A 64,042-nucleotide genomic window follows, 5' to 3' on the forward strand; every position below is an offset into this window, starting at 1 on the left:
AATACGTGGAAGAAAGAGAATCAGCGGGGAAGCCTTCACACCGTTCAAAGTGCCCGCGGATACTTTCCGACTGACGGCGCAACACCTCTGTCATCCCTCCATCCCCGTTCCTTGCCCCCCCCCCCCCCCCCCATGACTGTTGGCTGATACAGATGGTGCTTTTGAGCCCTGTGAATGGGGTCAGGTCGGGTCGGAGTGAGGGGGGGAGAGGACGCATAGGAGGACCAGACAATAATGTAACGATTCGGCCCCCTCCTCCGACCAGCAGGGCCACGGAGGAGAGTGAAAGTAAACAATGGTCCGCGTTTCAGGGGGGGGGGGGGTTCAATCTCCCAGGGTCTTGACACAGGCCGCCGTCGGGAGCGGGTCCCAAAAATGTGTGCCTTGGGGGGGGGGTGGGGCCAGGAGATAGCAAGTTGGCAAGTGTACAGCAGCCTTCTGCTGCGCTCAGAAATTGTCGGGCAGCGCGCTTTAGCATACAAAAGACTTTTTTCAGACTCAAACGTCCAATCCAATGGTGTCGTTGTCCAGCCAACGCCCTTCATGTCCAAATATGGTCAATTTCCTCCAATTTTCCCATCACAAAGCATCTGCCCCCGCTTTGCCTGCTGTGGTTGCGCAATCCATTTCAAGGGGTGGAAATAGTTCGGGAACAGATGCAGTCACTTTCCCGGGCGCCTGAACGAGTGTTGCGTGATGTCGATGTTGAACGGTAACTGGTGAGAAGTTTGCTCGGACACATTGCAGATCTTTGGTTCAAAATGGATGGCGGAAGGTCGCGGTCGGCCACGAAGAGAGTTTGAGTTGAAAACCCTCTCGGAAAAAAGTAGAAAGTGAAAATGTTCTTTGGAAGTGGATTTCCGCTGTTCGCAACCTTCCCCGCAAACACACAATTAGTAAAAAAAAGAGATTTTGACGCGCTTAAGCAGGGCAAGGCCCAAAGTGGTCAAGAGTTGTTGCTAATCATCTGGAATTGCCTTCAATCTTTGATTTTTAATTTGACAAATCTACCTTCAAATCCGCTCTCAGAGCAAGTAGAAAACGCATTGAAACATTTATGCCGTGCAACAAATCCCTTATTACAAATTCATGAGCGCTGAAGCGTGCGTGCCTCCCCCACCCCCCAGCCCCCTTTTTACAAACCTCGCTATCTCTTTTTTTTTTTTTGTGTGCGGATCACTCCGGAACGATTGCATTGCCGGCCGCGGCCAACCGCGTCGGCGTTCGCCATCCGCGCGCGCGGACGGCGGCACGACAGCCGACACGTGGCTAAGCGGGGCCGAAAGACGCTCCATTGATCTCATTGACTGTCGAGCCGGGGATCAATGCCGGTGATCGGCAGGGCTCCAAGGTCCAGACTTCCATGCTTATGGGCGAAGCTCTCCTTTTCTCTGTCCTGATGTCGCTTCGACGACATTCCGATGGAGCCGCGAGATCTCACCCGACAATTTTGACACCGAGGCACGGACGCACTTTTGCAGCGCGCCGTTTTATAACGCTTCTCGTCGCGCTCCACATTCCCATTCTTTCTCATCCCATCGGTGAATTGTACACGAAACAAACTTTCGAAAAGATATTTGGCAACAGCTTTGATGGCAAACTGCGACTGCAGACTCCGAAACGCTAACGATATCCGATTTTTTTTCAATGACTTTTTGGTGAAAGCGATAGGACGCCTCCGACGCAGTGTGCACCGACACAAAAATATAGCCAGTCATATCAATAACACGCACACAGACAAACAAATCCGCGTTCGGTGACCCAAACGGCAGTTGCAAGCGCGGAGCCGAAGCCAAGATGAGAAGATGCGAGCGGGCGCGCAGTTTCGACACAATAGCATCTCAGCCGCGTTGCCCTCCGCCGTCCATCTGCGGCTCTTGATTGACAGCAAACGGAGATGAGAGGGGAGGCGGCAGGGGCGGAGTCCCCCGGGTTTTGGGCTCCTCCCCCACCACCTCCAACCCCGGCCCGGCCGGGCTCAGACGCTCACACGGGCCCACCGAGAAGACGCCGCAAGCTTGTCGGGGGTGCGGCGTGGCTAGCAAGCGACTTTCCTTGGCAGCCCTTCACACATCGGCGCTTAAAGTCAAGCAGCGTTGTGACATCAGTGACAGAAGCATAAATACAAGCGCGTCTCTACTCAGCGAGGCGACGCCGCGTGTGTATCCATTTGCATGAGACGCTATAAAACATCCCCATTATTGCCTCACTAAATCTGTCCCTCGCCTCCAACCGACGGCGTCGGCTGCCGGCGAGAAGACGTGTTTTGCCGCGACTTTGATGGCGAACGTCGCGAGGAGCTCGGGCTTCTCGTGTCGCAAAATGATCAGCGCCTTCGCTCGCTCGGATGCTCGAAGCGGGCAACGCTGCGAGCGCCGAACGCTCGCCAAGGTCGGCCGACTCGCCTCTTTCATTCGCCGCGTTATTTCAAATGTTTGGGGGGGAACGTAGATGCCGACCACTTGGGACTCTTTGTCTTGGCCTCGGGATCTCCCGGAAGAAGTCCGGGCTTGCCTGCGATGGACGGCTGGATATTTGGGGACAGGATTGCGACGAGTTGCCGCCCTTCGGGACCTTTTGCCAATCACGCCGAGAGGGGCGGGTGAAGCCGATGGACCCAAGCCAATGAAAAGGCGCACAAAGCGTCGGCGGCATTCCCCTTTTTCTACTGTCCAACGTGGAAGATGGATTTGGATACCGTGCAAAGGAATTTGTGGCAGGAAGAGGCCCAAGCTGCCTTCGTCTTTGTGCCTCGCCGGGGAGAACGGCTGCCGATTTCTCGCCGAGCGCCCGGCGCTCCCAAACGCCTGCGCACGAATGCTTCGGCCTTCTTAACGAGCCCGAGCTTTTGGCCGGAACGGCTGCATTTTCTGTTCAATTTGGAGCGGGGTCCTTAACTCATTCACTCCCAAAGACGTTTTTAAACGTCTTTTCAGACTTGGTCCAGAATTGGCTGGTACTGAATGAGTTAAGGGACTTTTTGTTTTTGTGCTCCCTTAGCGGATTTCCTCGGTAGGAGTGCGTCAAAGGACAGCGCTGGAAATTGCAGACTTGCAGTTTTTATTTCAGCAATGGGTCCTTGAGACGTTTCCGCCATCTTGTGACGATTGAAATGTGACGTCCACCGGAGAAGCTGCTGTTCATTTCTTTTCCAATTTGCCAGTCAAAGTGAGTTTGGGCAGCGGGGCTTCATGTTTGTTTGATTTGTGACAAATGATCACTTGTTGGGCATGTCCAGGCCCCCCCTAAAGGGTGAATAATTCAGAGCGACACAAGCGTGATTTCTCCCTGCTTTGTCATTGGCCAGCCTTTTTAGCGCTTGCCCATTCTCCAAAACTGAAAGAATAAGAAAGGCCAGTTGGCCCTGGTCAAAACGTCCACTTGACGCGAGTCCCGAAACTTGGCGGCATCATCGCCGCCGCCAAGTTTCCTTTTGTCACTCGCACAAAGCACTTTGCAAGAAAAGGAGTCCTTCGAAACAACGGGGCCCATTTTCTCCGACAGCTCCCGAAATTGAACGCACGACAGCCATCCAAAGACGGAACGGGGAACAACTTGCTCGGCGAGGTCACATCTTGACCAATCATCATCTTTTGCTGGTGCCGAAGGTTTCACCCTTGACGATCACGAGCACCCGACCGAAACGTCAAAAGTATCCAATAATCCCGCTTTGGGGACTCTGCGGCACCCTGAAAAGTTGTCCGGCCGAGCTGCGACGGGTTCTCTCCCAATTTTTGCCGCTCTCACCCAAACGTCGCCGCCCCTGACTTGAATCGCTGCGATTTTGGTCATTCGCGGAGGCAGTGAAAAGGGGCCCGGCCCTCTGCAAATGCCGCCATTGATTTCCTCGCCGAGAGATTTATCGGTCGCCCGCGGCCTCTGTCACCTTCCCGACAGCAAGCGTTGCCGGAGCCTTCCCGTATCGCTCGGATTCAAGGAGAAACCCGATGAACGCTGTGATCCGGCCCACTCGCGCCTCTATTTCATTCTGTCAATTGCGAGAATATACTCAGCGCGGGGTTTCGACACCAACGGCGATGCTCGTTTCCGGCGAGTGTTTTTTGGTGAATGCATTTTGTTGGCTCCTCCCTGCTCTTTGGGTCCACTGTCATGGCGCACACCCGCGACAGCGCCGCCTCCATATTTGCTCTTCAATCCCATTTCACTTTAGTGGGAAAGTGCAGAGGATAGTGTGCGGTTCTTTTGACCGCGCACTCTCGGGTCAATCTCTTGACGAAATCGCTGTCGTGTTCAAAGACTTTTTTTTTTTTTCTAGCCTTTCGCTTGCGTTGTTCTCCAACGTTGAACATGAACGTGTCACGTCAGTGGCGTGCGGTGAGGTTCATGGTTGGTGAGGCACTGACTTCTTTAGTGTCACATCTACAAATATATAAAGCACAAAGGGTCGCTTATTCAATTGGCTAAACATTCTATTTGCGACATGCAGATATACGGCAAGCGGCACGAGCCAGTTGCATGTATCAACCCAGTTTGTGATGATTGCGCAATGCAATGCGCATTCAGAGGTGAGGCTCCGCCTCACCTGCCTCCCCTGACCGCACATCCCTGTGTCCCGTTTTGCATGACGGTGGAGTTGTGGGACCCCAAAAAGCAGCGAGGCAGGGAGGAGCAGGGCGGGCGTGACCAAAATGGATTGAACAAAAATACTCACAAGTCAAAGTGCTCCAAAGACGCCTGGAAATCACCAGGAAGCAAAATATCCAAGAAAACACGACAGGAGCACACGTCTCCTCACATAGCGACGCTCGCACGGAGCCAACAAAGATCGCCAGAACTAAACACAAGCAAAGTGACGAGACGACGAGAAGCACCCGGACAAGACACGAAGGCTTGCGGGAGCCGATCGGTTCAACGCGAGGGACGCCGATGACGAGAACGGGTGGCGAGCGAAGGGCACCGGGGAAAAACAAAACCAAGCGGAACCAGAACGCAGGCGTGCCCGTTTTGTACAAGTACCCACGGAGCAGCCGGGCTTCATCCGTCGTTGGACGCTCGACTCGAACTGGGTGCTTTGGTGGTGTCTTGCGGGCAGCCAACATCCTGACAAAAAAAAAAGAAAGAAACGTGAATGTTTAATGAGAAATAGTCAATTGTTCCCGGAGCAAGCAGACAGCGTCGGAGCCTCGTGCGTCCGAGGCTAAAGCTCCCGCGAATTGGGGCCCGGTTGATCCTTGGTCGAGTCCTTTCTGGCGCTTTTGTACGCGTATGATTGGCAGCCCGGCAGACAAGGATGTGCCTTCGGCAACCTCGCCTTTGTGCGCTTTTGCCCGGCAACGAGGCGACGGAGACCATCCGAAAACACGGCGGCCGGGCCGGCCATCCTTCCTCCGACGCTCGGATGGCCCGACTCGGGACGCCCCGCTGATCTTTTCGGGACGAGGTGGACGCGCGGGAGGGGGAGCCACGGTGAGAGAAAGTCGCCAGGGGTGACGACGGTCGGCGAGCAGATGCCGCGCGCCCCGGCCCTAATTGATCTCTGGGTAGAGCGGAGGAGGGCCCGGCCTCGGGGGCCGCCGCGGGGGGGGGGTCGTTGGAATGCAAATATGACGCGCTCCGAATGGACGCGCTTACCAAAGCTCGCCTCCTCATTTGGTCTTCTCCCGAGTCCATCTTTTTTCTTCTCGCGTCCGAGCTCTCACTCATGCCGGACGCGTCGCGCAATACGGATTTAGCCGCCAAACAAAAAAACTCATCTGCAATCCTCAAATGGTGAAAGACAGCAATTGAACACCAGAGCACCGCAACACCGCAGCCTCCCCGAGTATCGCGATAACAAGCGCCGACGATAAACAAAGACCTGGCGAGGCTACGCGGCCCCCCCCCCCTCCCACTCAAGCGAGGCTGGACCCCGGTGCCCTGGCGAAAGGCGCACGCTGCTCGTGGCGTCCCACCCCCTTGTACGCGTTGCTCATTATTTGTCTTTTTCATGTCTTCCAAAAACAAGAGGCAAGAGTATCCATGGCAAGGGTTGGATGGACCGGAGAGGGGGGGTGGGGGGGTCGTTGTTTCATTCCCCCCTAATTGACGTGAGCAGTTCTTTTGACCCTAATTAGTGCTTTGTAATCTGCCATTTGCATATCACAAAGGCAACATCATTTGCATATTTGCAAACGAGATGGGCGTCCGCATCTGCATGCGTTCCCTTGTTTCCTCGCCTTTCTTCTTCCTCGCCCCCCCAGGCCCCCCCCCAGCCCCCACTCGCGCCGCGAGTACAATGCCATAAAGCGGCGACGGCGACGAGAGGCACTGCCGGCGCACGCAAAACGAAGCCACGCGCCAAACACAAAAAGTTGCAATGAAGAGAAAGACGATTGATCAAAGTTGGTGCGTGACGGCAATGCGGCGGCAGTTTGGGGGGGGGGTCCCGAAAAGTGGCCATTTTGGAGGCGCAAGGATTCCAGCCAAGTTTCGTCCGATTTGGAACAAAATTAGAGCAGAAACTCAAAACAACCCCCCCGCCCCCCTCCAACTCCTCTACAGCACGAAGACAGCCTCGCGCCACGACGCTGCCATTCGTCTTTTTTTATTTATTTATTTTTTTCACGCCGATGTCTCCGTGAGAACCCAAAAATTTGTTTGCTTGTTTGTCTTTGTCCTTCGCCTTTAATTTCCACAATGAATTGCTGGCGTTTGTCCCGCAAGGTCAACGCATCGATCACAGCGTCGCCGCGGCGGGGCGGCATTCAAGACGCGCTTTGAAATTTGTCATCTTGGAGGTTCTCGGCGCGGGTGACGGCCTTTGAGCGAGGCGCCTCGTCCTTCAAGTCCTCTTCCGCAAGTCGATTCCGCCGACCTCGGTCCGCCCGAACGGAGGGCGATGCGAACGCCGCCGCGGTCGCGACGACGCCTTCTTTGCGCCCCCCCCCCCCCCCCGACCCCGGCGCCGCGGCGCTCTATTACTATGCTAATGGAGAGCTAATTGAATGGCGAGCTGTAATGGAGAAGACAACACGGCCTACATTATGATAAGGAGCCTACGCGGCGACCCGGCGTCCCGGGTCGCCGCTCCCCAATCAGGCGGGCTTACGGGAGGATCGACGTCCTTCTCGCACCCCCCGAACTTTATTCCTCTTCTTTTGCTCGTTCTGCCACGTCACCAGATCAAGTGTTGGCGTGTCGACGTAACGCGCGAGAGCGGGTTTACCTTTGCTCACTTGCTCATCAGGAAATAATATTCAGCGACGTGCTTGGATGTCAAATGGTCCCACATTTTCCTGGCCACTTGTAGTGCTTCGGTTTCTCGCGTGTTTTTGCTTGCCAATGGTACGCACGTTTTATCGGTTGATGGCTTCTTATTTGAATTTGTACCATACGACAGGACAAGATGTCAAATCAATTTCCATCGTCAGGTTGCTAACTTTTAGCATTCAAAGCGTATTCTATCAACTTTCTTTTGAAGCAGCAACGCGTCGAAGGTAAACGTCGTCAAAGCGTTAGCGGTCCGCTTTGTGTACTCGCCCTACTTTTTTGCCGACACTTAGGAGAGGACTAAGCCGAGGCTCGGCAGGGATCGACCCCAACGCGCTCGGCTTCAAACTCTTTTTTTTTTTTTTTTATTCAGTCTGACGGATTTGTGCTTTCTAACGTCTTTGCGATTTACTCATCGTTTTCTTCTTTGTTGTCATCGGAATGATTTTTGCTCGGTGTCCGGCACTTTGTAGACAGCGGCGGTTCGAGAAGTACGGCTGAGCTGAAGGCAGTTGAGTTCAGAGAATGTAAACGGTGAAATGGACATGCAAATAGACAAAAAAAAAAAAAAAGTGGGGGGGGGCGCGGGGGGTATAGGCACTAAATTGGCCCTTAGAGCGGCATGCGTATCCAGCTTTAGGGTGAAGGTGTTTGAAGAAACGCACGGCAGAAGTCAGCGTGCGGCGGGCTCGGGAAGGCGCTTTTCACACGGCAACCTCCAATGAAAAATGGAACGGCGATGAATGGTTGTTGTTTTCCATGGCGGCGGGCTGTCGGGGGGGGGCATTCATTTGCTCCCATTCCACAGGTTCACCTAATGTATTCAAGCGTGAAAGGTACTCCGTCAAACGGAAGGGCGGGGGGCGGGGGGTGCGGCTCCCCCCCCGCTGGCGCGGTCCTCTTTGCATACGCGGCCTCCTCCGATTGCCCCGTTTTGGGACGAGGCGTCTCGAAACGTGCTGCTTTTTCCATCCGCCCGGCCTTTAAATATTCACGAGGAAAATAAACAGTCGAGGAGGTCGCGGCGCGCCATCGGCAATCTGGTGAGGAATGGAAGAAAATGCGGGAGGGAATTTTATTTGGAAATCGCAGTTTCCAGTCCAGATTGTTTTGTCGCGGAGGGAGAAAGCCGCTCGCAACTCACTCCATTCGATTGTGTTTGGCGCGGGCTCGGGTGAGAGCGGGAGGTGCTTCTCCTCCACGTCGAGAGGAGTCGAGCTCGGGGCGGCTCCCGGGCGACGCGGCGTCTCACCTGACCTCAAAGGGAGAGCCCGACACCCTGCGCAGGAAACTCATTTAGGTCCGCTCGGGTCCGGGATTTCCCGAGTCGTGTTTTTTGGGGGGAAAGAGCTGCTCGGCGAGGGTGATTTAAAAAAAAAAAATCGTCATTTACTTGGAATCCCAACCATACGGCGGAGCGTTCTTTTGCTCTGCATTCGACGTCCAACCCGTCGATGCTTTTCCTCTTCTTTCGTCACGCGAGGCACGTCGCCAGTACCGCGGCGATTTTCTCAGGTTGTCCTTTTGGAACGTTTGAAGCGCACAGCAACACGTCGGGGCGGCTCCACGTCACCACGTCAATTGACTTGAGGTGGCGTTCCACGGTGACTTTGCTGCCATTCCCAAAATTTGTGAGTCATCCGAGTTTTGAGTTCTGCAAAATAAATGATTGGGAAATGAAATGACAGGAATGCTCAGCTTTTCAATTTCTCAATCGGTTTCTGTGGGCGACGGTTTTTCGATTGCTATCTTGATCTGTTTGAGAAGTTTATAGAGCAGCACCGCGGGACGCATTCGACGTCTCTTCAAAATAAAGTTAGAAAAGCTAAAGGAGTCATATTGTGTTGGAGAATTCTTTTGATATCAAATACCTGGAGCAAAAAAAAAAAAAAAAAAAAAAGTGGGATATTGTGATGGTGATTTCAAATGTCCAAGATCGTAATCAATTTTTTCCCCAAGATGGGGCCAGCGAGGGACGTCTTTCTTTCTCGGACACGACTTTGCTAATGTCCTTCTGTCAAGCAAAACTAGAACAAATGTGACTTTTTTTGCAATATTATTTTATTGAGTACATTTATAGATTTTTTCGCAAAGCGCAATCTTCCCTTTCACGGTGGTCACAACACTTTTTTTTCCAAAGCTCCACCACTAATTCCCGTTTGGCTCGAACGTGTGGCGTTTCCCTCCGCTGTCGTCACCCCGCCCCACCTCGGTGCCCTTTGCCAGTGAGCCGCTCACCTTTTTATCCCTCCCCACCTTCCGCTCTTTGTTGATGTGAAACACGGCGGCCATGCATAAAACATGTCATAGGACTCGGGGCTAGTCAACTTTTTCTTTCTTTTTTTTGTCTCCCCCTTTGGAGTCTTCAGACCCGCAGGACAACTTTTAGAAGTTGCCTCTCTTTAAGCTTTTTCGAGCTTCCTCTGCCGTTTCTTTGGTGGTCATCCAAAGGAAGTGGCGCGCACGCCCGCTTCGCATTTGCCCCCCCCCCCGGGTCAAGGTGGGCAGCACCAAAAGAAGACGTTTTGCATCTTTTTCCGCCTCCTCCTTCTCGTCTTCATCTCATGTTTTCCGCCCCTGCTGGGGGCCCGCTGGCGCCCCCCCGCCTCCAGCGCATATTGGATCTCAGTTGGCATTTTGCGCTTTTTCAAGGAAGAGGCAAATCAAGAAGGCCGAGGACCAATGGGAGGCGAGCGAGGGCGGGGAAAGGAGTAGCGGGGGAGCGGAGGCAACGGACGCGCAAACACGGGAGTGGCTCGGAGCCTTGAGGGGGGCGGGCGGGGGAACGGTGAGGGGGGGGGGGGGGTGAAACTCATTTCAATATGGCCTCCCGCTGCGCGCCCCTGATGCAATGACCAGGAGACCCCTCGCTTGCAGAGCCACCGGTCTGTGATAAACAGCCCATTTTGCATCGTCGCCGTCCGCCGCCCAGTTGAAAATCCAATTCCAAGCGACCCCCCGTCCTCACCATCCCAAATTGCTTCGAGGTCTTTTCCCATGCGCGCACATTTTGCCGCATAAAGACTTCTTTAAATGAAAGCAAGTCACACGTATTACTGCGACCTCAAGAAAAAAAAAATCAAGAGTGGCCACGTTTTCCACAAAGAAATGTTCGGATGCTTCATTTTACGACCAGGAAATCGTCCACGGGAAGCCGGACAGGTCGGCGACGCGTCGGCCCTTCTTTTGTTTGCTATTAATACTCGTGTCAATCAAAACTGGGCGCGATAATCAGAACGTTGAGACATCTTTGATATGGAGTGGACCATTGCGTTTATCGCATACCGCGCCCGCCGCCGGAAGAACTTATCAGATGATGTGTATGAGAATGAGAAACATCAATCACGCGGCCAACTTGAAGCTTCCCGTTAACCTTGACCATTTGTTTGAAGTGTTGTCATCAATCATAACACAGCGAGAGAGGCTGTCCTTTGGTGCCTTGATTACTAATTGGCTGTGTCTGAAAGCCAAATTTGGTGGGGGGTGGGGGGGGGGGGTCATCATAGAAATACGGGAAATACGTCATGGGGACTTGAGTGTCCAGGTTGGAGTATCAAGGTGGGATGCCCGTGCCACGGTGGTTCGGTGCAAATGAAAGGGGGGGGGGGGGGGTCTCCAATAAGGGCCGCTAAAATATTTATCCTCTCTCTTCCCTTCCTACAACTGGATTGTGACACACACACACACACACACACACACACACACACACTAGCTCCCACCGGCTCCCTCACCGAGCCTGCAGAGGGCCCTGAAATATTAATGCTCAAAGTAAATTAAAGCTGCAACAAAAAGAAATGCAAGGGGGTGGGGGTCGGGGGGGGGGGGCTTCTTATTCTGTACCCCTGTATATCTGAATGTCTGTTCTTTATGACTGGGTGGAAGGGAGGGGGGGAGCCGGGTTTGCAAGAGAGGGAAGGGGTGGAGGGGTCGGTGAAAGAAGGGAGGAGATGGGGTGAGGATGAAAACACAATCACGTGCAAGCCCATTTTAAAAGTTTTATGTTCCAGACAATTGAGAGGGTGTCAAAAATTAGGGCTGGAGCTGTCGAAACTTTTTCCAAATGGGTCATGGCTCGGTTGGAGACGGTCCAAGGTAGCCCGGAAAGGCCTCCGACCAAAATTTTGGTCAACCTATTTTGCAGTCTGCTTTCCCCCCCCCACAGTTCCTGCCCAACTAATGACGTCGAAGGACTTTAGACAATCGCTTCTTGCACGCATACGCTTCTCCTTGTTTGGGACGACTAGAGTTTTGGTCTGCTTTGTCCCTTTCACGCGCGACTCACGATATCCTACATCCGTGTGTTGGCTTTTCGAGACTTTTTCCCCGTGGCTGCTCGTGAGGGAGCAGTCCACCCAAATTCATGAGAACTTTTCATTCAAAAGGAGGTCATATCCGGTCACCGTGCTCATCGGCTTGCTCGCTCGCAGCTTGGCGGCGAAAGAAATGTTGCGTTGTTATTTTTCCCTTCGACAGAACCACACGGTGAGAGCAGGGCGCTGACCTTTGGACCTCCACACAATGACCCGTGACCCCTTTGAAACTGACTGACAGCTCAAACACGGCGAGCGGATGGAGGGAATGCACGCACACGAACCCGTACGCGCGCGCACGCACACGCGCACGCCGTTCAGTTAATTCGGTTTTTCACGGCCCTCTGAATAGGGATCGTCGGTCAGCATGGAAGGATCACTCTTTCTGTACTTTTTGGACACATTTATTGGAGCACTTTGCAGCAGAAGTAGCAGGTAATAACCTAAAGCACACAGAAATGCAGTAAAAAAAAAAAAAAAAAAAAAAAAAGAATATATCCATCTTTCTGCATCGCGATGTAAATATGTACAGTATATAATTGACATTAATTCATACTTTTATTTTAACAATCCATTTAATAAATACTTGAATCAACCATGATTTCACCATGTATTATTATCGTCATCATTCTTCATTATTTTAAACGTAAGAAACCAGACATCACAAAAATATCAAGTCGACTCGAACAAAAGAACTACAAGTCCCAAAAGGTCCAACCCGGAAGTGGAGCGCCGGCACGATGAAGCCCTGCTGCAACGCGATTCTTGACTTCGTTCAAACATCAAATCGCAGCCGTACAAACGTGACAACGGTGCAAAAATGAGCTAAATAAAGACACCGCTGTTCTAGCGACACTTTAGCCGGCGCCGTTTAAATTGCCGATTGCGAACGGTAAGCGACTGTGATTGCAAAGCGATGCGGCAAACATAAAGCACAGCGGACACGATGCAAAGCAGACGAACAAAGCAACCGATCAGGATCGAATCGAAAAGGCAACTTTACATAGCTGGGAAAGAAAAGCACAGGCGTAGCTTACCATTGGGCCACGCCGACGACGAAGCGAGTGTATTCACTAACGAAACATGATGCGATGATGCTCACCTGTCAGTGGCAGCCCCGCCCCTCTTAAAGCGCCAGGTCAATCCAACACACGCACACGCACGCGCGCTGCACGCCTTTCCGGAGTTATCTGCAAATACACTTTGGGCTCATTCATCACGTGTTGCTTCTTTGCTACACGCCAATCGTGCTCGTGGGTCGATTTATGCAAAATGATCTGTAAAAAAAAAAAAAAAATCAAATATTGGATCATCACTCAAATGAAATTGTAAGCATTTTCGAACTTCATTGTGGTTCGGATGTTCATTCTTTCAGATGAGCTCCATCATTCGCATTTCAAAAAAAATCCCAAGAAAATAAAACGATATGCATGTTTAGCCATCGGTAAGAAAAATAATCCTGTTTTTGAATGAAGACAAAAGGATTTTGTCTGGTCACAATGCTGGTCTCCAGAAAGATGTGGATGGCTGCGTTTAGCCGTGAACTCGCGTGGACTCGACAGTCGCGAGTGACACCAAGCAATGGGCCTTTCTCTTACATTTGCTCATTTCAGCCTCGCTGCGACTTTTCAGCGTCGGTAACGGAGCGATCAAAATCGTCAGGAGGATAACGATGACCCATTTGAACATCGTCCGCCCCATCGGATCCTTGAAATCCATCAGCGGTTTGACCTGCGGCACAACGGCAGTCGACGAGGCGCTCGACAATTGCGCGTGCTCTGGCTTCTCCGCTAAAATGGCCACCTGATCAAAGACGGAACATTGATATGATCCATAAATCCCTCTCCGGCGCATTCTCGATGTGCGCGCGGCACTATAGACTTTATCTCCACCATCAATTTGCGCTTTGTGCATATGGCTGCTCGCTGCTTATGCATGGGATGCCGAGCTGCACTTTATCAAAGGGCCCGTCCTGACTCGTGGCCATGCATTATTAAACGCGCGCACACAGTAAAACGCAGGCCTGGTTTCGCAGGGCTTTGGCTGCCGGACAGCTACGCGCACACACGCACACACACACTCACACACACACACACACACAGCGCAGGTGACAGAGGGCATCCAGCACCGGAAAGGCCGTCAATTCAGTGGGACTGGCTACTTCCGTCCTGGACTTTGATGCAGAGGCCAGAAGCGAAATCGGAAAGTTGCAGGTCCATTTTTAATACTGAGGTCCGCTGAGTTTTGGAACTATCGCCCAACATATCTATGCACTCTTTGTGAGAGTTATTCATTGCCTTCATTTTTTTGGGGGTGGGGGGGGGGGGGGGTGGTCATACTTGATGGATCTTTTTCTGGTGAGGTCAAATACAAAAACAATGTTATGATGATTTCAAGATGGCGCCGCGAGAGCGGCTGCCTTTTTGTTCTTCGACTTTCTTCCTTTCATAAGTTTGCTGCTGTAAATTAGGAAGGTCTCCCTTGTGAAAGAAAGAAAGGTTTTCTTATGCGGATTTGGAACCGGGAGTCGCGGCTTGGAATCGAAGTGGATTTACATGGGACAGGAGATGTGAGCCAATCTCTTTTTCGTCAATGGACGCTACAGCTTCGCGTTTGCTTTCAAAACTTCGCTTGTAGCAGACGTGTGCACATTTTCAGCACGACGTCTCTGATCCACTGGTGAAAGGACACTTTGATCCTCTCCTCTTTCATCTAGAACCGCTTCAGACAACAAAGTGTATGCAGAAAAGTGGTGAAGATCGCACGACTGTCTGTGTCCTATGTGTTGTGTTATTTTTGTTATTTTGACTTCAAAATGGCGCCGCGTGAGTGCTCTGCCTTTCCGGCAGCTCCTATATTTTGTTGTTCTACTTCTTCCTTTCATAACTTTGCTGCTGTGAATCGGGAATTTCTCCATTGCGAGACTAATAAAGGTTTTCTTATCTTATCTTATCTTATTCCCTTTTAACAAACCAGAACTCAAAGTCCTTCTTGCGAAATGGAAAAATGAGTCCAAACGTATCCATACGGTAAAGTATATATATGGCAAGGGCCTGGCATATGTGCCGTGCAGCTCAAAAGGAGAATTTCCTGCTAAAATGTGCCGCTGCACAGTCCAAAAGTACATTTGACTATCAGCATGCACGGCAACTTCTCAGGCACCGTTATTTGTCATTGACCCCCACAGAGGACAGTCGCTCCACTCCTGTCACGCAACGCTTATTTGGGACACGCTCGCAAAGTCGGGGGCGGAGCGCATTAATATTTAGAAGCCGGCCAAGCGCCTGAAGGGGAAGTGTTGCTTGTGCCCATGATCTCATATTGTCGGCCTTCAACTCCGACCCGTGCGGAGGAGCGGAATAAGAGCTTCATTGAGGAGAGGGCGGCGGGCGCCTGCTCCGTTCTTCACCTCGCGCGTCTTGTCGCAGCTTCTGCAAATCAGGAGGCGATGGGCAAAATTCATGCCGCCGCGTGTCTGAAGTGAACCAAAACCACGCAGTGGGGCTCGTGCCGACACGCCGAATCCAAACTCTTCCGAAGGATGCGTCGCAGATTTCCGACCGAAACGACTGGATTGCTACGAATGTGTTCACCCTTTGTATCAAAGCGCGGCGGCTGCATCGTGATGAACCGCCGTCGACGGCGCGCACCCCCGGCAAGGTTCGCTCGGGGTCGCGAGACTCGGCATTCACTCGATGTTTGTCGTCGGATTCGGGGAATGCGGATGTGATCCCCTTGCATCAAACGGGAAAAAGAACATTGACGAGGCGTCTTTGCAAAAGCTTCTTCTTGAATACGCCGCCGCAAGTTCGGCGGCGGCGTATTCAAGATTTGCCATCCTCGGTTTCCAGCAGAAAAACCTTTCTCCATCGGAAGCCGCTTGACATAACCCCGCCCTCCGTGATCTTGAAAAGCTAACGCGATCTTTCACAAAAGCTCCGCATTAAAATCCTTTGTTTTGCTAACACAGGCGCCAGGTTTTGTCTTCCGATTGCAAGCCGACTCCAAATTGGGAGCGTGCCAACGACACCAAGGCGGCGCCGCCATTGTCGCCAAGGCGTCTTGATGCAGTGGAGGCCGATTCAGGCCGGCGCGTTGCATTTGCCTCGTTGCACCCGCGCCCGAGCGGCAACGTGCTTGCTTTCCCCAACAACATGAAAAATCAATATGTGCCCCCACCCCCGCCCCCCCCCCCCCACCACAGACGCCGTCAATCGAAGCTGACACGGCGATCTCTCCGTGTGAGTCATGTTATTTCCACCGGCTTGGCTTAAGAGGCAAAGGCGGTCCGAGCGGGCGTGACACCTCGGACGGCACCTCGCAGTCAACGGCCAATAAAGTCAAGCGACGGCCATTGAACAAGTACTCGTTTGGCCTCTTCGCGAAAAGACTGAGCTCGCCGTTTACCGGGAAACCGTCACATTTCTGCTCGGTAGGTAGGCCCTCGGTTTTGTATCCAAAATGTCCTCATCCGTCTCCGGGGGCGACTGGAGCTGTCCCTTGTCAAAAACTGTTCAAACTCAAGTTTGCACCGACGGATGCTTTGAATCTGTATGAACTGTGCGTGAATGCACATAAGCGTAGTGAGAATGCACGGGGGGGCTCACAGATACGATTCCAACGGCGATCTGCTGCCGCTCGCGCAGACAGGACAAGCACGGGTCCGCCACCCGCCAACTACTTTGCGGGGTGAAGCTAGCGGCTGCTGCATGTGGTCCTCACAGTTGCCCCGGCCGGATAAGGCGAAGGCATGCGCGCGAGTCGGCACCCTCCAAGCCTCGGCCTCGAAAACGGCAGCAATTCAATCCGACAAAATTGTTGTAGTAGTGGAAGTAGTCCGGAATTAAAAATTCATTTGAGACCGTCTTGAATATTTTCAAAGACCTTTAAGAAATGACGGGTGCGATGAAATGGCACCTTTGACTCACCCGTCTGAAGGCCGGCTGGTACCTTTTCCTATTTTTTTTTTTTTTGCTGAGAGAGATGAATGCCTCGCTGCAACATTTTTTCAGCCCCCGCCAACCTCCCGCAATTTTAATCGGAAGCCCGAGAGCTTTGGTTGTTGGGAGATTGGTCATTAGAGAGGGAGGTGGAAGACATTGATTTTTCATTGCGACATGCAAATTTGTTTGCCAAAGCTATTTGACCCGCTCGCGTCGCTCTCAGCGCTTCTCGTTTGAAAGCGACCGCGTCGTTCGCTCCGTGTGCAGCAGCGGCTTTGCGTCACACGCGGCAGAATCGAAATCAAAAGTGTCCGTGGTGGAACGCGCTGACCGGCCGTCCGGTTTGTCAAAATGCGCTTGAGCTCGCTTGGCACCTCATGTCCGGGACGCTTGGCGAGTGATCCGCACAATCGCGTTCAGCTGTTCCCTTTGGCCCTCCCTGACTGAAAGGGTCCCTCGAGCGACGGTCTTCCGACCGCACTCCCTCAGAAGAGGCTCGAACAGCCGCGGGACATTCAGAATTCCCGGAATAAAAAAATACACGGTGCATCAACGGAAGTGAAGTTAGCCCCAAATATTAAAAAAAACATGTTCACACCTATTTGGAGCATTTGGGAAATGAGTTTGTCCACAACGATGCTTTTGTGCCGTACGTCGTCTTGTGGCGATCTGACTAAATGATTCCTCGTTCCTCTGTTGTCAATTGGTTTGCCCTTCAATGTTGTTTTGTGGAGTTCTCTTCTGCGTGAAACGTGGGGAACGTACATCTGGCTCGACTCGCAACTGAAAAAGTACACCGGGCGCTTTAGGGGACGCTGGCAAAAGTGACGAGAGGCCGCGACCGCATCCCGAACGATTAAGACATCCGTCCCGATGACATCCCGCGGAAGGACGGCGACAAGATCCCGAGCGGATGGACACGTTTGACACCGATTCATTCCTCGGCGCCGGCGTCACCGACGGCACTTTGTCACCTCCGTGACAGCGCGGAGGGAGGGCTGCGAACGGCGACGCTTGGATTAGCTATCATAATATGATGACAGTAATTGAGCTCGTCATAATTGCTCAATTGCCGATCCCCCCCCCCCCACACCCCCCCGAGGGCTTGAGAGGCAACGGTTAGTGCTGCGCAAGGCTTCATTACGGGGGTGTGATATCGTGATAATTCACTTACAATACAGCATGACTGGCAGAGATGGCTCAGCGCACGCTGCCGACTCGTACATCACACGCTTTTAACTTGATGGAGTCATTCATGAAGCGGAGAATATAATCCCCACGAATGGACGAGAATTGATTTTCAAAATCGCGGATGTTCCAGACTCTCTCCGAGACCAAACAATTCTGATACAATCCAACGTCTCACAGCGTTGCTGGGATTCCTTGAAAGTAGGGATGGGCGGGTCGCAATAGCGTGGAGGCTGCCGCACTGGTACTTAAGGCAAAAAAAAAAATTTTAATCTGTCATCATGTCAATCTGCTGGCCACTCGGCATCAATCGTGTTCAATTCAACATTTTAGATGTGAAAAACACTCGCGGTATCAGTACTTGGTATCAGTGCGCATCCTCGTACTGATATGGGCACGAAAAAAGAAGTAGCCTTTAACATCCGTGTCCAAACACCTTAAAAGGCGCTCGGTGTAGAAATGGCCGCAAAATGAAGATGCGGCCGGGGGCGAGTTGAGGCCGGCGCGTTTGGGGCCGTTTTGCACACGCTGCCTCGCCCCCGACACATCTGAGAATTTGCTAGCAGAAAGCAGACTCGTCATTGTCCAGATTGGCACTGAGGTGAATGGAGGAAATGGATGAAATGGTTTCATTTTGCACCTTCCCGCAAACCCCAAATCAACATTTTAGGAAAAAAAATCAAATGAACCATCGACGCTGTTGGAAATGACCAAAAAAGCGGCAACTCGAATCTGCACGTCGTCTAGAGATGCCCCTAAAATGCTCTGCGCCTGCACGGCAAAGTTGGGGAAAAATCACGTCAAGGGGTAATTGCCGCTTCCTAGGAAAGAAAGAAAATTGTGTTGGACCTTTTGTAGCTTATGTTGATATTTTAAGTTGCAGCCAAAAGAAGTGGGAGGCATTTCAGGATTTTCGCACCGTTACCGGTTGCAAAGTGTGAGATATTGCTTTCCCCACAGACTGATGCTTGAGGAAGCCTGCACAATGTGTGTGAGAGAGAGAGGAGGGCGGGGGGGGGGGGGGGGCAGATTGCCTTCATGGAGGAATTGATCAGATATTCACTGGCTGGAATCTGGACCAAACCTCCTCTTCTTCCTCCCTCGCCACAAATGAGAGGATGGAGAAGCGCGGAGGGGGGGGAAAAAAACCCCCACAACAACACAAAATTGGAAAAAACAGCTGAGGGTGTAAATAATTCATGCAGACAATATGACTTTTTTATGTAAATGCGGTGCATTAACCCTCTATTATAATGATGGACGACAGATACGTGTGATGTTTCCTTGGTAAGAGCTAATGGACGACCATCATAAATTCACTGCACATTTTATTGTGTTGCAGAGGAAAATTGTGCCTGCAGGCAACATTGTTTACTTTTATGTCAGGGAGGAGGAGGAAGACAACAAAACAAAACAAACAAACAAAAAACAAATCCCCACGCCATCAAAAGGAGAACGTGGGCAAAAGGCGTCCAAAATCACGCTAATAATGCGAATAAGGGGGGTCTGGGCACGTCCCTCAGTTTCTCCTCGGCGAGCGCTTCTCACCGCGGCTCGCAATGACGCACGACCAGATTTGGAGTTTCAGGGAGGTAAAGAGGTGTCGTTTTTCATCAGGGTCCTCCGCCACCGCGTGCGCGCGTGCTCGCATCGAAACGCGCACGTGAAGAAGCCCAAAGCCCGCCGATGCTGTTTTGGCTTCTTAACTTGTGCACTATTGATGAGGAGAAGCGGCGCCGCTTGGCCCGTCGATCATCCCCGGCGCCCACTTCCCCCTCGTGCGCCGTAGGCTGCCCCCAGGCCCCCGTCAAATCAACACCCTCTCCTCCTTGCTCTTCCTCCTCCATCTTTGATTCATCTTGTAATCTGGGCCGCCTAATTAACAGGAGAGCCCTCGCGTCTCCCGTGACTTGTTTCGAGCGGATTCCGGCACGCTCAAGCCTCCCTTTTGCCAGCCCTCCCACTGCGCCTCTCGCTCTCATTTTCCCGAGTCCCAAGCCGACATACCCCCCGACGCTCCATCGCGTTGCTTTTTCAGAAAGGAACAGCCGCCGGATGAGGTAGCTGTCCGTCCATCCGTCCGTCTTCTTTGGCGCTCGCCCTCATTAGGGTCGCGGGGGAACCGGAGCCTATCCCGCCCGCATCGGTCGGTGGGCAGATAATTGCGCTCACGCTCACGTTCCCGGCGATGGACAATTTGGACCCTTCCGCAAAGCCGCCGCCTCATCGAATTGAAAGGCCGCAGGTTAGCTTGCGCCGTTTGACTCCCAAATTGATCTTCGCTTCCAGATTGTGCCATGCATCCAACCATCATATCACAACAAAACCGAAACGCTCTACCATGACTTCTGGTGACGTCGGAGCTGCGCTGCAATTTTAACCGGAGTTCGAAACAAAGAAACAGAAATTCCAAAACAAAGAAAAGTGAACAATGACTCCAGTTCAAGTTTGGTGTGACTTTGGAGGCCATTTTTTGGGGATCATCAAAAGCAAACTGACTGCTGGGTGACGCGAAATTCCAAAGGATTTCTCCGCCCCCCCCCCCATGCCTGAAATCGAACAGCAAGTCAGCCGTTTTGGTTAAAAGTAACCAATTTAGGGCAAGTTCCCAGACTGAGAGGGGAGGGGTGAGCAGTGACACACACCAACAAGAGTTAGTCCAGCATACGTGTACGCGTGCCTGTTTTTTAATGCTGACTAAAGTGCAGTGTCCGGTAAAAACCCCCAACAAACAAAAATCGGTATGACGGCGGCTACTCGTTAACTCCCCAAGGACAACATGAAGAGCCCACCGGTTGGTTCTAAAAGTAGCTCGCTAATGATGGGACACGTTGAGAATTAAAATTGAAGACTGTCAATGGCGAATAATGGATGTATTTATTGGCAGAAACTTAACTTCTTAAATGTAGCAAAGATTCTAAATTTGTTGGGGGGCTGTGTTGCGCGCCGTCAAGCCATCATTATTATTTCTAGAATTGGCCCTGAAAATGAGGGTGCGGGGTCCCACCCATCAATGTCTTGAGCTAGAATTACGTTTTTGTTTTTCACTTTGAAAAAAAACAAACCGCACACGGACGCGCGCAGATGTGCATGCGGCATCAAGTTGAGGCAGGTGGTCGGCGCCCCCGCGCACGCATCCGCTATGTCAACACACACGCTCGCGTCTCGACGGGGTGGCCGGCCAGCTCGCCCTCCCCGAGGACGCCAGCATGTCACGGTCACGTGACCGCTCGGCCCGTTGAGCCCCGGCGCGTTTCAAGTCAGACGCGGCGGCCGCCGCGCTAAACGCGCCGCGCTAATTAGCCGTCCGCCTACCCGGTGCCACATCCCATAATGGCGCCGGCTCCTCGGAGACCGCCTCCGCCCGCCGACGGCTAATTTCTCAATTTGGCCGCCACGTTCGCTGTCTCTCGCTTTTCGCCCGCCTCACCTTTTCCGTCCACTAATGCGCACCTTTTGTCAGAGGCGGGCCAAAGTCAAGCCTCCCTTAACGATTCACTTAGCGTCCCGGCGCGCCCATTCTTCTCATGAACAAATCCGAGCCTCAGCGGGGAATTGGCCGATTATTATCATGTGCATAAGGAATTGACAAAGCCCACGAATAATACGCTTTTGTTCAAATGGCCTAGCGAGCCCTGCTAAGGTGTTTAGCGGCTTTTGTTTGTGCTTTAGAACTTCCATCCGGCGCCTCGGGCGAAGACGACACTTTGTTCGGCGCGGGACCGGCGCACGGGGAGGCCCCGGCGAGCGTCGGGGGAGCCCCCCCCCTCCCCCCTCCCCCCACGCCTCCTTCCCGTCTTCGGCGCAATCGCTGGAGGAAAACCAAAGCTCGGCGCCGATTCCCCCTCTTGTTTGCTGGCACGCGGAGGGTGTTTATCTAGAAAAGAATGACTTGTTTTATTCATGTCGGCGTTGGAAGGCGCTGCGGCCTCCCGAGACGGAGGGGGCTCGGATGGGGATCGGGGGCTGGAGCGCGCTTTGCTTTTATCGTGAAACTCCAGCGAATGCGCATGTACGGTGTAGCGCGTGGAAGCCTCCGGCATTGAGCCCAGTGGCGACAATTTGCTTGTCTTTTTTTTTTTTGTGGGTTGAGTCGTCCGGGGGTGTTTTGAAAGAGGCGCCGTATCAAGCGACTCTCGTGTACAGTGGGGGCAATCGCAAGCATGCACATTGGTCCACCCCCCCGATAATCCCGCGCTCAACTGGACGTGAGTATAACGCAGGCTGGGAATCCATTTTTGACCTTTTCACCGCTGTTCAATGCCAGTCAAAAGACGTCAGGGGCAACGAGAAGACGAGAAAAAAAAAACACCTCAGCAAAGAGGCTTCGTTCAGAACGCCGCAACTACCGACGTCCAAAATCGTCAGTCAAGCCTGAGTTTCGACGGACACTTTTTAACACGGCTGCCTTTCGAGTCCAAAAATATGTTGCCCGAATGTCGTCACTTGTTGCCGAGCGTTTACGAGTGACAAGGACTTTGCTTTTCAGCGAGCATAACATCTTGTGGATAGTCTTCTTTCACGCTTTGTTGAGGAGGCTGCTCCCCCCCCCCTTTCGAAAAAGAAGTCAACAGATTGGAAGCTGAGAAGCGCAGCAGAAATGTCGGCGAGCACGGGGTTTGTTGCGTCGGTCGCGGCCAACCCTCCACAAATGCGTTGGGGAGGAGCGCTTTGAAAACGCCAACATCGGGTCGCGGCGAGACCCGGCGAGCGCCTTTGGCATTTCATCGCCGGCAATTAAAATATTAATCGGCCGACCGCTAATTGAGGCGCTTAAGTGCCGGCTGCCGTTTTATTAGCGCCGCCGTTTGGCCGTCGTTAAGCGACAACCCAAATGGGGCCACTCTTGGAGAAAAAGACGATAATTGGCTTTGGCAATCCATTTTCACCGGCGCAACATCCTCTCACCCGCGCCCACGCTGACCCATCAATAATTGATCTAATTACTGATATAGTGGCAGGAGTCACTCCCCATTCAGGAGGCAAACATGATTATTTAATCATAATAATGCTTCCAAAGATATGCAACGTCTCCTGACCTGCCTACTTAACTCAATTTTTAATGACGTGGTCACACAAAGAGCTTGAAAAAAAAGGAATCCACCTTTCCCGAGACAATCCACTAAATGTCAATCTAAAAATGCTCCACGCTGACTTAAGGCGAGGAGCAACAATAAGACGTCAACGTTTGATTGCAGTCGGACAAGGTCGGGTGTTGAAAGACTGCGAATGGCAAAACGATTCCAAAATGGCAGCTGCCAACATGAACGGCGGACTTGGTCAGTGAGATTGATTGATTGATCGATTTGGGTGGGTCTTCTCGCAATGGACGTCCCCACCGAATTTCAAGTTGCTATGCGACCTCGCCTCCGAGCAGGGTCATGGGCCGTTTCGTGGTTCATCGTGCCGCCCCATGCTCCGCCCACACGCGGTGATGAAAATGCAACGCATATGCGGTATCATTTGCTCAAATTTGGGAGCAATTGGACAAATTCTCGAGGATGACGGAACTGGTCGAAAGGACGACTAAATGGCTGCTTCAAATCAAAAGAGCAGAAGTCCTTGTCGCTTTCAGTCTTTATGAGACTTTTTTTGTGTGTGTGTGCTAGACATGCCTCCCAAATGTCAAATGATGTGAAAGTGACTCGGCTCCTTTTAGGAGAGAGAAGATTTGTGTTTTGTGGCATGCATGTGACCATTTAGCGCCGCTTATCTGTCCAGGATCGTTCAAATCCAAATTTGTCACAAATCAGACATCTGAAGAGAGAATTGGTCAAAATTGGCCAAACGACCACCCCCCCACCCCCAAAGGTCACTTTCAAACCACAACGACAGACTTTCTGTGTCGTTTTTTTGTGTGTCCGCTTGTCTCGGGCCTTTCTGTCAAATTTCAGATTGCCAAATTAAACTGGCTTGAGGGAATTTTCAAAGGACTCTGGGTGGGCTGCTGCCGTGCCAAAAAACAGAAGAGGGTTGTAGTTGGGGAGTTGGGGGGGGGGGGGGGCTGAACACTATCCACATCCCATAATGATCCCAATAATAACCCCCGACAACACACGCGAGCATAAAAAATTGTGCGCAAGTGTGTGGCTGGGATTATGAGGCGCAGTAAAACACGGAGAAACTCAGTGAATACGCTGGAGGTAAATGAAGTCCCAAGGGTGTCATATTCACCTCGCCGTAATAATTCTGCCTCTGTCAAACGCCAGCCAGCTTTTGCTCCAAGTGTGTGTGTGTGTGTGTGTGCACGTTTGTGTGTGTGCATGTTTGTGTGTGCGTGCCGGAACCACACACACACACACACACACACACTCTCTCTCCCTCTCTTAGCTCGTTCTTTTCCCTCTCGGTGGCGACAACTCTGAGCAGTACCTCAGCGGGAGGAAGTTGTCATTCATCACATACGGTTGTTAGTGTGCAAGTGTGTGTGTGTGTGTGTGTGTGTGGTGTGTGTGTGTGTGTTGATTTCGCCGGGAAGAAGCGCGAAAACGCGTCTATTTCCATCTCCTCGGATGACTGAGGACGGCTCGGGGAAAAGGAAAGAGGCTGCCCACTGAGGGACACACTGGCTTGCATTGTGGGGCTTCGGGGCGGCAAAGCGCATGGATCCATTAAACGTGTGTGCGTGCGTGTGTGCTTGCGAGCCATTTTTTGTCTATGTGTGTGTGTGTGTGTGTGTGTGTGTGTGTGTGTGTGTGTGTGTGTGTGTGTGTGTGTGCAATGAATGGCGCTCATTAGCCCCGTGTTAGCCTTGCTAGCTGCAAAATGCCCCGTGGCAATGAGGTCATCGCCAAGGTCGGGACTTGATTACATGCTAATGCACTCATGTGCTCCTGTGTTCTCGTAACACGCACGCACGCACGCACACACACACAATTTTCTTCCAAAGATGTTTCTTTATTTAATTAATGATTTTTTTTAGTACATGATAAGAAGCTGACTGAGACTAGATATTGCGATGCCGTCACCATGCTCAGCCCACGTCGATGACTTGAGCATCCCCAGAATATTGAAGGGAGCAGGAACTGTTCTGCAAATCGAAAAGATGTTTGTAACCCACATCAAGAAAGATGAAAATCAATCCTGAAAGCGAGTTAGCTTCCCGCGGTTCATCGTACCGAAGGCCTTTTCACTATTTGGTGGGAAAAATATCCGGTCGTTCTTATGAAGTTGACGTCATGAAGGTGTTTGCTGTAAGCAAAATCGGCCAATGGGAAATGAATGACGTGAAATCAGGACTTTAAAATGTGAACGTCACGGCGGCGAAAACCTTTGTACGCCCGTTCTTGGTCGTCGCCGAGTATGGGGCTCGACGGAAAGAAAGGCTTTCCCGCTGTCACTTTGCAGCCGGTGCTCGTGGTTGCAGAAAACATGAATGAAAAGCGTCGTGAGGCGTTTGCAAGGTGAGTTGCGCGCGACCTGGCAGTGTGAATCCATCCCGGTTTGACCCCGCAGCTCTATGAGTGTAAGGCAAAGCCCCCTCAGCGGCGGGAAGGCGTCTCTCAAAGCACGAAGCTAGCCGCCGGTGGAAACAACGGGCCCAAAGGAGAACATAAACCAGGAAGCGGCTCCGAATAAGATTAGAAGAACCTGCCTCAGCTTCCCTTCCAAAGCAGCTGATTGTCAAACTCATGACAGGTGCACTGCTGGAGGCCCCGCCCACCAACTCCTCACTCAGCCGCAAAAAAAAAAAAAAAAAAGCCACAAAGTCAAAACGTAGACCTCACAACTTTTTTTCACCCTGGCTGTTGTTTCCGGTGGAGTGGATGAAACCGCACAATAGATGGAGGCAACCCACAAATGAAGCATCTCACAAATACTATTGATCAACAAACCTGAAGAATGAATAAAACAAGAAAGTGTGTGTGTGTGTGTGTGTGCGCGTGTGTGTGTTGGTTTTTATCAGTTAGTGGGGACCAGACAGCCCCAAGCAAAAGGCCTTTCGATCGAAAAACCTGGAAAATGAATAAAACAAGAACGTGTGTGTGTGTGTGTGTGTGTGTTGTTTTTTATCAGTTAGTGGGGACCAGACAGCCCCAAGCAAAAGGCCTTTCGAGAGAGGCAAAGAGGCGTGTGGTGGTTGGCGCTCCCTTGACTCTTGTGCTGGAGCCGCTAACGGTGTAGCTGAGGTGATGGGTTGCACCATGACATTCATCTTGTCTTCTTATTACTCAACTCAACTCAACTCAACTCAACTCAAGTGTATTTCTCGAGCAATTTCAAACAGCCATCGCAGCATACAAAGTGCTGTACATGGAGCAATTAACATATATAACAAACAGTAAAGCAAATCGGTAACAAAGACGGTAGAAAGCACCAAACAGCAAAACCAAGCGCAAATCTAAGTCATGCTGAGTCAAATGCCAAAGAATACAAGAGTTGAAATTGGTTGAAGGTTTGGGTTTGATCAGACAATGGTCTTTTTTTTGCGAAGAAAAAACAACCTCTTAGCGAGCTGAAGGTTTCGGCTGTCTCTTCAGCCTTCGCCTGGGCTCTCAGTGTCATGGCCGTCTTGTGACGGGTCCAAAAAAACAGCTGACCGTGTCGGGGAACCTTCCAAATCAGGCTGCGCGGTCCAGTCCGTCAATTGATCCTTGTCGTCAATTGAATAGAAGTTGAAAAGGATTGGCAAATAATTGTCTTGCTGCGTATGTTTCCATTTGCCGCAACGTCACATCACACCAGTGGAATTTGCAAAATGCTGACTTTCTAGCGCAACGTTGTGTGAGCGTTTTTTTTCCCCGCTGCTCTGCTGCTGTTGTTGTTTTTTTCTCTCTCTCTTTCTTTTGGCTCGTGTGTGGGTGTTAAAAAAAATGTTCAATGCCTGATGTGCTGTAAGTGAATAGTGGCCCATCTGCTGGGATGTTGATCCTCTTGTTTTTGGTGTGTGCGCGCGTGTGTGAAGATGCGTTCATGCTTGTCTGTTTGCACGTGTCTGATGTCAACTCAATATGTGTTTAGAAATATGTGTGTGTGTGTGTGTTCAAGTGGCTTGGATGCCCCCCCCCCATTTCCTTCCCGCCACCCCCGTTTTGGCGGGCAGGCCATCCAAGGCAGAAGGCGGCTGCGTTTCATGCTTAATTCTGTGTCAATTAGCGGGCCCGTTACCTTCCCTCCAGCGAGAGGGAGCAGGAGAGAAACACGAGCCCACAGAAAACGTCGAGGCTTTGACAGGCGCGGTGTTCAATCATTTATCCCCAGGCCCCGGGGCCACTGAGCCCTGTCAACAAACATTCCATTGAAATCATATCAAGCCGGGTACCCCCCCCCCCCTCGTCTTCGCCTGGCGCTTTATCACTTTCATTCTTCACCCGACGCTTCCTCCCTCGCCGTGCGCCTTCTTCACCCGCCTTCGCTCGGCTTTCTTCCTCCCTCCTCCTCCTTGGCTTGCGGGCCTCCTCCACCTCTTCGGCGCCGCTGCGGGTTCTTCCGGTAAGCCTCCTTGGCGGGGCCGAGCGGCCGGACATCGCGGACGCCGCCGATGCCGTCAAGGCATTGCTAAGCGACCTAGCGCCTTCGCCCAATTTCAACGTACAGCACGTTGCGATTCTCAGTCGAGCCGCCGTAACTCTTCAAACATGGTTTGTCATTATTTGATCATTAGTAAGCAAAACGAGCCAAAGTTCTCCGTCAAAGCTGAACAAAATCCTGGAACGTCACCACCAAGTCATCCCAATCTCATTTTCAGTTTTTCACCCAGAAAATGGAAGTCAAGCAGTCATGTACTGCAGTTGCACTTGAGCGGGATCTTCTGGAGGAAATGTTTTGCCCCCGACAAATCTTTTCAGCCGACACGCTTGTCCAGTATTTCGGAAACCCTTTTCGAGTTGCTCGCTAAACAGTCTCACTCCTCAATACGGAGTCCATAGGAAGGACACGGCCATGTTGTCGTTCATGCGGGAGGAAATCGGAATGCTTTTGGGGCAACATTTGGAATCAACTTTTCCGACTTGCCCCAAACGTCCTTGGCTGGCGAGGAACACATGAAAAGATGTTTTCTTTTTTTTTTTTGGCACTCCTGAAAAGGAGCATTCAAAGACCACCATTTTTTTTTCGTGCCGGGGAGGAGGGGGGGGGGGGGGGTGTTGATGGCTGTCATGAAGGAAGGTGGGCGAGCAGGAGTGTGTTGGGCTGCCAGCTGGCACGGCAAGCGTCCCCGAGACGAGCGAAGGGCCAGCTGGAACGCCGCCGAGAGCGTGAACAAACTCCGTGGGCCCGTCCTGTTACAAGTGACACAACACAAGACTAATTGTGCATTAATCAGCGCCGTCGCTGCTCTCCATTTGTGCGGCGCTCCCGGGAGGCGGCGTTTTGGCTTCCAGTTTGCCGGCTGCGCTTGGGGTCCGCTTCTCAAATTGCGTCAAATGCTGAGGGACGATCACGTGCTATTCCGCACACAAAAAAAACTTGGATGACTCTTATTATCTTTCTCCATTGAAATGAATGGAATCACCATTCATCTGTTGCCCCACCCGCTCCCAAAAAAATGGTTCTTGAACTCCAATAGTCCACTTCTGCCATGCGGAGACAACTTGCACGTGATATTTAAAGGGAATGAAAGGAGCAGCTATGATCGGTCAGGATTAATATCTGCCAGAATCACTCCCACAGCGCCGCAGCGCTCCCTTTTTCGCTGGCTTGTGCCCGTCTGCAAAATTTCATCAGCGCAGGGATACGCACGTATTTACATTGTCCGCAAAAGTCGAGCCCAAACAGAGCAGCGACGCACACATACCGAACATCAAAGAGTACAATTCAGTGGATAAATAAAAAATACATTTGTGATGAATGAAATCATTTCTTTTGGCATCCCTTTAGTCTTCCGACTATAAAGAATTACAGCAGAAAGGTTAGCTGGTTTACAACACTGCCCTTTTGTACTTTAGTTTGTTCAAATTGAATTTAGAGAATACAATCAACGACAATTTTTTAAAAATTTTGTTTTGTTTTGTTTTTTAACCGTAGCCTTTATTTGTGGTGTCATTATCTCTGTCTTCTGTTGTAATGTTAGTGTGTTGAAAAACATGCAAAAGAGGGGCAAACATTTTGTTGAAAAAGATAACAGTTACTCATCGGCCAATTCATCGGTCAGGCTTTTGTTTGAATTCAGTCCGATTCTACACGTTGCCATTCGGCATCTCAAAAAAAATGGTCAATTGGCATTTCCATCGATTGCAATGGCGAACATTGATTTGAGTGGGAATTTGACTTGCTAGCGTGGCCACAGAACGAACAAAACGCTCAAGTCAAGGCACCACTTCGTGATGATGAGGCACTGCCCCCTCTCGCAATCGTCGGTCAATATCAGGGAGATTTGCTCCCGAGCCAAACCCGAAAATCATCCGAGCGCCACTTTGTACGCGGAAAATGGAGTCACTCGTACCTCAAGGCACCGCCGGCACGTGAAGGCTAAACCGCAAAATCGAGGCTAGGGAACACCCCACCCTCAAAAATCATATGCCCTTTGTTAGCAGGCTGACCCCCCCCCCCCCCCCAGACGTCCCAGGGAAGACCCAAGTCTCCTTTGCCTCCCCCGTGGAATCAGCAAAGATTAAAATTTCGGGGATTAGGTTCCCCTGCTCGGCCTGTAATCCGAGCAAACAATGCTCCCCGACACCGAGTGCCAGCTCCCGAGGCGTGGCTAAATCCTGCGTGTCAGTTATTCCTTATGGAAGGGTTCTCTCGCCCCCCCCCCCAAAAAAAAAACAAAGACGCGCCCGCCACCTTCTTTCCTCGCCGTAGCCCAACCCAGCCGCCACTGTAATGAGGCAACGTGGGAGATGGTATTAGGGGGCTGGGGGCTTTCTGTCCACTAATAGGGTCAATGGAATAAACTGTTTACCAGGAGGTGGGGTGGGGGGTGCTCAGTGTTGGCCCGAACGTTCCTCTTGTCTGGTTCAAGTCTGCTCTTTTGGGGACTGACTATTAGGGTGAGAAGGCCCTGTTGAAATCGCGCCGTTTTGGTGTCGTTATTTTTGGTGGGACGCAAATAAATGGCCATCTTATTGGAAACTTTTTTTTTAATCGGCACTTGAAGCCAGTTTAGGCACAAGAAATATCCGTCAGGAGCGGATGCACCAAAAAGAAATCTCAAGTAGCCAAGCCTGAGAAAAAACAGTGGCTATTCGGGGCTCATCTTGGCCTTTTCCACCATCCTAAAAAAGCTTCGTCTTTGAGATTTTTGCCCAAAAAAATGAATTTGAAGTTTCACTTGGCAACACATCGTTTGGGACGCGTCTCTCTGAAGAATATACCCACCAAAAAAAGTCTCAAGAAACTATTCCTGAAATCGACCCTCAAAATCAGTTTCACTTGGCTAGACATCATTTTGGTCCGCACATCTGTTATGAGTAGACCCTCAAAAAAGGAGCCTGCCGTTTTGGCTTGCAGCAGCCATTTTCGGGACCTTTTGACCATTTACGGGGCTCCGTCCAACAGAAACGCCACCAAATTTGGAATAACGCAGCGCGACAGAGGGGTAGGCGCTTGCGATATGCTGGGAAAAAAACGGTGACTTGAAAAACCATGATCATAGCGCAGGGGTGGGGGGTGTGGGGGGGTTGGTGTTCACGTTCAAGCGTGCTATCGCGGGGGGGTACGTTGGAAACCTTGCATTGACTGCATCGGGCACACCTCCCAAATTGTGCGAACCCGACGCTCACGTTGCTTGCTTTTGCGTCTTTTTCTACCACCTTAGCAAACATCAGCGTCAGCCAGCAAGAATGAGTCCAATAAGAGCCGAAGAGATGGAAGGCCGAGCCAATGAAGGTCCTCTTTTAAATATGTCAGTGTCGAGCAAGCGCCGAGCTCCAGCCGGCCATGGTGTGCACTCCTTTAATTTCATTGCTCTGTCAGCGTTTATTAAAAGCCATTCGTCACGAGCGGGGGGGGGGGGGGGGGCGTTAGGGGGGGGGGGGGGTAGGAAGGAAAATAGTGAGAGGAACGGAGAAGACACAAATGAGAGAAATGTAGGCCTACCGACGGGGCCAGACCAAGAAGGATGACTTCCTCGGGACAGATAACGGCATGGTCATATTTTGGGGAGGGGGGAGGGGGCAGGTGGCGCTCACGCTTCACCGTCACCTTGGGGAGTCTTTTAGGTACAAGATGAGAGGTGGGGGCTGGGGGGGGGCAGGTGTGATAAATGACAACCCCCCACCCCCCGACAAAAACCTCCTTCACTCGCCCCAGACTGTGGCGGCGGCCGGGCCACTCTGGGGCCCATTTCGAACTGTCTTGGGAGAGACCCGCTGACGTGCAGCCTCATTCTCCTGAAGGGAAGCACAAAGACGTAAAATGCGTCAAATCCAAAGGCGGACTTTATTGAAGGTGATCGTCACGAAAATGAACGGAGGGCGCAGCCACGGCTCGGATGGCCGTGCTTCAATCAAGTGTTGAAACCTTGACGTGTGCTTTCCTTTCCATGCGCGCACACATTGCGACGCCATCTTTCCTTTGGCTCGGCCTCACGAAAATCGTCTCCATCCAACGATGAACGACAAATCTTTGTCAATCAAAATGTACGTATATGCTCAATCGTCAAAGCGCACCAGGGATTTGCGATGGACAACAACAAAAAAGATTTGAAAAACACAAATGTTTGGGTCCCTCTCCAGCGCGCATGCTGAGGGTCACTCCATTTCATTCGGCGTTTCCTCCCCACAAAAGTGGTCCTCTCAATTAACGTCGTCGACCTCTCGGATGAGGCGGTGCGGGGAAACGCGTCTCATTTTTGTTGCTTTGTTTGTTTGCCTTTGTTCAGCACTTTGAAGAAAGGTCAAAGTCTCTGACTCGCAAATCTCGTGCCGTCGAGCGCCTTCCAGCGCCATTCGGAGATGACATCAAAGCGGAATGCGATCCCACGCAGCGCAGCGCACCCCGTACAGTGCCGACTGTACAATCAAAAGGAAATGAAATGACTGATTTCCAGCTTTCCCGCCCGTGCCGCAAAGTCAAAACATGAAAAATGAAAGACAAGGAAGGGCTTTCAGAAACACTTGTACGAGGCATTTTACCCATTTGCCCTCCTCGCCGGCCGGCTCTGGAAGCGAATAGCGCATGATAGCGCTCAGCGGAGGAGCGGGGCGTAAAGAGAAGGAGAGGAAATAAAATGAAGTGTGACAACATATGAATTTCAAATTTCTCGGGCGACATCAAAGCGCGCCGTGCGGGGCGGGGCGTCTCTCCGACAAGGGCACTTTCAGATTTTTTTTTTCTAAATTCCGTCCTCTCGATTGTATCGCCGGGGCCCTTAACGAGGATCCCCCCCCCCCCCCGAAAGCAGCGAGTGGCATCCGGCGGACAGAGATAGAGCGGCCAGGAAAAAAGGGGCGCAGACACGGGTGGGGGGGGGGGAAGAGAAGATGGAGAGAGGAAAGCAGGGGATCATCCAAAGAGTTGGCGGCCACGCTCTTTGTTGTCCAAGTGATCAGAGCGAGCCTTTCATCACGCCGAGATGCAGAGGAGGGAGAAGAAAGGCAGACGGGCGAACGGCCGCGGGAGGCCGCGCTCATCCTTCCGAGGACTCGTCGGCTTCGTGTCGTTATCTCCGACGAGGCCCGTTCGCTTCCGCCGCATCCTGTTGGTGCCGCTCGGCGCGAGAGTGGGCCAACTCTGGTTTTTGCGGGGGAGAAAAAAACAATCCCACAGTTTGTTTTGAGATGTATTTCAAGATCGACGCTCGCTTCTCTTTGGCATCTGACCGTACAGTCAACTCCAAGCCGCGGTGCGAAATGTGCAAGGGTCATTTTCGATACAGCAAGAAAGAATCTCCGAATTCGGTTGACAGGCTCTCCAAGTGAATGGCCAAGATGATCCGTAGCAACACAATTTCTGTCGTCATTGCCATGACCAAATCATTCGACTGTAAAAGGCACTCTCCTGCTTCATACTTCATACTCGAGGGCAATATTTGGCTCCTCTACCCACCTGGGGTGATGAAATCCGATAAAGCTGCGCGTTTACCCGGCGCGTCAACACAAACATTCAAAAGCGCCGCTCGGATTTTTTGGGCCGCAGGCGCCGAATTGCCTGCGAGCTTTCTCGGCGGGAGGCCGGCCAGCCCTCTGGCAAGGCTTCGCCTCTGGCAGCGCTCGGCGCCAGCGGCATCGCGAGACGGGCCGGGGGTCTGCCGAGCCCAAAGGGGGCCCGTGACACCCCCCCCCCCCTACCCCGGAGGCCCCTTTGGAAGCGGATGCTGAGCTCCGGGGGGAAGCCAGTGGAAAAGAGCGGAAAGGTCACGCGGGCGGTGTGTACCTCGGTGCTGAGGCGACTCCCTCCCAGGAGTCGCCTAGCAACCAGGCACCGAAGTGAACAGCGTTTTGCCTTTCCGGCATGACGTCGCAAAGGCGCCGATTGAGGTAACAAACGTCATTCGAGCAAGGCAAAGCGACTGGCGGGGTTCTCAATGCCTGTGATGTCACCAGCCCTCATTTCTATGTCACAGAATAGACGCGGCGTTGCCTTGACCCAACCTAAAAGTTTTTCGGGATACGGGCTGTCACTCGACGGGTGTTATCGCTTGAACCGGAGAGCAAAAATTGAGTGCCGTACGGCGGTAAGAAACTCAACTCATGTCACGACGCGGAGCAGTTTTGGCACTTCGTGAAGCATTCTGCTACAAATGGGCTTTTTTATTGCTACCCCAAGTTGAGGTTTACGGCCAAACTAAACAGCAAACGAAAAGAATTGTGAACCGCGCAAGTCCGCTTTGGTTAAATCGAACAAGTAAGCTAACAAATAGCATCTGTCTTACGGCCCCCTCAAGCAACGGATACAGAATAGAACGCAAAAGGCGGACCGATGCGTGGCGACAGGCAAGATAGCAATACTGACCGACAACTGGTATTCGTGGGAAAAACGCCGCTGATATTATTGCAATTCCTCGAGCATAGTTGTGACGATCCCGTCGTGTGCCCGCTGGCAGCTGAGACGCGCGCACTCCAAGGCGCCGCCGTCATCGCAGTGACGCAAACTGGTTGATTCTTTACAGTCGAGCGAATGGTCTCAGGAGTGCTTTTGTAAGTTATGGGGTGCTTCAATGGATGAATGGCTTTTCCATTCGTTTCAATGGGGAAAGATCATTTGAGATGCCGATGCGTTGAGTGACTCGTATTGGTCACGCAACTTGATTCGTTTCACTTGTACAAAAGCTGTGCTTGGTCAGGACGAACTGCATTTCCGGAAACTTCGTCACATCTCTGCCGCATTACTTGGCGCCGCCGGCGTCCTGACCGGAACACGTCAAAAGGGAGCGCGAGGGAGCACCCTCCCTTTTCATTTCTTTACGTTCAAATGTGGAAACGGTCGCGCGCCGCCGCCGCCTCGCCTCTGCGAGCCGCCGCGTCCCCTCCGCTCCCGCCCGGCGCCTCGACCCACTCCCGGGGCAACGAATCCCATTCTGAGGTCACCCGTCGCAAAGCAACCAATGATATCCTTTTGACGTGTCCGCACGTTCTGTTGAAGTGGCTTCCTGAAGCTCTTGTTTCATTTTCTTTTTTTACAACACCGCGCTCTCAAAGTAAAACGGAGTCAAGATTTTTTTGTTGCGTGAGAATTGGGAATGAAGACAGAAGGTCTCACGCGCAGACGAGGCCCCTCCTGCACGGCCAAGCAGCTGAGCGACGTGCAGCCACAATGGCCCTTTCGGGCGAGACGGGACTAATCCGCCCTCACCCCCCCCCCCCCCCGTCCTACTGCGCCGGTGAAAGGGGGCCTGTCAATCATAGCGTGACACCCTCGGGTCCCCGAGATGGATGTGTTCAGATTGGAGGACTTACTGTACCCACTCTTTTTTTTTGGTTGTTGTTGGGGGGGGGGGGGGGGGGGCCTGATTAAGAAGCTCCTTGCAGACGCCACCGAGAGACAACATGCGCCCTGACATTTAACACGCAGGTTGCCTGCATGTTGGCGACAAATCATCTTACACCATTTTTATTTTTTTTGCCTATGCATGTTGCATTGCAGTGATGTTTATCTATATGACATCATCAACAAGAGCATTAGCTCCTATCGTGTCCTGCAAAATATTCTTTGGCATCACTCGAAGGACTCTTCGTTGGGCAGCCCGGTGGGCCAGTGGTTAGCACGTCGACTTCACAGTGCACAGGTCGTGGCTTCGATATGATGACATGGTTTGAAAGGAGCACGATTTTTTCTTTTTTTTTTTTTTTTACTCACGAGTTAATGAGGAAGACAGCCATGAACACAGGCGAGGGATGGAGGCTGAGGAGGGTTTCTACGGCCACGCGCGCGCGCGCACGCTCGCTCGCACACACACAGAGTTCTGTTGAAGCTGTGAAGGCAAACACACTCTGACCTCCACAGAGTAAACACTTATTTGGAGGTGTCAGACGCAGAGCGCAATATCCTCTGGCACAGTACAGCTGAGCGCGAATGCTTACGCGTGTGCGTGTTAGCCGTCAGCTGAGCCGTGCACTGTCCGTCTCAGCTGGGTGACGCTGATCAAATGGAGCAGACAGCGAGGACCCCAGTGCACTTTGTGCCTCACAGACATTGGCCGGGGGGGGCAGAGGGGTACACACAAGGAGGGGGAAGGGGGGGGGGGGGGCGCTAGAGCGAGAGCCCTACGACCGCCTCCGGCCAGCATTATCTCCTCGGTGCGGGCGGGACCGCGTGTCCGTGACAGTGTGACAAACTCGTGCTTAGTCACAAACGTGCGTTTGTCTGCTCGCTCGTGTTCAATGGCCAATATGCTCGCGCTCATACTTCAGTTGGCGGGGCCAAACGTCGCGTCAGTGCAGAGGCCCGGCCGGGCGCAACTTGAGGGACGCCTTGGAGAGAGAAGCGCCGGACAAAAGCGAGCCACGATATTCCAGATAACTCGGCGAGAGAAGCGGTGAGCCACTCACGTCGCCACCTCGTGACCATGTCGAGTCTTTCGTGAGCTCGGCAAATGGTTCGGGAATGCGTCCACGTGAAGTGGCGAACTCGGATTGCCACCCGCAACCTCTTGACGGCGGGCCAAAGAGCAAAGCATTCCTCCTCCTGGGCGCCCGATTCAGATACGTCGGCAAAAACGAGAATCAAACGCATGACTGTTTGGGTAGGCCCAAACCCAGTTGGACTTTTTCGAGCCACTTACGAGATTGAGCAAATTCTGCGCAGCGATTAATTGGCCGATTAATCGCTTTCAGTGATCTGCACTTTCTGAGGCTTTCAACTCTGAAATCGAACTTGAGGGATTCGATGTGTAAAACTTGAGGATATCTTGCGGCCTCCGTCACGAGGGCGAGAGACGCACACCCACAGCTATATATCCGTCGTAAAAAGAAGACCATCCGGAAGAGAAATTAAGAGGCGACACTGCGCGACGAGCGACTGACTATTTTGGAGCCCGAAGCAAGCGTGTGCATGCACTTGATCTGCCCCATCCCCGTTTTGTGCTTATTTTTTTTTTTTTTTTGCCAAGCTTTCCTACTCCGCCACTCTCCCCCCACCCCTTCCCTCCCACATTGCGCCTTAATGGTAAATCAACAAAGGGCTCACATGAAAGAAAGGCTCTCTCTCTCCTTTTTTTTTTAGCCGGCGAATTATTCATCAGCGCCAGGCGCGCGTTGGCACTGCGGGCGAAAATCCTGCAGCGGTGGGCGCTCCCATTTTAATTGCCAGAAAAAGATACGGGGAGAAGGCCGAGCCGAGGAAGGGAAAATGCCAGGTCTGAAGAAAGAAAAGAAGGATGACCCCCCCCCCCCCGCCCCCCAAAAAAAGATGAAAAAAATGGCAATCACAAGTGAAGTGCCTCTCCACCCTGAGCAACCCCCCCCCCCCCCCGAAAAGACAGATAGTGGCTGGAGTGCGGGGGGGAAGCGCATCCCCCCCCCCCCCAAAAAAAAGAGGTGGAATTAGGTCTGAGAGACAGTTTACTCGGCTCTTTTTGTGCGGCCAACCTGCAGGATTAGAGATAACAAATGTTAACCGAGGACGGGCACCTGCTGCGAGAGCCGCAGGAGGAAGGAGCCAGAAGAGAGAGAGAGAGCCCGCTAAAACAGCCCAGTACGGCAGGAGTTGGGGCCGTCGGGGACAAAGAAGGCGGCCCAAATCTTGTCGCGTCTGATTGCTGGAGCTCATCGCCGAGCGGCTAATCTGACTTTGCCGCCCTCAGAAGCATCTTTGCAACCTTATTCCGCAAACCCGAAGCACATCCCAAGCCACTTCCTCACAGCCGCAGCCGTTTTCCACACTTGGGACTGAGATTTCAATATTCCTCCGCTAATGTTAGACGCCCCTCCAAAAATGGTTTGGTTTTCTTTTGTTTTCTTTCACCCCAAAAATAAATAAATAAATAAAACGGCCTTTTGCGTTCTCGATCAATCCTCAGGAGCACCCAAAATGTTGCCTGCCTTCTGTTTCTCATCCAAAAAGTGCATTCAAAAGGAGCGTTTATGTGTGTGTGTGTGGGGGGGGGGGACAGACAAAAGGTGCTCACCTCAGCCTTGTGGCCCCGCACTTCAGACCTGACGGCTTTCACCTTCCCGTTTAGCATTCGGTCCCGGGTCTGACCTTTCAGTTTGGGAATTTACAGTCTGAGCGCTCGGCCTGGACGCTCGGGAAAATGGCTCAATGAGGAAAGGCGGGAGGGACATCGCGCATGTAAAACTTGCCTCACTCACGTTTTTTTTTTTGTTGTTCTCTTCTTTTTTGGGGCGGCCGGGGAGATGTTACAAAAAAATAAGTCAATTAAAAAATCTAAAATATTTTTGAAAAAAGCAAAACAAAAGCAAGCGGATAACTGCGGGGGCTGCTAAACGAAGCAAAAAGACCCAGAGTGACCGAGGGGAATTATTTGGCTCCATTAAGCAGGCATTAACATGAATTACTATCTAATTAAAATTAAACAGCTCATTAATAACTTTGCGGCAGGGGCCATAGCGCGGAAGTCCTCTCGAGTGAGTTTGCGTGTGTGTGTGTGTGTGTGGCGGGCCAAGAGAGCAATCGAGTGGGATAAAAGCCAGCAGCTGCTCCACGGGAGGCTCTGAGGGTCTTGGAGAAGGGGGCCCGCTCATCAACACGACAGCAGAACCTAAAAAAATGTGTATATATATATATATATATATGTCCTGTTTCAATATTTCCAGCCACCCATTTAGGCAAACAATTTGGGGCTAAATTGGTTGTGGGTGGGGGTGATGACCTTGATTGCTGTCGAGTAGAGGCTATTACAGAGTTTTCCAGTAGTTTTACTTTCTTTGGTTTTATTTGAGTTCAGTATGGACTCTCCCATGCGGTTTTCATATTTCTACCGCAGCCTGTTTAGGCAGCAAACTATTTCTATTTAATCGGTAGGCCGTGGATGCATGTCGAGACTAAGACAATAATATGACTTACGGGGGAGTTTTCTGAATGGTCTCGCCAAATCTCTTGTTTCTGTTTACTTGCAGTTCAGCCCATTTAGGCGGCAAACTATTTTGGGCTGCATTGGTTGCCTAACTTCCCCGAGTCAGCAGTCCTCTGAGTCTTACTATCAAATAGACACAGAAACCTTTTCTTGAACTGTTTGAATTGACTTCCCCGAGTCACTCCTACAGCAGCCCGACGAGGCAGGTGATTGGAAATCTGTTTTCCTGCCTGCAAATTAACGAACCGACAAGTGACACTCACCTTCATTGCTTTTGTGAACAAACAAAGCCAGCGAGTGAACAAGAAAGACGCGATACACACACACACGCACACACACACACACACACACACACACTTCTTGGCAAGGAGCTGTTTACCTCTGTATCAGTGCTGTTCTCTAGAAGTAGAGACCCAATCCATATTCACTGGGCTGAAATTCCTCTGCTTATCTTCACCCGAACCTAAAAAAGAAAAAGAAACAACCTCAGCATCTTGCCCTCTGTGCGCGCACGCACACATCCATACATAAACATGTCGTTACGGAGGCAAGAGGCGAGCGCGTCGGGCCAGGAGGGCGTCGGGCAGAAGAATCACCTTGAATTGAAAAGAGAGGATCGCACCTCCTCGGCACAGAGCGGATATGGACGTGCGGCCCGCGTCGCAGGTGGACCGAGGAAGCCGCTTGATCATGTGTCGAGATTGTGGGGAATGGAAATCATTTTTCAACGCAAATTTAAAGAAATACATCAAAGAACATTTCACTGAAAAGAGAAAAAACTAAATAATTTAAAAACGTGGGGGGGGGTGCCAGTTTTGTGGAGTTTGTTGTCTGAGGTTAACCTCATTTGATGTGTGTGAGTTTGGGAGGATTCTCCATTTGAAAGCAAAATAGGATCACGGTGGCAGGAAAAGTCGACTAGAACATCGAAGCTTTCCAGTGATCCCTCGCTAGTTTGCCATTCACCGATTGCGGATTCGGTGTTTCTGACTTTGCGGCAGGGTTTCGGTCCCCATCAAGCGCGATGAGTGAGGGGTCGCCGCATTTGGGAGAAATCAAAGCCGCTTGAAATCCTGGCAGGTGCGTGTTGCCTCCTTCTCCGCATGAGCTCGAATGTGATCGGTTGCATCCCCCGATACACTCGCGCAGCTGCGTGATCCCAGTTGTCGTCATTTTTTTTCATCCCTTTATTGATTTTTTTGTAATGATTATAGGTCCCATGAATCCTGGGAAAGGTTTTGATCAGAAAAAAAAAAAAAAAAGTCTGGCCGTGGAACAGGGATGTGTCGACTTTCTACATCGGCTGCGCGCTGTTGGAGGCCGCCGTTTTGACTCGCGACCGAGTTTCTACGGGCTCAGCATTGAACTCTTTGTTTGGAACATGTGCACTGACTTTGGAGTTTCGCGCGGGCGCCGCCGTTTTGGTAAAATGCCGCATTCCAAACGCTCCTCGGCGTTATGGAGGAGTGTCTCCCGTTCGGTGTGAAGACAAATGTCCAAATGGGAATCTCGGCCCCATTTGGAGGCACTTCGTTGGATCAGCCGTCTTCCCGTACGTGAAGTGGACTCGGGTGGGCGGCCGCGTCGAGGAGGGGGAGTCGCCACACACCGGCGCTCCGAGTGGGCCTCAAAGAGTGCTCTGGCTTGGCTTGGCTTGAAAGGGGGCGGGGGGGCGGCTTAGTCATCGCGGGTGCCCGTTCCGCCGCGAGTCGGCCGCCTTCTTGTTTGGGAGCTTCAAGTCGGGGAAACTCTGGCGACTAATTGCGCGGCGGTGCCGGGCATGAATATTCATGGTGCTGTGTTCAGACCCCGTCTAATTAGTGGAGAGTTAGAGGAAGAAACTGGCACCTTGCATACGCAGCCGCCGCGAGGGAAGCGCGCCCACCCCCAACGGCACCCCGCCGTCCTCCCCGCTTCTCCCACCACGCAGCTCTCGAGGGAATGCTGGCAGGGTAGCCGCAGTTCATTAGTCAAAAAAAGACAGAAAAGTTACCTGAAAAGCACATATTTGGTCTTCAAAAAAATGGACGGGCAGAGAGACGCTTTTTTTTTTTTTTTTGCATATTTGGGGGCCTATTATGCATGTCTATCAAAGAACAGGCACACGCAATTATCAAGTGGAGAATTTCAAAAATGTAAACATGGAACGGAACCGTCCCGGTGGGGTTTGGGAGAGGGTGGGCGGCTCACCTTAAATATCCAATGAAACCCTTTCAACAAAAGTCATACTTTGGACTTACCTGTGGAAAGTATTTCAGAAAAAGAAAAAAAAAAAAACCAACGAATCACTTCCAATCAAATGTTTTGCCTGCTTTTGTCCTTGAGACAAGGATAGAATAAGTTTTGTTTTTCAATTTGACTATTAAATCAATTCATTAAATTGGTCCAAATCGCAGGTCGGTCTTGTTTTGCCCCAAGTGAGCTTATTTTTTATTATTTAGAGTGAGCGGTTTTTTTTTGCGGAGGATAAAGAATATATGCCTGTGAGTATATGTGTTTTCGTGTACAGGTTTACCACCCGCGTTCAAATCTCCCTCGCTACAAGCGTGTACGCTAGCCCGAAGCTAGCGGACTTTCCGTTGAAGTTTTACATGATGGTTAAAAGGAGAGTCCAGTAACAAATTCTCTTGACCAAAGCCCCACTCGGCAAAATATAGCATTCCGATGATTATTATCTTTGTACAATATGGACTAAGCAGCAAAATCCAGCCGTTTTTGTCCATACCGGGGGGGGGGGTGGCCATTTTGCCGTGGAGCGTCCATGACGTCACAGGTGCCGTGGGTGCTTTTAATTGCTCAATCACGACACCGTAAATGCAATATTCATCATAATGCCGCGTGTGTTTAGGGACACGGATTGCGATTGTTCTCGATTCGGCTCAGCTGTATTTCCGGAGCACTTGAAAAAAAAAAAAAACGCCGCCGTCGACCAAAGTGCTGTACACGGAGCAAAAAAAAGTCACACGACAAGAAACAAGAAATAACGACGTCAGCAGAAAGAACAAAAACAGTCCAACTCAAGTCCCATGCGGAGGCAAAGAAGAAAAATGACGAGTTGGGGGCTTGCCCGACATTCATTCCAAAGAGCGGCCGCGGCGGCGGAAAAGGCGGCGGCCCCTCCGAGCTTAGTTCTCGCTACCTCGAATGGCGCCCGGTCCCATGCAGACCACAGGTCAGGTGGGGCCGGGCCATTTCGCCATTGGACAACTTGCAGTTCAAGACAAAAAATTTGGGCCAAGGGACGGCTTGTATCCCGAAAAACCCGCAGTTGCACACTGTCTGCTCAGCGAAGCCACCAATACTCCCCCCCCCCCCCCCGCCCCCCGTTCTGCTCACATCCTGCATGTTGACCTGATGTCAAGTCATGTCATGCAAGAAACTATAAATTGACACGATGGAGAATTTGACCCAACAAAGAAGACCTTCATATATGTGGGGGGAGGGCCAGTCAACCCCCCCGCAGCACCCCCCCCCTACTTTTTTTTTGTGTTCATCATCTCCCAGATTGGTCCTCGTGGTCTTTGGCTTCTGTGGGCTCCCTTTCATGGCGCGCACCATGGAGACGCGGTTGGCCGCGGCAAAAATGCACCGAGGGTGCGGGGGGGCACCATTCCTCCACAAAACATGCCCCCTCACCTCATGCCCCCCCCCCCTCGCCCCGCTGAGCATCTGGATGTGCCTTTTCCTTCCACGCGCGCACAAGAGTGACGCTATGCGGCGTGCTTTTTACAGACGGGGCCCGCAAGAACGGGGGGCAACAAATGACCCCCACAGGCAGCCCAAAAAAAAGTGGAAGAGTCCTCAAAAGACATGAAAATCACCACTCATGGGAAGAGAAAATGCGGTCGCGCAACAAATCTGCAAGAAACACGCAACAAAATCTCTCTCTCTCTCTCTCTCTGTAAATTTCCCCAGTGTGGGACTAATAAAGGATATCTTATCTTATCTTATCTCATCCTTTTACAGTCCGCGGCGTTGATTTGTCTGGAGAGGTAGAACCCACAATTTTTCATGATGTCACAAACAAGGCGGAGAGCGGGGGGTGCACTCGATGCATGCCCATCTTTTATTTCCGTATTATTACGTATCGTGTTGTACGGCCGCAGAAAGTGCCGCGTGAATGCGAGCGGGGCCGCACCGGCGTTCGCGCGCTTCTCTTGAGTAAGCAGCGTTTTACGTGTGAACGCTCCACAAAATTTGCTCCGGTGTGAGATAGATCGCACCAAAATACGTCGGTGCAGCACCGATGCAAATGTCAGGTCAAGTCGAGTCGAGAGTATTTATAGAGCACTTGCAAATGCGTGCCGTGTTTGATGGAACAATTCCAGTCAAAACTAGCGGCTAACCAAGCACTTGCTTCCCCCAAACACAAAGACGACAGTAACAAAAATAATGTTTCAATTCAAGAAATAAGTCGACTATTTGTAAAAAGACCTCACTCAAATGACCCAAATTCCGCCACATCAAAGCTGCAAATGGTCACATTCCAAGCACACGCCATTGTCATCGATTGACCCTCAAGCATGCCCTGCACAGTCGGGAAAGAACGGCGTGGCCATATTGAGCCCCCCCCCCCCCCCCCACACAGACACTTTCTCCCACGCGTTGACACGCCAGATGAGCACTCAGCCTTACCTTTCAAAGCTGCCCCCAAAATATGTCTCGTGCGCCCCAACACCGCTGTCAATAAATCGACCGCGCACGCGTCAAGGTGCGTGCGTGGAGACGACGACCACGAAGAAGAAGAAGAAGAAAGAAGAAGAAAGAGGAAAGCGAGTTCAACGGCAGCACTTTGGCGTCCGCGAGGAGGGCGACGTGCGGCCCACTGCCCACTTTTGAGGCGAATGCGACGCCAGAGATGGAAGATTTGTTTCAAGCCCCGCATTTCCATTTAAGGACGTGATTGTGTTTGCAAAAGATCCCTTTCAATCTTTTGCATGCCCACCCCAGCCCCCCTCTCTCACTCGCTCTCTTACCGTGCGTGCGTGCACGCCTTCGTGTACGCGTGTGTGTGAGTGTGTGCGTGCGCGTGTGTGTGTACGCCCTCAGCGTCTCGGAGGCTGCTTTGCAATTCATAGAATTGGTAATTTGCTATTGGGACAAAACGTGAAGGGAAAAAATAATCAGATCAAGCAGGGGAAGGAAAGGAGAGACGCGTGCGTGAGTGAGTGCGCGTGTAGGATGGCCGTGGGTGTGCGCGCGCGTGTGAGGAATGGATTGCCCTCCTGCGTGCGTGTGATACCCGCGCGTGGATGAAGAGTGTGTGGGTGCGCGTGCGTGTGTGGATATACGGCGGGACTGTGTATGCGCGCGCGCGAGTGTGTGTGCGCACATATCCCCAAATAATATGCGTAAATTATATAGATTTTTTTTGGGGGGGGGGGCGGGTCTTGTATATTAAATTCAAGCAGATGTTGACATGACATAACACTCAAAACGAAATGAAGGCCTCGAGTGATCAATTCAAGAGTCGCAATATTAGAAACAGCTCAGCGTCGAGCAGTCCGGCCTCAACCACCGCCCCCCCCCCACACACACACACACTCAAAAACAAACCAAAGCGAAGCGCTGCTAAATTGCAGGCGTCCTTATTTTTATTACAGCCCAATAAGGCTTTTTTTATTTATTTATTTTTCACCTGAGTCACGTTTGCTTCTGTTCTCTTTTTCCCGAGCACGAACAATTTGAAGGGCATCCTTGGCCCAGCGTGACGTAGATTTTGTTTGATTAAAAAAAAATCAATTAGGAATCCCCTTTAGATTTGGACATGCGTCCGGAAGGCTCCTCCCTCTCCCGTATAAGTGCTTTGCCGAATTTAGCAACGTGAGAGGGCATCACCCCCCCCCCCCCCCCCTCCCCCTGAAAAGTCTTGTCACCTCGTGAGAGGGCCCAAATTTTCGCGTCACCTTTCAGTGTGGCATGGCGCGTGGCGCTGTGCAACACGCAGATGGATGGATGGAAGGATGGAAGGGTGAATGCAACGCGGCGCAGGTCTTGAATGTGAAAAATCGAACACAGTGGGGACCCGCGCGCTTGCTTTTCAGGTGGAGACGCGTCCCGCCCACCCCGCCGCCGTCTCTGTTTGATTTGAATTGTTGCGAAAGTCCACAATCTCCTTTGAGGTGAATAAGAGTCAGATGAGAAGGATTCATCTCGACTCTTCCGCAGGACGCAAACGAGCCTCGTCACGCTCTTGGCCAATGAGTTGAAAAATGAGTAAAAAAAATAAATCAAATAAAATGCGCCGAGTGGCGTTGCGCTCAAGTCACCAAGGGGCATGTCATGTCATTGGGGTGTACACAAAGCATCAATTGCGCTTCCTGTTCTGTTATGATTGTCATTGAAGTTAATGTCGTGGAAAAAAAAGGAAGTGAGAGAGAGAGAGAGAGAGACAGAAAGAGGTGCGTGCGCGCACGTTTGGACTTTTTAAGGTGAAGTAACTGGGGCGCGCGCACAACCGAACGTGAGAGAAAAGCGCCGTCGCGCGCGCCAGTTCCGCCCCCCCCCCCCAAATCACCCCTCCCCGCCCGAGTCGGCCAGGCGCGCGCGCGCGCGCGCGCCAATGGAGCGCGTCCCCGCTGGCCAATGCTCGCCTGGCGGAGGCGTGTCCTCGCGCCGGCCCAAGACCTCCCCGAGCCTCCGCCGACGCGGTCCGGGGCTCTAAAGCCCGCAGAGCTCCGAGGCGGCCGCCACTTCTCCGAGTCGGAGCCATGGCGACAACAGCTCAGTACATCCCGCGGAGTAACTCCTTGCCGTCCAACCCGCTCATGCACCCGGACTCGGACCGCATGCACCAGGGGACCACCTACCGGGAGGTGCAGAAAATGATGCACCACGAGTACCTGCAGGGGCTGGCGGCCACCAACACGGGACACCCGATGAGCCTGACGCACCACCAGTGGCTGCCGGCGTCCAACGGCGACTGGTCCGGCGGCACGCACCTGGGCCAGCAGGAGCACAAAGGCGGCGTGGTGGGGGCGAGCCGCGAGGACCTGGCGGTCGCCGGCTTCCACCACAGAGCGCACCTGGTGCACCAGCAGCCGCCGGGCGCCCACCACGGTGCCTGGGCGGCGGCGGCCGGCGCGCACCACCTGTCCCCGCTGTCGCCCGCGTCGGGCGGCGGTGGCGGAGGCGGGGCCGGTGGCGGCGGAGGCGGCGGCGGTGGCGGCGGCGGCGGCGGCGGCGGCGGCGGCGGCGGCGGCGGCGGCGGCGGACACCACCACCAGGCTCTGCTCTACTCGCAGCCCGGCTACACGAACCTGAACGCCATGCTCGGGAGCCCCCAGCCGGGCGCCCTGCACCACGGCATGCGCGAGCCGCTCCACGACGACGCGGCGGCGGTGCACGACGGCCACATGGAGTCCCCGCAGCAGGCCTTCGGCCACCACCAGGAGCACTCGGACGAGGACGCGCCCAGCTCCGACGACCTGGAGCAGTTCGCCAAGCAGTTCAAGCAGCGGCGCATCAAGCTGGGCTTCACGCAGGCGGACGTGGGCCTGGCCCTGGGGACCCTGTACGGCAACGTCTTCTCGCAGACCACCATCTGCCGCTTCGAGGCGCTGCAGCTCAGCTTCAAGAACATGTGCAAGCTAAAGCCGCTGCTGAACAAGTGGCTGGAGGAGACCGACTCCAACACGGGCAGCCCCACCAACCTGGACAAGATCGCCGCGCAGGGCCGCAAGCGCAAGAAGCGCACCTCCATCGAGGTGGGCGTCAAGGGGGCGCTGGAGAACCACTTCCTCAAGTGCCCCAAGCCCTCGGCGCACGAGATCAGCACTTTGGCCGGCACGCTGCAGCTGGAGAAGGAGGTGGTGCGCGTTTGGTTTTGCAACCGGAGACAGAAGGAGAAGCGCATGACGCCCGTCGGGGTCCCGCACCCCAACATGGACGACGTATATTCCCAAGCCGAGACCCCCCCGCTGCATCGCTCGCTGCACAGCCCCGTGCAGTGACCCGCCGGACGAGCCCGACCGTCGTCGTCCTCGTCGCCCGCCCCGCCGCCGCGCGGGCTCCTCTCCTCTCTCGACCAACAAGGGGGACTTTGTGGAGTTTACACCAAGGTTCAGACTTGTTTTGGGTTTTTTTTTTTAACTTGGCATCGGGGACAACAAATGTTGAAAAAAAAACACACGCACGCGCACAGTTAGCGACAAATATTTCATTGAATGCGAGACGAAGATTTATTGACCAAATTAAAGCGGAGGGGATGGAAGGAGACTCGGCGTCTCTTCACTCCCTTTTGGGGGAACCTGAACGCATCACACGCCTGCAAAAAAAAAAAAAACGAAAAAAAAACACCGGAGGTCAAAAGTCAGCACTGAATGAACTTTTTTTTTAATTTATGGCTTATTTATTTCGTCTTTTATTTTTGTTTTTTCATTTCCAAGCGGAACCCGAGTGCGCTGTCATTTTTGATATTTGCAGTCGAAAACGCTGCGAAAAGAACCAATATTCCAAATGCATCGGGACTGACATGTTGTGATTTTTTAAAAAAAAGCCTTAATTTAATTTTTCTTCCTCCTCCCAACACACACGTCGCAATTTCTAAGCGCAGACGCTAAAAGAAAAGCAGCACTGTGGCGTTTTGCTCGGTTTTTTTCCCTTCCTTCTTTCTTTGCATGGAGCACTTACTTTGTAGATGTGAATGCGACATTTCCACACACGCCCCCCCCCCTCCCGACCCCACGCAAAGTTGGAGCAACTCAGGTAACTTTCAGTGTCCCCCCCCCCACCCCGACCCAGTACCCCCAATGTCAAAAGCTGACTTTCTGTGATACTTAAAAAGCCGTGGGGCCCTGAAGGCAACGCGGCCAAAGGACTTTTGTTGTTGTTGTTGTTTGTTCGGTTTTTGGGTTTGTTTGTTTTTTTGCGCGCGCGCGTGTGTGTGTGTGTGTACGTTTATGTGTGTGCGTGTGTGTGCTTGTGTGTGTGCGCGCGCGAGCGTCCGTATTCTACTTTTCCAATTATATTTATTTGACATCGTTGTGTGCATAAGGCCCCCCGACCCCCCCCCCCCCCCCCCCACACTCCCAAAAAACTCGCAGTGCTATTCACCGGGATTTTCCTCCCCAAGAAAAACATGACAATTATTAAAAAACGAAACGAGAAAAAGTTTTAAAGGTGATTTTAGAGAAAATGTGTAAATATGTCCAATATGTAAAACTTGTATTTGTTCTGAAATCTGTTTTTCTTTGCTTTCTTTTCCGGGCAGTTTTGTACACTTACTAATAATATCCCAGAAGATATTTTAATATGATTTTTGATTTATTTGATGACTCGTTTCTAAATATATATTTATTATTTCTTCGACGTGTTTTCTTTTCTTTCTGTTGTTGTTTTCTTTTCTTTTCTTTTCTTTTTTTTTTTTGTTGATCTATCTATCTCTCAATATGTTGCAGTGGATGATTTCGCTCTCTTTCTTCATCGGTCGTACACGTTGATTGCTCTGCAAATGTCGACTGCCAAGTCACATTTCTATTTATGTTATAGTCATATTTTATTACTGACATAAAAAGCGAATATTCCGGAAAAGGTGCTCTGTTGTGGTCGCTGTGCTTTCTTTTGTCTGCGGGCCGCATTTGCTGTTGTTGTTGTTGTCAACCACACGATCCAGTTGACGACAAAGTGCTGTTGATGATTTTTCCCGATTTGTCGTCGGGTCTCCCGCATCAAGTCGAGCAACGTTGATCTCGAATTTGGGCGTTTTTAATCGACGATCGCCGCTGACATTGAGCAGTGCCGCTCAGCGCTTCTTCAACGTGGACCCCGCAAAAAAAAATCACAAGCAAAGTGTCTTTTCTAATCTGTCGAAAAAGTCTGTGCGCACGTTCTGTATTTTTTTTTTCCGCGCCCCCACCCCACCCTTAATCGAGATGTGTCGGTTGGTTTTGGAGAATCCCTCCTGAAAGGCCTTGGAGCTGAAAAGCGCATCTCGGCCTATCAAAGGGGATTGTTTGCTCTTGACTGCATGCGCAAAAGATTTATTTCCTTTTAGTCGTTGGTCAAAATACATCCGGAGCGCTTTGCATCCAAGTGGGCTGAATTCCTTTTGGCGGAAATAAAGACTTGGAAAGAAATTGCCCCGGAGCTGACAAAAAGCCTCCAACGGCAAAAAATAAAATAAAATACATTTTAAAAAACGCAACCGCGGTGACTCGAGAGTGACACGTTGCACCAAAACCTCCGACCAAGTGCCTGCATTTTTTTTTCCATTGATTTATTTGCGTGCTATCTCATGTTTTTCTTTGTGTGTCTCGGAAGGCCGCCACACCTGCATTTGAAGAGGATGACGCGTCCCTCGAAATAAAATTCAAAAGACGATATTTCGGCATTCGCATTGTTCGTTGCGACTCGCAACGCATTTGAAAAGAAATCAGGCCAAATGCTCCATTTTGCCACCTTTTTTGAAATGTATTTATTTCTTTTTTGCAACGTCCGAAAAAAAAAACTGCGCATTACATTGCGGTGAAATGTGTCAAATCCGCAGTGGGTGTTTGACGAGCGTACCTACCTCCCAAAAAGAAAAGAAGGATGATGGCAGGGCGAGGTAGGAGACAAAAGTGTGCGCGTGTTTGCAGACGCTCAAGCGGTTCCGACTCCAGCCGGCAGCGGCGGGCCAAGCCAACTCACACGAGTGAAGCGCAGGCGACCCCCGGCGGTGGCTCGATGCTACTGCACGCCGGCAAACTGTGTGCTGGCCACGTTCAGCTTCGTGTGGTTGCGCTCCACAAAAAAAGGCCTTGGCAACTTTTGCGGAATGGGAGCTCACGGGACACTTCATCAGGCAAACAAATCCAAATGTTGACTTTTGTATGACATTTATTTCTACTTATCACGTGTGAAGTGTGCATACGTGTGTGTGTGTGTGTGTGTGTGTGTGTGTGTGTGTGTGTGTGTGTGTGTGTGTGTGTGTGTGTGTGCGTGTGTGCGTGTGTGTGTGTGTGTGTGTGGCTGATGGTGTCGAGGTCCTCACGCCAAACTTGTGTGTACGCAGCATGGGATTGGTCACCACTCAATGACAGTGTGGTTGTGGCCGTGAATGGTCGTTTTTCTCTGTATGTGCCCTGCGACTGACTGGCGACCAGTTCAGGGGGGTGATGCGCCTTTCGCCCAAAGTCAGCTGGGATAGGCTCCATGCAGCAACTCCCGCGACACTCTGCAGGATAAGTGGTGTTGAAAATGGCTCGATAGATAGATAGACAGACAGATAGATGGATAGCGTTGATTTTTTTTAAATAACAAATGTAGTTCGTTTTCTAAATACACACAACAAAATATTCAACCATGCCCGATGTGTTAGCGTGAATGTTTCAGAAGTACATTGGACAACAACAACATGGCGTGTGCTGAATTTGAGCTAACTGAATGTGACAAGACCAAAATGTCCGACCGGGCTCTCCGTTTCCCATAACTACAATAAAAATAATATTTTGTAGCTGCACTGAAAAAAGTTGTTGAATGTCGTTCCAACGTTGCAGATTGTCCCATCAGGGGTCACCGTGGTGAGTCCTGTGCTATCATCGATTGATTGATTGATTGATTGATTGATTGGTTGATTGATTGGCTGACTGCAAGAGAAAGAGGTTGGATGACTGAAATCTGCAATTTCTGTTCTGTACCTGCAGAGAGAGAGACAACCTCCATTATACACTGAAATCAATTTGACATGAGTGCAACTCCTGAAACCACAGCAAACCGCTTGCTGACCAACCCGCAAACCCCTAACACACACACACACACACGCTTGGTGAGCATCTTGACAGTCGAGGCGCTCGCGAGCGCCACCCGTCGGGCCAGTGGAAACATCGTCACGGGTCGCACGTCTGCCGAGGCGACGTGGCTTAGAGCTGATTAGCGGGTTTATGAGTGGTTCATGGTGGGAAAATACATCAGCAGCCATTGGCTGCGCAGAACGGGGACGGACGGGGGCTATTTCGCTCACACGGGCGGATTTGCATTGATCCACAGCAAATGAACGAGGATTAGCAGCATCCGGCTATCCGCCGACAGATAAATAACGTTGAGAGTATTCCGCGCCGTTGCCTCCCATGAATGACGCCAGCGCGCCGGCAATTATGGAAATACGGGGAATCGCGGGGAGCGCTGCAACCTGCTCCCGGGATCCCAAATCTTCCTCGCCTCTCGCGCCTTGATGTATCGCCGTGGTCGTGTTCGGTCAAAGCGTTCTGGATGACTTTTGTGCCGGGGCGCTTCGGGCTCGGAAATGGCAACGTTTCTCGAGAGCGGCTTCGGAAGAGCTCGGCTCCAAAAACGGGGCCATTCCCGCATCGCGCGCCAACAGCCTCTCCAAATATCCCCACGCTGCCCTTTATTCTCGCCATCTTCCTCTTTCGCGGCAATCCGAGGAGTGATGCGCTCCCTCTTACGAGTGCCAGTCAAGAGGCGAGCGGCAGCGTTCTGGACCCGCTGGAGACGCCGGATGGAGGAATGGCCGACTCCAAAGTCGAGCGCATCCGGCCGAGACGTGACGAAGGCGTGAATGACGGACGCGGCACCTCAAAGTGCTCGCCAGCGATAGGAGAGGCGCGACTTGAACCAGTTGCCGTCGACGAAAGTAGCCGGATTGAACAACGGCACCCGTTTGGCGGTCCAATTTCAACATAAGTGTCCGGTTGAAGACCCGAGTTCAAGAGCTTTGGCTTGAGAGAAGGACAGGACGTCACAAGGGCCACCGGGACCAAACGCCATCACTGCGTCTTGCTAGCAGGTTTGTCGCCCGTTGGCAAGACGCACGGCACGCACAGAGGAGATGTCGCTCCCAGCCTTCGCTCGCGGGCATGTTTTGGGAATGTGGGAGGAAGCCCGAGTGGCCGAAGAAAAGCCAGAACAAGGCCAACGCCGCACGGGGCGGCCGGAGCCCGGAAATCCAAAGCCGGGACCTTCCGACCGTGAGCCGGCCGCGTGGAAAACGGTGGCGCCGAATGGGGCGCGCTCACTTCTGCAACACCAGTGGAGGGATCTCCACTGGAAAGACAAGGAAGACCCCTTTGTCTTCTTTTGACCATTTATGGAATAAACGCTCAAGGCTCGCAGCGAGGAAGGTAAGGGGGCGAAATGGAGGCTTCTAAGAACAACAACAACAACAACAACAATAACAAAAGAGTCAAATAATGCATCTTTTTCCCCATCAACAATTCCCTGTGTTGTGTTCGCCGAGCCGAAGGTTTCCTTGAAAAGGTGGGCAACAATGTGGCCGCTCGGAGAAACGGCTCGTTACCATATGAAACCGGAGGAGGCGGCGAGAATGCGGACCCGAGCGCTCGCTCTTGTGTTATTTATGATAGCGGGCCACGGCGAGCCCGCCCTTCCCTCGCCTTCATGTGCTCGGGCCTCCCGGAAGAGCGCGACGGGAGGGGCCGTCTTCGCCGACTTCACAGAGCGTTTGAAGAAGAGAGGCGCTCCCGTCTGCCTTTTGCACACCTTTGAGGGCCGTTCGATAGCGCCTCGGGTGTCTGTCAAGAGCCGCTCGGAGAGCTTTGACTTTTTCGGGGACGTTCTCGCGCTCGCAAGCGGCCGGGATTCGGGGGGGGGCGCCGACCGCCTCGGCTCAAGCGGCGCCTCTCCTCCCTCTGGCGAGCGCTTTGGGATCCCGTCCTCGGTGCCTTGGTCACATCTGGGCCGGATGACTTTGGAGTCGGCTCGGTCCTCCATCCGGGGTCTCCGGCGGGTCCAAAATGCTGCCGCCCGCCTCTACTCGGAAGACGGCCGTTGCATACAAGCGACAAAGAAAATGAACAAGGCCCTCATATCCTCAATGTGGAGCGACTCGACCGCCGCGAGGGAAAAATCGCTCCTTCCCGTGTGCGCGCCTTGCTGTCATCGAACGAAGAAGAGCCCACGTTGGACTCTCCGTCGGCCCGCACGCCGATGCGGACATATTTTTGGTCACTCGGGGAAAAGTCCCGGCGGTTCATTCCTCAATACTTTTGTCCATCCGTCACGCTGGAGCGAATAGAAGAAGGATGGCTTTATGCTTCGTCGCAGCAGCGACTTTGACGAGCACATGGCGCAGCTGACAAAGCCTTTTGGACTTTGCCTGCACAAGGTTGCGCAGTTAATTGGCGCGTCGAAAAGTACATACAAAAGTACCCCCCCCCCCCCCCCCCCGGCACTAAAGGTTGTAGTCCCTCCGCCCCCTCGGAGCACCGCTTTTGTCAGCTATACGGCAAAAAAGCGCCTTCTCGTCTTCAATCGCAAGGTTGCTCCCCACAGAGGAGGACGGCGAGAGAGAGAAGAAATCATAAAAGACGAGAGAGGCCTTGCGGCGCGGAGACGCGCGCGGCATTGAGCCGCGAGCGCCTTGCGAGGGCCGCACGAGCTTCGGGGCTTTTCAAAGGGAGCGCATTCAAAGGAAGGACAGGGTGGCGCAATTGTGCCCCTTCCGCATTCATTCCCAGGATCACCTGAGTGCTTTCTTCAGGAGGCTTTGCATGCTCTCAAGGGAGCGCACACATTCGGACACACTTTCAAGTCCCATCTCAGATGGAACGTCAGAAAACACACACACACACACACACTTAGACGTGCGTGTCTGATTAACTCATTCACTCCCAATGACGTTTTTATACGTCTTTTCAGACTTGGTCCAGAATTGGCTGGTACTGAATGAGTTAAAAAGGTACGGTCGCCCAAAGAGATTTGATCTCATCGATCTCGACGAGACGCCCCCAAGCCCATTTCCAGGATAGTTTGCCACGCCATGGAAAGGATGTTCCGATCGCTTGAACGGACGATTGATTGACACGGCGGAATGTTTATTTCCGACGTGCGCCGAAGAGACCACGAGGAACAGTCACGTACTTGAACGCTGGAAATCGACCTTTCGTCTTCTTCGAAAGTCAGAAAGGTCCCGCCGGCAGGGCTCCCCCGAGCCCCCAGGGATGAGAAGCGGGTTGGACGCAGGGCGAGGGGCTAAATGTAGGGGGTTGGAGGCTGGGGGGGGTTGTATGGGCGTTAATCCACGGCACCATCTGACCCTCGACCTAGTCGGCTGTGGGGTTGGGCTTCGTATGTGTGTGTGTGAAAGTCAGGCCGGCCCCTCCCGGTAACGATTTATTGGGCAGGGCGCCATCGACGCACGCTCGGCCCGAGGGATGAAGCTAAATGCTGGTTTTGACACGCGGGTTAAAGGTGATCAATAACAAGAGCAGACGGAGCAGACGTTGAGCCCGGAGGAAGGCAAAGGCGCTTTTGCTCATTACTGCGGTCTTTGTCGACCATCCGCGCTTTTGTCAACGTCCCTGACCGGGCGTGCGTGTTGACACCGGTCGCCTTCTTCTTCTTCTTCTTCAGCTGACCTGAAAATGGGCCGTCCGTCCGTGCGTCCGACATGTCCCAAAGATTTGTTTTTGCACATTGCTCACTGTTGTTGTTGCAAAGTGATTTCGTTTGGAAAAAGACCTCCCCAATGCCGGTCAGTCCGTCAAGTCGGTCAGAAGGCGCTTCCCTGTTCTCAACTATTGACCCGTTGCAGCCACGTCACGCGATCACCTGAGCGCACCGTGACGGACGGCAAAAGCTCACGACTGCCGCGTCGAAGCGCGGGGGGGGGGGGGGGGGGGGGAACAGAGCGTGATGCCCGCCGTGAGTTTCAAGGGGAGCAAATAGTTGTTTTATATCATCATGCTTTGGACCTGTTTTTCTTCAGCTGGAACCGGCGCAGAAAACGATTTTAAGTCGCAGTCGCAGCTAGCGCCAAACCTTCGGGCTTCAGGAAAAGCCTTCAAGAACATCTGAAATATGTTTGCGGAAGAAAAAGGGGTGGGCCAACTCTGTTGGTGTCATGATTGGGTTTGGGACCACCAGGTGGCACTGTAGGGCTCTCCCTGCAGCTGCACACCTGTTGGTCATTAGGTAATCAGTGCTTTCAAAGGACTCCCAGCCCGACCGCTCAGTGTCGGGTCATTGTTTGCTCTTGGCTACTGTCGTGTTTGTTTGCTGCAGTCAGGTTTTATTTCAGTCATGTTTTGGTTGCTGTTATGTTTTATCTTCAGTCATGATATTTGTTTGATACTTTGTTGGTTTTGGATTTAGTTTTCTCTATGTTTAATACAATTCGTCAAGTACACCCCGCTCCTCCCTCCCGCCTGCTTTTTGGGGTCCACCACCACCTTGCATACGTGACAGTTGGGATGTGTAAGGCGGCTGCATGGCTTCCAAAAAGTTTGAGGGAAACTCGTCGAGGAGAGTAGATGCACGTCCGTATTTGGATTTGCGGAGGGGGCGTGCCGACTGCCAGCTCTCTGGGCACCGCGGAGGCGGGGCTTGACGTCAAATGTTGTTGGCGTATTTGTTTGGAGTTTTTTTAAGGGTGTTGCGGCGGGTGGATCAAAATGGGGCGAAGACTACTCTAGTGTGTACGCAATTGCATTTTTACTCGCCGTAGTAGCATTTGTCTTCTTTTTCGCATGTGGGCGGAGGAGGCGCACCAAGTCGACGTATCGACAGTGCCGCTCGACCGTTTTCAAGGGACTTGTTGAAATATTTGAGTGACACTTAACCGACGCATATGTCGAAGGAGATTTTAAAAAAAAAGCTCCAATTGAACACGCGCGTGCGAAAGCGTCGTAGAGGGGCCGCATTGTTGACGGCGTTGAATTCCTGCCATTCATGTGACTGCGGCGCGTAGGCCAGGCCTCCAGCGCATTTCCCCGCGGCCGTCACAACACTTCCCATTCATCCGGAGCTTTCTCTCGCCGCGAGGGCATCTGCGTTTGTCACCCCTCCGAGCCTTCTCAAGCCACGCAAGCGTCCAAGCACGCGCGCGCGCGCGGCGCTAAATGCCAGAGTCCGGAATCAGAAGGGCATCAGAGATGGCCGTTGTGTACGTACGCCCATGTGTGCCTTGGCGTGAATGGGATTGATTGGGGGGCAGCGGGGAGGGGCGGGGTGGTCCTTTTGATACGGCATATTGGCCGGCGGGGGTGGCGCATAGCTAAGCCCGCCCGGCCGACGGTTGGGTGACGAGCCCCCGAGGTTTGGCGGCCGAGCGAGTCGACCCCGTTGGCATTCCACGCCGGCTCCTTGCGCCGCGGTGACGTGGGCGGCCCGCGGGGACCTCTGACCCAAAGGAGGGGGCTCCTTTGGGTCAGGCTGCCAACCCACTGTGTGGCGCCATCATGTGAGGATTCGTCATTTTGTCAGGTGCGTGTGTGTGAGATGCTCGTATTATTATGGAGACACGAGGGACGCACAACCATTTTTAAACCTTATTCTTGCATTCTTCCATATCCCAACAAAAAGCCTTGGCGGGCCCGCTCTCTGCCATACATGGCAGAAAGTCACCCAAAAAAAAAAACAAATCCTAATAATCACAATAACATACCATACGGTGGCGGTGCGACGACCTCACAATGTTTGAATCTCGTTCAGGGTGTACCCCGCCTGCCGCCCCAAGACGCCCGGGAGAGGCTCCAGCACGCTCGCGACCCTGCTGGTTGATTTATGAGTGCGGTCCAATTGGAATCGGGCTTTTTTTTTTCGCCACCTGCGTGCAAGAGCCACGCGAGTAGCAGGATGAAGGGCAACGTAAAGCCGTTTGAGTTCCTCCGCAAATTGACTCGACTCTGAACGTTACAGCGCCCCCATCTGGAGCGTGATCGGCCCCACACGGCATTGGGGCCTTCTTAGGCCGTGACGGCATGGTGCTCTCGCACGTTCGGTCACATTTGGGAAGCCGTCATTCTTTGAAGCGACACGCGTACGCATCGGCGGTCCGCCTCGACCGGACGGACAGAAGAGGAGAGGAAAAGAGGCCGGCGGCCGCCTCGCGCTCTTTTCCCTTCCGAAGCGTCGGTCGCACCGATTGGGAATGTCGTCGCCCGGGCCTCGGAGGCTCTTCTCGGTTCCGTCGCCGTCATATCGGATGCGCGGACGGCACTGACGAGCACAAACCGAGGCGGAGACGGATGGCGCGTGTGCCAGAAATCCGTCCGTGGGGACGACGAGTTCGCCTCGGGGTACGCTGGCCCGAGTTCGAGGCAGACTAAGTCGGGTCACGTCCCGCTCAAGGAAGGTGCGACCAATCTCGGGTGAACTCCACCTGACGCCCTGAGTCGGTCGCTCTCCCGGCTGAGAAGGAAGTCGGAGCCTGCGCCGGCACCCGTCCATCATCAACGATTGAGCATATACGGGGCCTTGACTCTCAATCATCTGTTCAAAGGAGTGCTTTGGGCAGCCGAGGTTGTCGGCGTTCCAGGACGCCTTTTCGAATAAGAAGAATGTGTTTCAAGGGAAAGTTATGGCGCCCGATGGAGATACTGAAAAACAGCATAGGTGTCAAAGTCAGGTCCCGGAAGGCAACACACCTGATTCCCTGCTCCTCCCTGCCTCCCTGCTTTTTGGGGTGGCAAAACATGACACTCTCCGGTCTACAAGGCGAGACAAGTCTGGCCCGTTTGGTACTTGGTGTCCGCAGTGGCGCTTGTGTCCCGTGAGAACAACGTGAGCGCTTGTCGGTGGGAGCCAGAGGGCAGAGTCTCTGCTTTCTTCCCATTCCTTCATTGGGCCCCCGCCCCACCCCCGCCCCCGCCCTCCGGATCAGCGGCGAGGCCGGGCGGAGTTCAAGCTCGGCCACGTGCCGGCCATCTCACTCCCACGATGACCCTGTCGAGCTCAACATTTGGAGTCCCATAAAAACATTATTGTCCCACTCCTGGGATCATTTGTCCACAATTACAAAGGCTCAGACAAAAAGCAAAATGTTAACCACGACAGTTTTGCAGAGGGCGATTTTTCAAATTCTGCCCCCCCCCCCCGATCCCACACAGCCAGCGCCACATGGCACCCACGCTGACGTAGGAAGCATTTATTATAATGTTCTCCTCTCGCTTGTTGTCACGCACCCATTTGCCCATCTCCCCCCCCCCCCCGCCCCCGCCCCCCCCGCTTTCCTGATGCGTCGTTGCGACGGCGGGCCGCAACCGCTGAAAGTCCGTAATGGTCCTTTAGCCTCTAAATATGTCCATTCCGCGTCGTCTGGGCTCCTTTTACCTGCCGGGCCGACGGGCAAGGTCGTGCCAACCGATTAGCCATATTCAAAAAGCGCTCCATTATGCTAATGGAGGAGATCTAATGCACGCACGGGTTGCTGAGCGTCCGCATATTAGCGCTGACGGATGACTCTGCGATGAGCGCGGCGAGGTTGGTCGCAGTTCAGTTGCCGCCGCTCGGCGCCTTGACCTCTGGGGGCGGTCACTCGGGCCGCCGATTTTCGGCCACTTCATTCCTGACCAAACGCGGGCGGCATTATGCGCAAGGACATTTGCCATTCGGTGCCACGGCCCAAAGAGATCTGTCTCGGCCGGATGAGCGCTTGGCGCTGGCGTCACACGGAAGGCCGGTACAAGATCTTTCTTTTGCGGCTTGTGTCTCCAGCTGACCTTTCCCCGTCCAAAATCTTCATCGTCTGCGATTCGGATTGGTTAGCTTGCGCCGGAGCCTGGTATCCGCCAACGATCACGCTTCGCTTGCCTTTGCTTGGCTTACCATTTAGTTGCTTCCATTTCTTTGGATGTGGGAAGTCAAGAATTTTCTCGGCACCGAGTGCTCCCGCTAGTTGAAAGGCGGGGTTCCGATTCAGATTGCAGCGGTGGAATATGAGCCTGTGATGATTGGGTTTGGGACCACCAGGTGGCGCTGTAGGGCTCCCCCTGCAGCCGCACACCTGTTGGTCATGAGGTAATCAGTGCTTTAAAAGGACTCCCAGCCCGACCGCTTATTGTTGGGTCATTGTTGCTCTTGGCTACTGTCATGTTTGTTCGTTGCGTTTTGTTTGTTTGTTTGCTTGCAACTGTCATGTTTGTTTCTGTCATGGTTCTGTTCCCGTTAGTTTTTTGCCACAGTCATGGTTTTGTTTTGCTACTTTGGATTAGTTTTGATTGTTAGCACTTTGTTTGTTTTGGATTCAGTTTTCTCTGTTTTACTAAATATAATTCGTCAAGTTTACCCTGCTCCTCCCTCCTGCCTGCTTTTTGGGGTCCACCACCACCGCCTTGCTACGTGACGGAGCCAAGGGCGGCACGCTGGCCAACGGGTGAGCACGTCCGTGTCCATTCCAGGCGCCGGCCTTCCCGTGTGGACTTTGCATGTTCTCGCCGTGCCTGCGTGGCTTTTCTCCGGGTACTCTGGCGTCCTCCCACATTCCCCGAAAACGCATGGTCGGTTAAATGGAACACGCGAAACAACGGGTGTCAAACTCAAGGCCCGGGGCCCAGATCTGGTCAACTGCCGTGATCCTTGCTCAAATCTACAATACTAAACGCGGTATGTTCGGAAGAAGCCTTGCACGTCGGAAAACGTCCGTTCCTCCCTCGTCATTGGCCTTCACGGTAAAACCGAAACGAATCCAAAGGGGGGATTTGAACGAGGTCGGCCCTTCTTCACATTTTGTCTCTGGACTAAAGCCATACGTGACGCCGCATACGATTCCAAGTGCGAGCGGGCAAACGCACTCCTTGCCAAAGCTTGCTGTTGTCCTCATGAACGGACTTTGAAAAAAAAGAAATCAATACTCCAGGAGCCAGCGAATCCCAAAAAGGGAAAGGCGAAGAGCGAGTGTCGCCGGCTGGTCCGAGCGGCGACGGCACTAACGCTCCAGCGCCAAGGTTTTCATCTCGACATCGGCAAGGGAAAACGGCGCGTCATTAAAGCCCACCATCTGTCCCGGGCCATCTTGCACCCCGCGCCCCGTTTTCCCCCGGTCTCGCCGGCAAGCCCGACCGGCGTTCCCCTTCTCCCGGCCTGGGGAAAGGGAGCGCGTTCCCCTTTCATCCTCACTTAGAGGACAAACATCAGTGGCATCTCGCCGCCCGTGCATATTCATGAGGCGCTTATAAATATCTGATGGGGGCGCGCGCTACAGCTGTTTCGCTGGAGAGCACACAAGCGACACTCCCGCCGAGAGCGCGCGTGCATTTTCGCGCGACAAACCGGTCAGAGCCCCCCCCGGTCCCCGAATGGTTCTACCCCCTCACCTCCTGATAGCATCGGCTCATTGCTAGGATATCGGCGCCGTTCGTTCGATTGCGACCGCAAAAAAGAGGCAAGAATGCTTAAGTGGCTCAAACTATTTTGCGTTTGTTCCTCCGACAGGTCTCGCGCTTATCGGTGCAATGCGGCCAGATAAGCAGAGTCGGGGGGGACGGCGACTTCTCCAAAGGCCCGGCTAATCGCTTTGGCCCAACGTGAGTGAGGTACGCAAGCACAAGCTAATGCCATCCAACCTTCAACAAAATGTAAAACACCCCCGGTTCGCTCGCGTCGTTGTCCGTGCGGCTCCTCAGAAACTTTTGCGTAAGCTCCACCGACAGCGCAAGCGGACCCGTTGGAACCGAGCGTCTTCATTCCATTCCCAAATTGTGGCGTCACTCGTCCGGCGCTGCCTCCCGGTGGCAGTAAAGCGCCGTTCGCCATCGCTCCCACGCCGCTCGCAACTCGGCTTTGGCCGTTTCTGTCACTGACCGCGGCGATCGAGCAAGGCGGTCAAAGGCGACTTGCTCGATCGGTGTATCGCTACCGTGCCGGCCCCCTTCTTGTCTACAGCGCGGTTCGGCGGGATGTCAAAAGTGTCCAATATTGTTGGCTTTCAAAATGCAAAGCATGCTTTTCCCTCATCGCTTGCCGTAGCCCAAGCCGGCCAGCTCGTCATCTCGGACCGGGGTCGGCAACACTCGGCTCTCGAGCCGCATGCGCGGCTATTTAGCGCCCTCTAGTGGCTCCCTGGAGCTTTTTCAAAAATGTTTGAAAATGGAAAAAGATGGGAGGGAAATATATATTTTTTGTTTGAATCTGCTTTCTGTCAGAGGACAAACATGACACAAACACGTTTTCCCATGCTGTAAAAATAAATATTAAATGTCAACATTTGCGACACATATTTCTATTAGCTGGGCGGGATATCAGTCAGGGGGCTGTTGTAAAAAAAAAAAAATTGTAGCCAACGTAGTCACGTTGATAGCAGGCTAATGTAGCTCATATCGCTACATCCAGCGTGTGTTGCTTTCATTATAAGGCTTTTTATATTTTGCGGCTCCAGACATATTTGTTTTTGTTTATTTTGGTCCAACGTGGCTCTTTCAACATTTTGTCTTAGACGGGCGGGCGACGGTAAATGGGAAGGCTTTCCCGTCATATAATGTGGCCGAGCACGGCATAAAAATTTGAAGATCATTTCGAGGATTTGCCATAAAAAAGGGGGTCGCTCGCGGTGGTGCTTTCTTTCGTCGCTGCTTTCAGCTTTCGTTTTGCTTTTAGTGTCACTTTGCCAACGAAGGAAACCTTGCAAGCGCAATGAGTGTCACAAGCGTGATTTCCCTTTTACATAATTTTGTCCCAGCCTCACAGTAATTGAATTGGATGTGACGTTTTCCCATCTTGTTGGGGGTTAACCTTTCCCGCTGGATAAAAAGCACGTAATGTAAAGTTATCTTTCCATTTGTTTGCCGTTTACAATGCAGAAGGCATATGTGTGGGAGGTCGGCTTTTTTCATAGATCACGTCCCTGCGACCGACGCCGTTTGCCATTGCGAGAGGTCGGCTGTGGAATGACGGCATTGTATTGGCGAGGGGGTGGCGTGCGCCTGGGGCACGCCATTTTGTGTTGAATGGGCCTGGGGCCTGGGCACGCCAACATTTTGTGTTGAATGGCGGCGCGCGGGGGGGGGGGGTGTAAGAAATGTAAAATAAACAGAAGGTGGGGAATGTGAACGGTCGAGAGGCTTGGTTTCAGCTAGCTAGCGCTCCTCATTAGCCACGCATTGCATCTTGGCTGCTCTCCCGCACCTCACGGCTCATCATCATCATCATGATGGTGGCCCCCGCCCTGGCTGCCGGCGCAAAAAAAAAAAAAAAAATAAAACCCAGCCCCGTCCCTCCCTCCCCTTGCAGCCCCTGTAATCACACCCGCAATCACAGCATCTAATTAGCTTAATTAATTTGTATCAGCCCTTGTAGGGACTTGGCTGATGAGCCAGCCATAATGGTCTCCATAACGCACCCCCTCCCGTCTTCCTTCCATTGCAACAAAAAAAGGGGGGGAGGGGCGCAACCCTGTCAAGATGAGCCGATAAAGCACGGAATCACCTTTTCCTCCTCCTGCAGCCACTTTTTTCATGTATTTCAATTTTATTGACACCGACGCACCACATCCGGGTGTGCCCATTTTGTTGCGTCCCCTGAAATGGAAACGCGTCCACTTTGCGTGGACAAGTGCTTGTTTGTTTACACTGCTGCGGCGGTGTTCCCAAAGAGGCCCGGCAACACCGCCCAAAAAGTGAACAGCGGCACGCTAATGATTCTCTTGGCAGTTTGTCTCCGCCGTCGTCGGCATCGCATTACAATCAGTGGCCCTCATCAGGCCACTGACGAAGCAACGCTGATTAACACCCCGCGCTCCCTCCCGCCCTCGTATGATTACTGCAATCACACGGGATAACCATGCCTGCACCGTACCGAAAACCCCCACCCCCTCACCGCCACCCTTCTAGTCACACGCACACACGCACAACCTTGCCGAGCAGAAACGCAGCACACGCCTACAAAGCACCACTCAAAATCCTTCGGCAAGGTGATCGGCACCACAGACGGCAGTTTCCTCGCCATTTCTTTTTAAAATGGCTCTTGGGCCCGTCACTTGTCGCTAGGCAGAATTGGCCCCGACAACAACAAAAAACATGTCAGTCACACCTACGATGCTGTTTCCAAGGCAACGCGTGGCTGCGGGCTCCACTGCTGAGAAAGGACAGGGAGAGGCGGCAGGGACAGGAAGGAAGTCCCGAATGTCATTTCACAAATACACGCACTGTCATCAGGGCATAGAGTGTATATTTTCGGGTCTTCTTCTCCCTGTCTCACCATTTTGCAGGAGTTGTTTCCAACACTACGGTAGTAAGTGATCCCCATTGTAATTCCTTTTTCAGTATTTCTCAACATACTACTTCGACTGTTGGAGTGACCAAATGTGCTTGCTTGTCTTCTCAAGGGCTATTTAATATAAAACGAGCACATTGGATGATAAACACACAGACACAATCAAAGAGAGGCAACGACAGGAAGAGGCTGTGAGACAAGGACGCATGCGCTCGTTAAAACCTAATGAACAAGGTGGGGCCCATCTACCCAAATGATGGCCTGACGGCAATAGTGGGGCAGGGGGGGGGGGGGGTGCTCCACGCTCTGCCTACACACACACGCACCCCAGCTGCTGCCCCTCACCCCTGCAGGGTGTTACCCCCCCCCTGATGTGGAGGTGTCGCGGCAAGTCACAGGGTGCTGTGTGTGTGTGTGTATAGCTTGAGGGCGGGTGGGGTGCTGGGGGCCCCCGTCATGATTTAGGCTCCCATGCAAATTTAATCAATTGGAGTACTTGTCGGCAGCCAGGGCTCATTAGCAACCCGTTTGTTTTTGTTGTTTTTCTTTAAAAGAAGGTTGGGTGATCCCCAACTTTGCACGAAACACACACGCGTGCGCACACACACGCATTCCAACGTTGCCCAAAAAATACATCACACGCGTCGAGGGCTTCTGTCAAGGTTTTCCTTAACGTGTCTCGCCCCTGGAACGGTACTCATCTCCAGCCCCCCCCCCCCCCCGCCCTTTCTCTCGGGTACCTCCGCTCGATCCGCTACTTCAAAAGGCCCGTGACACCCGGCGTCAAGTTAAAAGAGGGGAGGGCGAGCCTTCAGGAACGTCCTCCCCCTCACGTTTCCAGACATGCTGCAAGCCCACGTCGGCCATCTTGGTCATCCTCGGGTAATCGGAGGGATCGATTAGTAGCGGTGTTGACCTGGATTTAAATGTTTAGCTTGAACAGTACGACTCCATTTTTTTTTCCAAATCTGTGTGTTCTGACCGAATGCAATAAACGGGCGGCGCTTCCAAGACGCTCCTAACTTCTTCTTCCTGTTGCAGGGATTTTATAAAGCTCGGGCGTTACATTCACGCTGGCTCAAGAGTGTTTTCATTTACTCCAGTCTCTCTTTGTTATGGCTCGATGTTCCCAAAAACCCGGGGTAACAAACGGAGACCAGACTACATGAACCACTCTTGATCTTACGATCTGATTAAATGAAGTGGCACATAGATCACATCGTATGTAAACAGTCGATGAGAGATCAATCGGAATGATGATGAAAAAAAAAAAAAAAGGGCCGCATATCGACCTGGCTACAGTCATTCCGGTACGCAACGCTGTGCCCATTCCTTTTTTGGCCCGTCTCCAATCCTCTCAAGTCTGCCCGGCAACAAGAGGCCAATCAAACACGTGACGTAAACACGAACACAAATTCGAATCAAATCTGAGCGACTCTTCATCTGTCGCTGCCTTATAATTGTCGTTCTGAACTTTTCGATTGAATGGCAAATGATGTCCGGGGTGAATGACGTCCATGTCTTCCTCACGTCACTCTCCGAGAGAGCGTGCGTGCATCGAGACCCTCGAGACCCTCGGGCCCGGCCTCCATAAACCGAGGGGGTGGAGGTCAAAACACTATGTGCGCAGTTCCGGACCCCCGCTATCTCTCCCCGCACAGACACGCCACTGTTCCTGCTCAGGCTGTCCTTTCATTGTCTCGCATTGCCCCCCCACACACACCCTTTCTCAAGCCATGGGACTCTTCGCAGGGACGCAGTGCTGGCATTCAGCGACCCTTTGATTTTGAAGATTTTGATGTGCATTCCTTCAGTGTGGCCTCATCCTTCATCAAGTTCATGACTGAGGCTTGCTAAGAAAGTTCAAAACTTTTATGTGGGGAGGGGCTGCCAGTTCAGCTGCAGGGAGTGTGGCACAGTCCAGAAGATAGACTTTTGTGTTTGACTTTTTCTTTCGCCTTTCGTACCATATTTTTTCTTTTAAATTCTTAATTTCAAAAGATGGACTTGGCAGTTTGGCTATTTCAAAGACTTAAACCATAAAATCAACGTGTGCTTTGCTGCTTCTATTCCGTATTTTTTTTACATAATTATTTTTACGTTTTTTTTACATAATTGTTCTGTTTCTACATAAGTAGCACATTTTTTAC

The 64,042-nt window shown here is 52.3% G+C and overlaps 1 protein-coding gene and 1 long non-coding RNA gene across 3 annotated transcripts; one reads left to right on the plus strand and one right to left on the minus strand.

Moving 5' to 3' along the window:
• Positions 1-11,853: 11,853 nt before the first annotated feature.
• Positions 11,854-42,876, minus strand: LOC147204406 (uncharacterized). Of its 2 annotated transcripts, none has more exons than XR_015101214.1 (3): positions 42,642-42,876; positions 38,386-38,469; positions 11,854-12,796 (listed from the first exon to the last, which is right to left on the minus strand). It is a non-coding gene; the product is annotated as an uncharacterized LOC147204406 (long non-coding RNA). The 2 variants fall into 2 exon arrangements; XR_015101215.1 differs by lacking the exon at positions 11,854-12,796 and adding an exon at positions 30,789-30,921.
• Positions 42,877-44,672: 1,796 nt separating this feature from the next.
• On the plus strand, positions 44,673-47,541 carry pou3f1 (POU class 3 homeobox 1). Its single transcript, XM_086114713.1, has one exon. The coding sequence runs from the start codon at positions 44,717-44,719 to the stop codon at positions 45,956-45,958; it is 1,242 nt and encodes a 413-aa protein (XP_085970839.1). The 5' UTR covers positions 44,673-44,716; the 3' UTR covers positions 45,959-47,541.
• Positions 47,542-64,042: the final 16,501 nt, after the last annotated feature.

This window comes from Hippocampus guttulatus, chromosome 6 (genome assembly GCF_054856545.1).
Source record: "Hippocampus guttulatus isolate MCC_2025c chromosome 6, RoL_Hgut_1.0, whole genome shotgun sequence".
Classification (NCBI taxonomy): Eukaryota; Metazoa; Chordata; class Actinopteri; order Syngnathiformes; family Syngnathidae; genus Hippocampus; species Hippocampus guttulatus.

Bases quoted from the DNA above. Each gene is read 5' to 3' on its own strand.
- pou3f1 (XM_086114713.1), top strand. From the start codon at position 44,717: ATGGCGACAACAGCTCAGTACATCCCGCGGAGTAACTCCTTGCCGTCC.